This window comes from Telopea speciosissima, chromosome 6 (assembly GCF_018873765.1).
Source record: "Telopea speciosissima isolate NSW1024214 ecotype Mountain lineage chromosome 6, Tspe_v1, whole genome shotgun sequence".
Classification (NCBI taxonomy): domain Eukaryota; kingdom Viridiplantae; phylum Streptophyta; class Magnoliopsida; order Proteales; family Proteaceae; genus Telopea; species Telopea speciosissima.
Window position 1 is genome coordinate 1965023 of NC_057921.1, and position 72089 is coordinate 2037111.

The 72089-nt window shown below is 40.7% G+C and overlaps 1 protein-coding gene and 1 long non-coding RNA gene across 2 annotated transcripts in view; both read right to left on the reverse strand.

Annotated features, from left to right (window-relative positions):
- Positions 1-1377, reverse strand: part of LOC122664515 — a 1553-nt gene extending 176 nt beyond the window's left edge. Inside the window, exons 1-4 of the mRNA XM_043860361.1 lie at positions 1219-1377; positions 988-1132; positions 335-714; positions 1-202 (exon numbers count right to left, since the gene is read on the reverse strand). The exon at positions 1-202 is cut by the window's left edge and continues 176 nt beyond it. Of these exons, the coding sequence (XP_043716296.1) occupies positions 1-202; positions 335-714; positions 988-1132; positions 1219-1377 (886 nt within the window). The remainder of the gene's footprint in view (positions 203-334; positions 715-987; positions 1133-1218) is intronic.
- Positions 1378-36930: 35553 nt separating this feature from the next.
- On the reverse strand, positions 36931-57775 carry LOC122665152. The gene is made up of 3 exons (XR_006333444.1): positions 57765-57775; positions 54951-54956; positions 36931-37073 (listed from the first exon to the last, which is right to left on the reverse strand). It is a non-coding gene; the product is annotated as an uncharacterized LOC122665152 (long non-coding RNA).
- Positions 57776-72089: the final 14314 nt, after the last annotated feature.

Genomic DNA, 72089 nt, shown 5'->3' on the forward strand with positions numbered 1-72089 from the left:
CAGCAAGTTGGAGAATAACCTTTGTAGGCTTTAATTCTCCAAACCCAAAATGATCATTAACTGAGCTAGGAAAAATATTAACACTTGCCCCTAGATCAAAGAATGCACGTTCAATTCGGAGGTTTTCAATGGTGTAAGCTAAAAGGGGTGCTCCAGGATCTTTAACCTTAGGGGGGAGTGGATTAGATAGGACTGCACTAACCTGCTCAGTAAGATGGATAGTCTTAGGGATGTGGGTCTTCAGCTTACACTTTTGAGTGCATAAGTCCTTCAAGAACTTAGCATAAGCTGGAACTTACTTGATGGCAACTAGAAGGGGGAGGTTTATCTAGACTTGTTTGAATAATTCCATCATCTCTTCCATTCTTGCACTCTTCTTGCCAAATGCAGAAGAAGATGGAGATTCTAAACAAGAGGGAAAAGGGGCTCTAGGCATGTAAACATCAGGGTTGCTATCCTTCCCAAATTGATCAATCTCATGGTCCTTGGAAGCTTGAGAAGCTTCAAGACTGGGTTCTAGATTCACATCTTTCTTAGAATTCTTTGCAGGGGAACTCTGTTCAGCGGTTCCCAATACTCGGCCAGTCCTTAAAGTCATGACTGCCTTAGCTTGTTCATGGAAAACTTGATTATTAGGCTGACTGTTAGGATTTCCTACCACTTGACTTGGTAGTTGACCTTCTTCTCTCCTACTTATGGCATCAACTAACTGACCTAATTATGTTTCTAGCTTAGTGAGAGATTGAGTATGGGAGTGTAAAAGTTGAGTGTTCTAGTCTAACCCATTTAGAGCTTGCAACACTTTTTCCTTTAATGTGGAATTAAACTGAGGTTGAGGAATTGGTTGTTGTGGGTCTCTATAGCCATTCTGCTGATTGAAAAAATTCTGCCTATAGGGTACATTTGGGAAAACATTGGGTTGTTTCCATGCAAAGTTTGGGTGATTCCTCCAACTAGGGTTATAGGTATTAGAAAATGGATCCTTACCTGGTTTAGAGAAATTCTGGGCAGCTTGTGCTTGTTCTTGAACATATTCAGGGAATTGCACAGCTAAAGGACAATCACTCAAATAATGAGCAGGACTGGCACAAAGAGTACATGCTTCCTGACAAGTTTGAGTTGAGTGGACTGCCTAGAATTTTGCCTAATGGACAACAAACAGTCTAACTTTTCAAAAAGCATGTCCACTTTGGTGTTTAAGGCCACAGATTGACCTACCTTATAGAGGCCACCTCTCTTTTGGGGTCCAGTAGTGGTGGGTTCCGTTCTAGAAGCTGACACATGATGTAAAGAATTCTCACTAAGGGTCTCAAACAATTGCCATGCCTCATTCTCACTCTTATGCATGAAAGTACCTCCACAAGAAGCATCTACCATCTGCCTATGTCTATCACTCAATCCATCATAAAAACATTGAACTAATTGCCACTTAGGTACAACATGATGGGGACACTTTCAAATTAGGTCCTTAAGTCTTTCCCAGGTCTCATGAAATTACTCACCATCAATTTGCGGAATGCTAGTGATGGCACGCCGAATTTGATTGGTCCGACCTATGGGGAAATATTTTTTGAGTAACTCTTGTTGCATTTCTGCCCAAGTAGTAATAATACCCGCATCCAAAGAATTAAGCCATTGTTTGGCCTTATCCTTAAGGGAAAATGGAAACAAGGTCAATCTAAGTGCATCTTCAGAAAAATTCTGGATTTTAACAGTTGAGCATATCTCTAAAAATTCATCCAGATGCTTATACGGTTCCTCATTGTTAAGTCCATAAAAAGATGGGAGCATCTAAATAAAACTAGACTTAATCTCATATTAGGCTGCCTGAATAGCAAGAATCCTAATACATGAGGTTGACGTATCAGTCGATGGGGGTGAAATGCTCACTCAATGGGCATCGGTTAGGTTCGTTGTCTACCATTCTTTTATTTTTCTGAATTAGACACAAAGTTTTCTTAATTTTAAGGGTGTAAATCTGCCAATTCAAGTTGACAAGAACGACGACTATACATCAACCAAACTAAAAACTACAAAGAGAAAATAAACTAACGACAAGAAGACTCACAACTAAGATGCGTAAGAGGGCTGAATGGGAGTTCAACAAGTTGGGCTGAAGATGGCGCACTCTTCCTTGCTCTGCGAACTAGGCTGCCTGCAAAACAAAATAAAAGCAACTTAGGTTGAACTAAAATTAAACTAAAGAAGAAAATAAAAATAAAAATTCTGAATTTAAAACTAAAATAAAATAGCAAACCGTGCTTTGGTTCCCTGGCAATGGCACCAAAATTTGATCGTGTCTTTATGAGATCAAAACTAAACCTTAAATTACTGCTAGAACAGTGGTAAGAAGGGATTGAATCCACGGGGAACTGGAAGGCTAAGTTACTTAAGATGATGTAAAGAGATTTAAAAAACAATTACTTAGAATGCAATTAAAAATAAACTATGAATTAATGAACAAAAAAAATCGATGAAGAAGAAGAAAATGATGAGAGAAGATTGTCTTCAGGTTTCGAATCCACATTGATTCATTAGTTAATTTATGGCATACACTTACTGTTCATTATAGCTACAACCCTAATGACACCACCGAGTGATAAATCGTAATTCGACCTAGTTATAACCTATCTTGTAGATCACTATCGTCTTTCACTTTTGGCTTAGCACGCTTAGTTCAATTAGTTATAGATTATCATCGGTTTCAATTACAATCATAGGAATACCATTGCTTGAATAGAGAAGATGAATCATAGAAACAAATTCTCTAAACTAGATTTAGCAATAAAATCCATTCAATGAAATAAAATTATAAGTCTTAACATCAAGCAATCAAATGTATCATCCATAAATTAACTAAAAGAAGTCAATGTTTCATCTACAGCTAAAAACAGAAACGAATTTAGCTACTCATGGTGCTAATTGGCATGAAAACGCTTTGGAGACGATGATCCATGGCGTGCAACAATAACAAAAAGGTGATGTTGTGAATGAATGATGTGGCAAAGGTGCTGAAATGGTAAGCTCTCCTTGATGGTTCCCAAATCCAAAACAAAAAGGAGAGATGGGAGAGAGATCATGTGGAGGGAGTGGAATTGGGAAGAGTTGGGAGAGAGAATAGTAGGAGAGATAGGAGAGTGTTTTTAGGGAGAGGTTTTAGGAGATATAGGGATAACCGTGGGCAACACATGGCTCCTCCCCCTCTTGACTTCTCTTCTAAACCAAATTCCCTTCTTCAAATCCCCATTTTTCCCTTGCACATGATTTAGGCGATCCATCGGAGTACATTATGGCGCAGGTTTCTAGATTGAATCATCTCTGTCCATTTAGCAAAATGCCATTCAGGTACCTTGGCTGCCTGTGTAAAACAAGTAGGCTCCACAGTAGCAATATTAGTGGACAGTGCATGGGGAGGTTTGGACCGGTGGCAAAGTTGCATGGGATGAGTAGATGTGGGGATAGGTTGGAGTTGAGCTTGGGAAGGTTAGGGTGGAGCCTGGTAGAGATCACTTAGAGGCCAGGTGTGTAAGGGAGGGGAAGATTGGGTAAGAAGTTAGGGTCAGACGGTGTAGGGAGGACAGAGGAGAGGGGGAGGTAATTGGTGACGGTTATAGAGGGGTAGGGAGGGGGGTGCTAGGTGGTGATAATGACACTAGTGAGACTTGAGGGAAGTCTGGTAAGGGCATAGATGGAATGGAAGGGGGGTAAGGGGGAACCCGCAATGGGGAAGACACCCATGGAGACGAGGAAGGGGAAGGGGGAGGTGGTGGTCCCAAAACTGATTTGGAGAAAAGAAAATTCTCCTCATCAAAACGAAAAGGACGAGTGTAGACACTAAATTTTATTACCCCCCCGGCGATGATGACAATAGAACACGGACAAACATTGGTATCTCTCTCAAGAAGGACTCTTGTCCCTACATCTAAGCTAAATCACCCTAACATCCCTAAAATGACTTATAAGACCCAATTGTGGTAGAGTCCATATCACATGTGATAATAGTTTCTTGAAATAGGAGATTGAGTCATACATGGAATGTACAACCATAGGAGAGGGAGGTATCATCAATAATCAGCAAGGGCGGTTGATCATGCGGTTGCAATTGCTGTTAAAACCACTCGTGCATCCGCATGTGTAATACCCATGCCCAAAATATAAGGGTAATTTGGACTTTTCACTTTGTGTGCAGAATCTGTACCAATGGACCAATGAAGGGTGGAATTGTGGTTGTTAGCATGCACACTAGAGGTAAAACCTTGCTAGTATTTTATTAGTATTAGTGCAGGGTATGCTTATTTATTTATTTATTTATTCTTTGTGCATGGTTATATGTTGCTAGTATCCAAATATATTTATTTATAAGTTTATTAACATCTAAGACAGGTTAGCCTAGTGGTTAGGACCCCATACGGATTTAAACAAGTCTAAGGATCAATTCTTGAAGGAAGCAATCGAAAGGAATTTTATTTGTTTTGCTTTGGATAGCTTGGTAGACAAAATATTGACTTTTGAATTGGGGACTATAACCGATATTGAAAGGAGAAGAAAGATTCTCTTTGTCAAGTGTACTTGAGAAGTTGAGATAAATTAAGGGAAGGGAGAGAATGAAGAAACTTAAAGTTTAATGAATTAATAAACTGTAAAATAAATTAAGAGATTAAAACTTAAAATTTAATTAAAAGGGGGTTGAAACCTATTCTAACAAATAAATAAAAAGAAATAAAGAAGAAATAAAGAAGGATTGAAGAAGAACAAATAAAGAAGAAATGAAGAAGAAGAAATAAGGAGAAAAAGAGAGGAGAATAAGTTTTACGTAAGAGCAAGAGAGAAGGCTTCATTAGACTTATTCTTTTTTTTGAAGGTATACATTTTAATATTTTTATACTCTATTTCATGATCATTTGAATATAGGAGATTGATTCTTGAGGTTGTATTGTTACAGTGTACAGTTTTGGACAGATTCTGTCTGCTGTTAGAAAAAAAATTGTATTTCCTAATCAGTGAAGATTTTGGATCCCAATTTTGGTAGGATTATGGATAACATACAGATGGAATATTTTTTCAAATTTGAGGCCCATCCAATTTCGTTTGGTATCCCATATGAATGAGAACTTGGGATAATCTGCTGTCTTGACAGAATTTGAACCTGAACTTGGGAATAATGAAAGCCCAACTAATACTTAGAATTTAGGTTTGAAATTTGGTGTCGATCATTATTATTTAGTCTAGTTTAATACCAAAAAATTTCGGATTTAATCATGTTTGTGATATGAAATTTATATATCTTGTAAATATGTTGCGCAGATTCTGGCAGAATCTGTGCACTAAGATTGAAATAAATGATTTAAATATAAAATAAGAGAATTTGGAGATGATTTTTTGTGGAGATCTTGGTATTAGGGTAAATTGGTCTCCTGTAAATTTTGAGATTCTCTAGATATGTAAAAGTGGGAGAAATATTATAATTTGAGGGCTGCCCGTGTTTACAAGTTGGGTACAGCTTTGTAAGGGTACATAAACCTATTGATTTTGCTATTTATAATCTATGTAGGGGATATTGGATCGTTATTTTTGTGATTTGAAGTGCAGTAAGAATTGAGTTAAAACTTGCAAGGTGAGTGAGACCCCATAAAACATATGTATTTTTTTCATATACAAATCTCTTTTCTTTGATTTGTCGTTTTATGAAATTTCATGATTTGAAACAACATGACTATTTGTGCATAATTGTCTTGAAGTCTATTTTGAAGTATTATACATGTTTTGAAATATAATATGATTTTTATGGAAAGAATGCATGATTGTGAATTTATCAAAAGCATGATGAGACTGAGTCCCATCCCATTGATTATATTGTTGATATGTTGATTTTTAGTAGTGCCATTTTATGAACCTACTGAGGCTATTAATTGGAACTAGATTTATGAACTTTTGAACTCATGGCATGTTTTACTGGAATTTGTGATATTTTTAGATTTATATAACATAGGTTTTGAGATTCTATTACATTTTGGGATATGCATTTGTTTATCGATATTTATGTTCTGTTTCTCCTTAATCATTAAGCTTTCCCCAAGTTTACCCCTTTATTTAACCACACAGAGGATGAAAGTCAGGAGCCATGCTCATGTGATGAGTGCACTGGAGTTATTGGAGGAGATGATACTCAGATTGGGGATGATTAAAAAATTTATGGAATCATTTATCTTTTTTTTATTTGGAACGATTGTAATGATTGGGATTTGTATTTGACCCTGATTCATGATTTATTTTAATATTTGGATGGATGGATGTAATAGGGATTTATTCTTACTTTTAGTTGTGGTGCCACCAACACCTTAGTTTTAAATGTTCGAATTCATATTAATCGAATGCTGAATTTAACTCTTTAAGTCTTCCGTTGTGTTATATGATGGTATTATTGAGGATTTATTTGGAGATTATGACTACTGGTTCAATTTTGGTTCATCTATCTAAAACCATTTTGATCTTGTGGATTTGTGTGACGACCCTTACGCCTAGGCCGGTTTGGAGGCGTTACAGCGGTGGTATCAGAGAGGAGTTTTAGAGTAGAGAATGAACTATAACTGGTGGCATAGGATCTTTAACATAGAGATGTTACACCTAGGATTGAACCTCTATGAATAGGGTAGTTTGTCTTGGTTTCCTGTGTACTAGAAATTTTGGTGTGGGAGTGATATACTGCTTTGGACTAAAGTGTACCTCTTATTGTTAGGTACAATGCCTCCCCGCAGAGGTCGCTCAATTCCTCCACCACCACCTATTGTACCTGGGATTACGCCACAGGATTTTATGGGAGCCTTTACAAATTTTATGAATTTTGTGCAACAACAGGCTACAGTTGGGGGTAACCAACCACAACCAGGGCAACAAGCCATAAGGAGAGGATCAGCAGGGTGATGGAAAAGTTTAAGAAATTGGGACCACTTATCTTCAAGGGAGGGAGTACAGATCCCTTGTGGCCATCAGTTTGGGTTGACGAGATGGAGAAGATCTTCAGAGTCTTGGAGTGCACCGACCACCAGAAGGTCACTTGCGCCACATTCATGCTGCAGGAAGAAGCTAATATGTGGTGAAAGACTTCTAGGCAGATTCTGGAAGCTCAAGATTCAGTAATTACATGAGCGAGATTCTTAGAGGTCTTCTACGAGAACTTCTTCCCTGAAAGCCTCAGGGAGAGAAAGGAGGTGGAGTTTTTACATTTGACTCAAGGATCAGATTCAGTGATGGCCTACAAAAAGAAATTTGAAGAATTATCTTGGTTCGCACCTGAACACATTGATACCGATGCTAAGAAAGCTAAGAAATTTTTGAGAGGTTTGAATCCCCAATTGAAGGGATCAATCGTAGTATTGAAGCTGAGACCATATGCTGAGGTGTTAGAGAGAGCACTATTATTGGAGGATAGTCAGAAGGGTACTATACAGGACAACTCGAGTAAGGTACAAGGAAAGAGGCTTATTGACAGTCAGCACTCTAGGGATGATAGACCCCAGAGGCATCAGAGGACTCACTATGAGCAGACCACACAGACTCCTTGTAGTACCTATGGTAAGCATCACAGTGGGCAGTGTAGGCAGAATTCTGATAATTGCTATAGATGTGGAGGACGAGGTCACATGGTAAAGGATTGCCCTGCATCATTACCTCGTGAAGCACCACAGCTTGGACAACAAACAACATCACCGCAGAGGCAGCATCATATACAACCGTATGGGCAGCAACAGATACCACAGAGGTTACCATATCAGGGGCAACATCCACATCAGACACAACAGGGACAACAACAGCCCTCGAGGCATCAACAAAAGCAAAAACATCAGACTGCACAGATAGTTGAAACACAAAAGGCTCAGGCCAGAGTTTTTGCTTTGACGACAAAGGATGTTGAGGCTTCACCCACAGTGGTTACAGGTAAACCTATATCTAAGGATTTGATTTTACAGTATAACTGATGACTTCTTTGAGTGATTGATGAATTGCATCTAAAACTAGGAAATGAAAACTAAAACCTAGAACATCTTTCAGGTACACTGAACATTTCTACCATATCTGCCAATGTATTATTTGACTCGGGTTCGACACACTCCTTTTTATCTAAATCATTTTTTGAGAAGATTAGTGTTGATCCTAGACCATTGAAACCCTCTTTGTTGGTGACCCTACCATCTGGAGAGAATTTGGTTGCAGACACTGTGTTTGAGTCTTGTTTGGTTCAGATAGAGGGTAGAGAGATGCCAGCAAACTTAATTCTTCTAGACATGATAGATTTTGATATCATACTTGACATGGACTGGTTGTCTACTTACCACTCCAGTATACAATGTTATGAGAAGGAGATAGTTTTTCAACTCAAGAATGAGACTGAATTTAAGTTTAGTGGGTTAAGGACGGGTAAACCTGCATCGCCTCTGATATTAGCAGTGCGTGCAAGGAAGTTACTTGCTCAAGGTTGCCATGGATTATTGGATTCTCTAGTTGATTTAAAGAAAGAGGAGCAACAGTTGGAGGATATCCATTATCGTTAGGGACTTTTCAGATGTGTTCCCTAATGACCTTGTTGGGTTACCACCCGATAGGGAATTGGAGTTTACCATTGATCTAGTACCCGGTACGGCGCCGATCTCTAAAGTACCATACCGAATGACACCATTAGAACTGAAAGAGTTAAAAGACCAGCTGCAAGAATTATTAGAGAAAAGGTATATTAGACCTAGTGTGTCTCCTTTGGGAGCACCAATTTTATTTGTGAAGAAAAAGGATGGGACCTTGAGATTGTGCATTGACTATAGAGACTGAACAAGGTGACCATCAAGAACAGATACCCTTACCCCGAATCGAAGTTGCAGGGTGCAAGTGTCTTTTCCAAGATTGACTTGAGATCTAGGTACCATCAGTTGAAGATCAAGGGTGAAGACATACCAAAGACTGCATTCAGGACCCATTATGGCCACTATGAATTTGTGGTTATGCCATTTGGGTTGACTAATGCACCAACTGCATTTATGGACTTGATGAACTGGGTATTCCATGACTTCCTAGACAGATTGGTTATTGTGTTTATTGATGATATCTTGATATATTCCAAGAATAAGGAAGATCATGAGGAACATTTAAGGACTACACTGAAGAGACTCAGAGAAAAACAATTGTATGCCAAGCTAAGCAAGTGCGATTTTTGGCTCAACCAAGTTGCATTTCTGGGTCATGTTATATCAGTTAGTGGGATTTTAGTTGATCCTGCTAAAGTCAAGGCAGTTACAGATTGGGCCAGGCCAACCACAGTTACTGAGATCAGAAGCTTTTTAGGTTTGGCTGGTTATTATAGAAGGTTTATTGAAGGCTTCTCCATAATTGTTGTGCCTTTGACTAGACTTACTAGGAAGGGTGTGAAATTTGATTGGTCAGAAGAATGTGAGAAAAGTTTTCAAGAATTGAAGCACAGATTGGTGACAGCACCAGTGTTGACGATACTAGTAGCAATTGGAGGGATGGTTATTTATAGTGATGCTTCACACAGAGGTTTGGGCTGCGTACTTATGCAATATGGCAAGGTGGTAGCCTACGCTTCGAGGCAATTGAAAAATCATGAGAAGAACTATCCCACACATGATTTAGAACTGGCAGCGGTGGTGTTCGCGCTAAAAATTTGGCGGCACTACTTGTATGGTGAGAAGTGTGAGATTTACACAGATCATAAGAGTCTAAAGTACTTCTTTATCCAGAAAGAACTGAATATGAGACAGAGACGGTGGTCAGAGCTAATAAAAGACTATGATTGTGACATCCACTACCACCCAGGGAAGGCAAATGTGGTTGTAGATGCATTGAGCAGGAAGTCACAAGGATTTTCAGCAGCCATTTTGACTGAACAAATACAACTTCAGGAGGACATCATGAGCCTGGAGCTAGAACTTATTGTCAGTTGCCTCACATCATTATTTTCCAAATTGACTATCAAACCATCATTGATTGACCAAATTAAATCAGCTCAGACTATAGACCCTTACTTAATGAAGGCCAGAGGTGAAATTCAAGTAGGGAAACAAACACAGTTCTAGTTGACAGAGGAAGGGGTTGTGATGTATGGCACTCCAAATGACACTGAGCTGAGAGATTTAATTTTGAAGTAGGCTCATTATTCTCCTTACACCATTCATCCGGGCAGTACCAAGATGTATCGGGATCTAAAGGAACATTACTGGTAGAATAATATGAAGAGAGAAAATGCTCTGTATGTAGAAAAATGTTTGACTTGTCAACAAGTGAAAGCTGAGCATCAGAGACCATCAGGATTGTTGCATCCATTGAAAATTCCGCAATGGAAATGGGAGCATATAAGCATGGATTTTGTCACTGCACTACCAAAGACCCCTAAGGGACATGATTCAGTTTGGGTAGTGGTAGACCGTCTGACCAAGTTGGCACATTTCATTGCTTACTCTATGAAGCATTCTCTGGAGAAGTTGACGCAGTTGTATATTGATGTGGTAGTCAAACTTCATAGAGTGCCAGTTTTGATAGTGTCAGACAGAGACCCGAGGTTCACGTCCAGATTTTGGAAGAGCTTACATGAAGCCGTGGGGACAAGACTAAAGTTTAGTACAGCTTTTCCCCCACAGACCGATGGACAGTCCGAGAGAGTAATACAGATACTTGAAGACATGTTGAGAGCCCGTGCTCTAGACTTGAAAGGAAGTTGGGAGAAACACTTATCTCTTGTTGAATTTGCATATAACAATAGTTTTCAGGCGACCATTGGTATGGCCCCATATGAAGCATTATATGGCAAGAAGTGTCGATCTCCTCTTCATTGGAATGAGGTTGGTGAACGGAAAGTTATGGGACCACAATTGATACAAGAAGCTCAGGAGAAAATACGGCTCATACAGAAAAGAATCAAGGCAGCACAAGACAGACAGAAGAGCTATGCTGACACAAAAAGGAAGGAGTTGGAATTCAATGTGGGAGACAGTGTTTTCTTGAAGATTGCACCAATGAAGGGAGTAGTAAGATTTGGCAAGAAAGGGAAGCTTAGCCCCAGATTCATTGGTTCGTTCAAAATTTTGCAAAGGGTTGGACCAGTAGCTTACCGACTTGCACTACCCCCAACTTTAGCTGGTGTACATGATGTCTTTCACATCTCCTTACTCAGAAAATATGTTGCGGACCCATCGCACGTCCTGAGTTATGAACCGTTGCAGCTAAGAGAAGACCTATCCTATGAAGAAACCCCTATTCGTATTTTGGATCGTAAAGAACAAGTCCTACGGAATCGCACCATATCATACGTGTAAGTTCTTTGGAATAATCATGGCATTCACGAGGCTTCTTGAGAAACAGAAGAAGATATGCAGAGAAAGTATCTACAACTTTTTACCGATCCAGGTATGTAAATTTTGAGGATGAAATTTTTATAAGGGGGGAGGGATGTAATACCCATGCCCAAAATATAAGGGTAATTTGGACTTTTCACTTTGTGTGCAGAATCTGTACCAATGGACCAATGAAGGGTGGAATTGTGGTTGTTAGCATGCACACTAGAGGTAAAACCTTGCTAGTATTTTATTAGTATTAGTGCAGGGTATGCTTATTTATTTTTTCTTTGTGCATGGTTATATGTTGCTAGTATCCAAATATATTTATTTATAAGTTTATTAACATCTAAGAGAGGTTAGTCTAGTGGTTAGGACCCCATATGGATTTAAACAAGTCTAAGGATCAATTCTTGAGGGAAGCAATTGAAAGGAATTTTATTTTTTTTGCTTTGGATAGCTTGGTGGACACAATATTGACTTTTGACTTGGGGACTATAACCGATATTGAAAGGAGAAGAAAGATTCTCTTTGTCAAGTGTACTTGAGAAGTTGAGATAAATTAAGGGAAGGGAGAGAATGAAGAAACTTAAAGTTTAATGAATTAATAAACTGTAAAATAAATTAAGAGATTAAAACTTAAAATTTAATAAAAAGGGGGTTGAAACCTATTCTAACAAATAAAGAAAAAGAAGTAAAGAAGAAATAAAGAAGGATTGAAGAAGAACAAATAAAAAAGAACTGAAGAAGAAGAAATAAGGAGAAAAAGAGAGGAGAATAAGTTTTACGTAAGAGCAAGAGAGAAGGCTTCATTAGACTTATTATTTTTTTTGAAGTTATACATTTTAATATTTTTATACTCTATTTCATGATCATTTGAATATAGGAGATTGATTCTTGAGGTTGTATTGTTACAGTGTACAGTTTTGGACAGATTCTGTCTGCTGTTAGAAAAAAAATTGTATCTCCTAATTAGTGAAGATTTTGGATCCCAATTTTGGTGGGATTATGGATGACATACATATGGAATATTTTTTCAAATTTGAGGTCCATCCAATTTCGTTTGGTATCCCATATAAATGAGAACTTGGGACTAATCTGCTGTCTTGATAGAATTTGAACCTGAACTTGGGAATAATGAAAGCTCAACTAATACTTAGAATTTAGGTTTGAAATTTGGTGTCAATCATTATTATTTAGTCTAGTCTAATACCAAAAAAATTCGGATTTAATCATGTTTGTGATATGAAATTTATATATCTTGTAAATATGTTGCGTAGATTCTGGCAGAATCTGTGCACTATGATTGAAACAAATGATTTAAATATAAAATAAGAAAATTTGGAGATGATTTTTTGTGGAGATATTAGAATTAGGGTAAATTGGTCTCCTATAAATTTTGAGAGTCTCTAGATATGTACAAGTGGGGGAAATATTTTAATTTGAGGGCTGCCCGTGTTTACAAGTTGGGTACAGCTTTGTAAGGGTACATAAACCTATTGATTTTGCTATTTATAATCTATGTAGGGGATATTGGATCGTTATTTTTGTGATTTGAAGTGCAGTAAGAATTGAGTTAAAACTTGCAAGGTGAGTGACACCCCGCAGAACCTATGTATTTTTTTCATATACAAATCTCTTTTCTTTGATTTGTCGTTTTATAAAATTTCATGATTTAAAACAACATGACTATTTGTGCATAATTGTCTTGAAGTCTATTTTGAAGTATTATACATGTTTTGAAATATAATATGATTTTTATGGAAAGAATGCATGATTGTGAATTTATCAAAAGCATGATGAGACTTGTCATTTTATAAGATATGATTTGAATGTAATATTGTTGGACTGCAACCCTTCTAACAGGGGGTTATGTGTTGGGGTGGATTGTTGAGTACAGGAGTGAGGCAAGAGCGTGACGTTTAAGGACATGGTCCGGTTCTGTGAGCCAAGAGCTCGAAGCTCACAATTCCATTATGTTTAGGTATGTGGACCGAGGGGTGAGGCAAGAGCGTGACGTTTAAGGAATGTGGTTTCCCCTCCATAGGAGCCCGTTACCGGTTCTGTGAGCCAAGAGCCTGAGTCCCATCCCATTGATTATATTGGTGATATGTTGATTTTTAGTAGTGCCATTTTATGAACCTACTGAGGCTATTAATTGGAACTAGATTTATGAACTTTTGAACTCATGGCATGTTTTACTAGAATTTGTGATATTTTCAGATTTATATAACATATGTTTTGAGATTTTATTACATTTTGGGATATGCATTTGTTTATCGATATTTATGTTCTATTTCCCCTTACTCATTAAGCTTTCCCCAAGCTTACCCCTTTATTTAACCACACAGAGGACGAGAGTCAGGAGCCATGCTCATGTGATGAGTGCACTGGAGTTATTGGAGGAGATGATACTCAGATTGGGGATGATTAAAAAATTTATGGAATCATTTATCTTTTTTTTATTTGGAACGATTGTAATGATTTGGATTTGTATTTAACCCTGATACATGGTTTATTTTAATATTTGGATGGATGGATGTAATAGGGATTTATTCTTACTTTTAATTGTGGTGCCACCAACACCTTAGTTTTAAATATTCGAATTCATATTAATCGAATATTGAATTTAACTATTTAAGTCTTCCGCTGTGTTATATGATGGTATTATTGAGGATTTATTTGGAGATTATGACTACTGGTTCAATTTTGGTTCATCTATCTAAAACCATTTCGATCTTGTGGATTTGTGTGACAACCCTTACCCCTAGGCCGGTTTGGGGGCGTTACACCGCATGGGCTAGAATGCTCTAAATGAGGTGTAATTCAATGGGACCCACTTGCCTAGTAATTTGGGCAGTGAGTTGGTGTCTCTGAGCATTGTGAACCCCGTCCACAACTTTCCATACCATTTGGGGTCAAGTTGGTGGGCCCACATTGCCCATCTTGACTTTTAAATGATTTTAAACCCTTTATGGTCCAACAGGCCCTAGTCATGACTTAAGTTATAAATAGGATCCTTGGCCATTCATTGGCCCATTTAATTCTCCACCTACTAAAATTGTGGAAGGAAGAGGAGAAAGGGAAGGAGAGGAGAGGAAGGGATTGGTGGGAGCTTGGACCCACCTGGGAGGACCGAACCTTGTGAACTCCTCACACTTGGCTTAGCTACTAGGGCCTGTTTGGTTGGTCTATGGAAACCCCAACTTAATGTGAATTCACCTAGACAAATAACAAAGATAACACAAGAGATTTATAGTGGTTCGGCCAATACTTGCCTACGTCCACTCCTCTCACTTTAGAGAGAATTTTACCAAAACGAATCTTGAGTATGAGCAAGAGAACTGGTACAAATCTTAATTAATGAGCAAGAGAACTCAATCAATAACTAATCTTGATTAATGAGCAAGATGACTCAAATTACTCATGATTCCTAGCAAGATGACTCAACTACACATAAAATGAAAAGTGTACTAAGATTAGGATTACCTCAACCTTAGATGTGTAAAACTACCTTCTATCTTTGAAGCTTATAGCCAATTGAAGTAGAATAGCTTAAGTGTGTGAGCTTGTGATGATTTGATACTTATGATCAATGAATGGCTCACTTTGGTGATCTTGCAATGCATCTTGTATTGAAGGCTCTTAATTGTGATTAGCAATGGTGATTAGAGCCTTAAACAAGTGGGTATTTATAGGTTAGATAGCTCTAATTAAAATGAAAACTATCTTAAGATCGAATTAGTTAAGATAGTAATAATCTGGTATACCGTTTCCCAATCCGGTATGCCGGTTCACCAAATTTCCTTATATGAATAAAGAAGTAATGGTCAACTTATAACAGTCATATAATGAACCGGTATGCTGGATAGCCTTCCGATATACCGTTTCAGGGTAAAACAAGGCCAAAAGTGATCCGGTATGCTGGATCACCATCGATCCAGCGCATGCTGAAAAGCTATTGTGGCCTATTTCCTGAGACCAACACTGATCTGGTATGCTATTTGGGAATCCGGTATGCCGGATTAGCCAATTTCTGCTGAAATAAGCCAGTTCCTTCAAAGGGGCTATTTTGGGGAGTCTCAAATTTAATTGGTCACATGTTTAGGGGTTCATTTAACCTCCTAAGGTGATTTTATATGAATGTATGCATGTGTGTGTGCGTTACATTTATTGTGACTTAAATAATCGTAATGCAAACTAGTACAACATCTTCAATCTTCACACTTGATAGTTTTCAAGGTAGATTCTTTGACTTTCATGTCTTTGAAATCAACTTGAGCAATAGTCCAAATATGTACTCTTGTATGCTCTTGTATACGCTCTTGTATACGCTGTCTCTCACTTGGTGCTACGCTCTCATCTAAACAATTTAAACAAGTGTTAGTCCAAGAGTGGTTTTATTTGTTATCATCAAAACCTTTATGTCATCATGGTGGATGACTTGGAGTGTATGAGGTATTTTCCTCAACAATCTCCCCCTTTTTGATGATGACAAATAATCCAAGTGAATAAAATAATAGAACAATTAAAAATTGAAGCAATGTAATGCACATATCATTAAAGTCAATAAAATATATCATAGAATCAAATATGTAAATTACATACAAAAAGTTTCAAAACATAAACATTCATTCCAATTTAAAAAACCATTACATTTATTCCATGCCCATATACTTCTCCCCCTTTGTCATTGTCAAAAAGAGGGTAGAGACAATTCAAGGATTTGGGTCAAAAGGTGGACTATCTAGAATTGAGCTTGATTCAACAGGGAAAGGTGGTCTAAAAGGTGGTCGAAGTCCTTGAGGAGTAATTCCTTGAGGTGTAGCTCCCGGTGTATTAAAGGTTAGATGACCAAGATTGAACGAGAGTTGGTGAACTGCATTTAGAATTCTATCTTGGCAAAAGTTGAGGGAGTCAAAGCTGGTCTTCACTTCTTGAGAGAGGTCACATCTTCTTGAATTCTTTGTTAGTCGAATTCAAGTTCCATGATCCTATTGTTGGCTTCGTCCATGTACTCATCAATGCTAGAAACCCATTCTTGTAGAGATGCCGGTATCCCTTCTTGTGCTTGATGAGGAGGAGGAACATCATCATTCAAGTTCTCTTCAGCCTCCACAAAGACATCAAAAGGAAGGGGATAGCAATGGTGTGAAAACTATTGCGGGTGATGTGTTGGAAAGACAGAGTAGATGCCTCCTCACGTTCAAGGTCGTTATCAAAAGCCCAAAATAGGCAAGTGAGAAGCAGGCTATAGGGTAGATTAGTGTGCTTGTGGCAGTGAGCACACGATTCCATGTACCTCATAATGAAGTATGGAAGACAAGTGGGGGTATTGGTATAGGCACAATAGGTGACATAAGCTTGTGGTATGAGACACTTGCTTCTATCACCTCCTCTTGGGATAAAATTGTGTTAAATGATGTAAGAGATGACATGAGGAATGAGCCGAAGTCGTCCGGTGACAACGGTTGCTGCATTAGGATCGAATTGCTTGAGGATGGAGGAATAGACTTCTTCATGATTTATGAAATCTCCAAAGTTGGTGTTCTTCGGGATCCAAAAAATACATGGTCCATCACTTGAAATTTCAAGAATTCGGGCAAAATCTTTAATGGAAAGCTCTATGTGAGTGCTTTTCACATAAGAGTGAAGTTTCAAGCTTTCTTCTGCCCCACTAAAATAGAGATTAGCATAGAAGTATTTGACTAGATAAGGGTAGCAAGGGCCCGACATGTTGAGGAGAGGTTCCCAACCAATGTCCTTGAACCTTTCTTCAAGCCGAATGCTATTGAAAGAGAATACATCAACCTCATGTCTTTCTTCTATTTTTCGGGCAAGGTAGAGAGGCCAATTTTGACGGCATAAGGTTGTCTTAAGGAGCCTCCTTTTCCTCCGGTTCTTCCTCTTTTGGGTTGCCTTTCGATCATAGCCTCCTTGCCTCTTCTACTCATGGTGAGGGAGAAAGTTGAAAGAGAGAAAAGATAGAGAATAGAGAGAAATTGCTTAACAAAGTGTAATTAGAGTTTAGAACAAGAGTGGAGTGAATAGTGATTAGGAAAATGACAAAGAGAGGGGTTTCTATAGGCATAATCATGTGTTCAACAGCTATAAAACGGTCAAAAAAGATGAATCCGGTATACCATTTTAAGTCCAATGGTAAAAAATAACTATATTTGCTTAACCAGCATACCGTTTGGTAATCCGATATACCGTTTCAGCAGAAACAGTGAGAAAAATCAGTTAAACAGCATGAACAAGTTATGCAAAGGGGTCACAAATGCCTAAGTCTCTTCTAAGAGAGCAGAATCTTTCTTCACTTAAGGGTTTTGCGAAGATGTTTGCGAGTTGCTTCTTGGTCTCAATAAAGTCAAGTTGGATTTCACCTCGTTGAGCTATATCACGTAGGAAGTGATGACGGATATCAATGTGTTTAGCTCTTGAGTGTAAAATCGGATTCTTGCTTAAGTTTATTGCACTTGTGTTATCACATTGGATAGAGGAAATGCCAAACTTAACTCCATAGTCTTGGAGAGTTTGTCTCATCCATAGCACTTGTGCACAATACCGTCCAGCTGTAATATATTCGGCCTTGGCGGTAGATAAAACAACAGAATTTTGCTTCTTACTAAACCATGAAACCAAACATGATCCTAAGAAGTGACAAGATTCACTTGTACTCTTCCGATCAACATGACACCCGGCAAAGTCGGCGTCGGAGAAGCTAACAAGGTCAAAGTCATTGTCCATAGGGTACCAGAGGCCAATGCTTAGAGTTCCTTGCAAGTACTTAAAGATTCTCTTCACAGTACTCAAATGGGATTGTATAGGTTTGGCTTGAAACTTAGCACAAGCACAGACACTAAACATTATGTCTGGTCTACTAGCCGTTAGGTAAAGTAAACTACCTATCATGCCTTTATATTTGGTAGGGTCAACAGGGGTTCCATCTTCATCATTGGACAAAGTTATAGATGTTCTCATTGGCGTACTAGATGACTTTTGTCCATTGATGTCAAACTTTTTTAATAGTTCTTTAAAATACTTAGTTTGACTGATGAAAATCTCATTAGGGCTCTGTTTTATCTGAAGTCCTAGAAAGAAATTTAATTCTCCCATAAAACTCATTTCAAATTCACTACTCGTGGATTTACTAAAATCATGGCAAAGTGATTTATTAGTAGAACCAAAGATGATATCATCAACATAGATTTCAAGTATGATTAAATCATCATTCTTATGCTTTACAAAAAGAGTAGTATTGATCTTACCCATTGAAAATCCATTATCAACCATAAACTTACTTAACTTGTCGTACCAAGCTCTTGGGGCTTGTTTCAAGCCATATAGGGTCTTTAGCTTGTAGACATGGTCAGGATGTTTTGAGTCTTCAAATCCAGGGGGTTGGATGACATATACTTTTTCATTTATGAAGCCATTTAAGAATGCACTTTTCACGTCCATTTGATGTAACCTGAAATTCTTATGACAAGGAAAAGCAAGCAATATACTAATAGATTCAAGTCTAGCTATAAGACCATATGTTTCATCAAAGTCAATGCCTTCCTGTTGGTTATAGCCTTGGGCAACCAACCTAGCCTTGTTTCTAGTTATGTTCCCATCTTCATCAAGTTTATTTCTAAAAACCCATCTAGTTCCAATAATTTTGGTGTTCGATGGTTTTGGCCCTAAGTCCCAAACTTGATTTCTTTCAAATTAATTAAGCTCTTCTTGCATAGTAATTATCCAATTACTATCCAAAAGGGCTTCCTTTATGTTCTTGGGTTCAATGGTAGAGATGAAGGCTACATTAGAACAAACATTTTGAATCTTACTTCTTGTTTGTATGCCTTTCTCTAGGTTCCCAATGACAAGGTCAAGAGGGTGATCTTTAACAGTCTTTATCTCTTTTGGAAGTTGATGTACTTGATCATTAGGTTCTTCTAAAGTGACATTTTCAACTCTTTTCCTAATTTCAAGTACTTCATCTTCATTTTCTTCTTCTAAGTCTTTGTACTTATTCTTGGTCATAGATTCATCAAATTTTACGTTCATAGACTCTTCCACAACTAGAGTTCTTTTATTGAATACTCTATAAGCTCTACTATTTGTGGAGTAGCTTAGAAAGATACCATCATCAGTCTTTTCTTCAAACTTTCCTAAGTTGTCTTTTAGTATTAAGAATAAAACATGCACAATCAAAAACTTTAAAATAATCAACTTTAGGAACCTTATTATGAAAGAGTTCATAAGGGGTTTTCAAAAGTATAGGTCTTATAAAAACCCGGTTTAACATATAACATGCCGTGTAAACAGCTTTGGCCCAAATGGACTTTGGCAAAGAATACTCATTGAGCATTGTCCTTGCAGTTTCTTGGATAGTTCTATTTTTTCTTTCAACCACACCATTTGATTGTGGTGTTCTAGGAGCCAAAAAGTTATGGGTTATACCTTATTTTTTATAAAACTCTTCAAATTCGTCTATGTTATCAAATTCACCACCATGGTTACTTTTTATAAAAGTGATCAAATAACCCTTCTGATTTTGTATTCTCTTGCAAAAAGATACAAACTCCTCATATGCATCGTTTTTATGCTTGAGAAAGAGGGTCCAAGTGAAACGGGAGTAGTCATCTACAATAACAAATGTATACTTCTTACCTCCTAAGTTTGTGGTTTGTGTATAGGTCCAAACAAGTCAAGGTAAAGTAATTGTCAAGGTCTTGAAGTAGTAACAGAATTAATGGCTTTATGAGAAGCTTTATTAAGTTTACTTCTTTGACATGCTCTATAAGTATGTTGCTTATCAAAGTTCAACTTAGGAAGATTTCTCACCAAATTCTTAGAGGAAAGGAATCTTATTATTTTAGGATTAATATGTCATAATTTTCTATGCCATAAAGTAACATCATCAGATTTTGAAATAAGGCATGCATCATGAGAATTTACACTAAATATGCAAGTATAAACGTTATTCTTTCTACATCCTTCAAGAATCATATTATCATTAGAATCTTTAATTTTACATTTAGAGGCATTGGAATTAACAAAGTATCCATTATTGCATAATTGACTTACGCTAAGTAGATTATGCTTAGGCTAACATTGGAAATTACTGTACCTCCAAATTTTATGGATTCGTTTTCAATAATTCTTCCTTTGCTGTTGTCTCCAAAGGATACCCATCCTCCTTTTTGTTTCTTGAGCTTCGAAAACAGCTTTGGATTGGATGTCATGTGTTTTGAGTAGCTACTATTATTGTACCATTCCATGTTGCTCATATGCACCTCTAAAACAAAGACACTTAATAAAACTTTGGTCTCCATTGTATGTTGGGTCTGTCATTGTTGGTATCATACCTTTCTCTTGGTCTCCAAACCATTCGGTTACCATTTGCCTTTTGGTTGTCATACCATTTTGGGTATGATTGGGGGTTCCAGGGTCTTTGATTTTGGGGTACTCTAAGTGGACCTTGGTTTTTGGGTGGTCGTTGCACCTTAGGTGGAGTTCTAGTTAGTCTTTGCACCTTTGGATGACTCCTCCTATTTTGACCATTGTAAGGTCTTCTAGGATGGTGGAAAGATTGCTTCATGTGATAATATTCCCAGATAGTATGTCCCTTCTTGTTGCAATTATTGCATACAACAATTTGAGGGATATATGGAGTCTTTCCTTGGGATTGAGTTTGCTAAATTGAGGACTTTTCTTTTTAGAATAGTATTTCTCAATAGAGTGTCATTTCTTTCTACAGTAGTTACAAAACTTCTTTACTTTCTTATTTGTCATTTTACTTGTACTTGACCCTTTGGTTTGATTTGAACTTTTGTTCACATCATAGCCTACTCCTTCCTTGTAGAAGGGTGTTTTGGATGCATTTCCAAGTAAGATGTCAATAACCTTTTTACCATTGGTAAAAGATTTTAAAGCTTTACATAAATTCTCTTCTTCTTCTTCCGAGTTGTTAACTTAAGAAGTTAGAGTTGCATTTTGGTCTTTAAGGGTGTTTATATCTTTTAAGAGATTCTTCTTAATAGTAGCTAGCTCCATGCTACTTTGATAGAGGTCTTTAAAGGCTTCTTCTAATTTTAGAAAATTCTTATCCTTATGAGATGGAGAAGTGGGAGTTACCTCATTTTGAGTTTCTTCATCTTCGATGGCCATGAGTGCCAGATTGGTTTGTTCTTCTTCTTCTTGAGATGCTTCATCATCCTCTTCTTCATCACTTGAATCAAAGGAGTGTTCATCTTTGTAGGCTTTTTTGTATTTCTTTATTTTTGGACAGTCTCCCCTGTAGTGTCCAGGTTTCCTACACTCATAGCACACAATGTCTTTTGAAGAAAAGTCATTATTTTCTTTAAGAGCATTTTTATTTTTTTGGTCTCTTGAGAATCTCTTCTTGTTGAATGTGATTTTTTCTTTGTTTTTCAAGAATCTTGAGAATTTCTTGGATAGATAAGCGATCTCATCATCATATAGTTTTTTCATCATCACTGATTTCATATGATTTGAACGCTATGACCTTCTTCTTAGGTTCTTTTGGTTCATCTTCCTTGGTGTCTAGTTTGAGTTCCATCTCATGGGTTTGGAGTGATCCCAATAGCTCATCTAGGCTCAGTTTGTCGATGTCCTTGAATTCTTTGATTGCCGTAATTTTGGATCTCCATTCCTTTGAGAGAGATCTCAATATCTTTCGAATATTTTCACCATTGGAATAGATCTTCCCTAAACCTTTCAGCTTGTTTACAATGTTAGTAAAACGAGTAAACCTAGCATATATATATCTTCATTATTTTTCATCTTAAATAGTTTGTATTCATTTACAAGCATGTCAATCTTAGATTGTTTGACCTCCGAAGTACCTTCATAGGTTACAACGAGCTTGTCAAACATCTCCTTAGCGGAGTCACACATATATATATTCATTTTCTCCCAAAGGACATTGGATGTAACTTATTGCTACATAATTGAGTTGGACCTTTGCTTTTTCAGCTGGAGTCCACTCTTCTTTGGGATTGTTTATACTGTTTGGTCCATTTTCAATGACTTCCCATGCATCAATGTTATTGGCACAAACAAAGTTCTTGAAGCGATTCTTCCACTATGAAAATCCTTCACCTTCAAAGAGGGGGGTCAGGTAATGTTATATCCTTCAATCTTATGATTGATAGAGAATCCCATGGTCTTTAACTCTTAGTTAGATTGAAAACAATCAAGGTCTTGAGCTCCCACTCTGATACCAAATGTGAATTCACCTAGAGGGGACTGAATAGGTGAAAGTAGGGAATAAAAACTTATTGTGGAGATAAACAAGTTATCAATGAAATTAAACAAATAACAAAAATAACACAAGAAATTTATAGTGGTTCGACCAATACTTGTCTACGTCCACTCCTCTCACCTTAGAGAGAATTTCACTAAAATGAATTTTGAGTATGAGCAAGAGAACTTGTATAAATCTTGATTAATGAACAAAAGAACTCAATCAACAACTAATCTTGATTAATGAGAAAAATGACTCAAACTACTCTTGATTCCGAGCAAGAGGATTCAACTACACATAAAATGAAAAATGTACTAAAATTAGGATTACCTCAACCTTAGATGTGTAAAACTACCTTATACCTTTGAAGCTTGTAGCCAACTGAAGTAGAGTAGCTTAAGTGTGTGAGCTTATGATGATTTGATGCTTATGATCAATAAATGGCTCACTTTGGTGATGTTGCAATGTATCTTGTATTGAAGGCTCTTAATTGTGATTAGCAATGGTTATTAGAGCCTTAAACAAGTGAGTATTTATAGGCTAGATAGTTCTAATTAAAATGGAAACTATCTTAAGATCGGATTAATTAAGATAGTAATAATCCGGTATGCTGGTTCACCAAATTTTCTTATATGAATAAAGAAGTAGCAGTCAACTTATAACAATCATATAATGATCTGGTATGCTGGATAGCCATCTGGTATACCATTTCAGGGTAAAACAAGGCCAAAAGTGATCCAGTATGCTGGATCACCATCCAGCGCACGCTGAAAAGCTACTGTGGCCTATTTCCTGAGACCAACACTGATCCTGTATGCCATTTGGGAATCCGGTATGCCGAATTAGCCAATTTCTGCTGAAATAAGTCAGTTCCTTTAAGGGGCTATTTTTTGGGGTCTCAAATTTAATTGATCACATGTTTAGGGGTTCATTTAACCTCCTAAGGTCATTTTATATGATTGTATGCACGTGTGTGTGCGTTACATTTATTGTGACTTAAATAATCGAAATGCAAACTAGTACAACATCTTCAATCTTCACACTTGATAGTTTTCAAGGTAGATTCTTTCGTTTGACTTGGTCTTTGTCTTCAAGACTTGATTCTTTGACTTTCATGTCTTTGAAATCAACTTGAGCAATAGTCCAAATGTGTACTCTTGTATACTCTTGTATACGTTCTTATATACGCTCTCCCTCATTTGGTGCTACACTCTCATCTAAACAACTTAAACAAGTGTTAGTCCAAGAGAGGTTTTATTTGTTATCATCAAAACCTTTATGTCATCATGGTGGATGACTTGGAGTGTATGAGGTCTTTTTTTCCTCAACACTTAAAAGTGTATTATCCTCACATTATGACAATGTAAACCCCTCACCATGATCCCACAAGGTATGAGAGGGCATAAAAATGTTGAATAGCATCTAGGGTTACCATAGATTAGGTTTGGATTTAGGCCAAGTGGACCCCATAATACAAAGATGTTGTTTTAAGGCCTTTTGAGGATGTGAGATAGATGGGGCAGCTGATGGGGATCTGCTACCCCCTCTAGGTGGCTGATACAGTAGAATGGTTTTTTAATAAGCCTCATAGTCAACCAGTTAATCCATTTTAAGCCCCGTAAGGTCTTGGGCTTCAACCTAGGTTATCACCCTAAGACATATAGGAGCTACCTAGGTAGGTCTAGAACTTCCCTCAAATGGTTGGAGCATATGGTTTGGATCACTCACCAATGGTCTGTTGGATATGTGTCCATCAAACCCGATTTAATAATAAATTGTTTAATTCTGTTTACGCATGACATATATCTTTATTGGGCTTGTAAGTTGTTTCATGGGTTTTCACCCAAAATGGTTCTCGGTTAGGGACAGGACCGGACATCCCGTTCATATGGACTAAATGAGATGGTATTCTCATCGACTGTTTCAAGCTCACCCGGCTACGATGGAACTTAATTATCAAGGCTTTGACATTAAGTCATATTTTCCTGAACTACGTTTGACCTGATCCCTATTTGGGGTACATAGGCAACTTAATGAAGTAATAATCGAGTTCGGTCCACCCATATGTACAGTATTCCATTTGTTTACATCATGTCTATCACATTTCTGTTTACTCCTCTTTCATGTCTATCACATTTCCACTTTCTCCTCTTTCCTATCTTTGTCTCTGTCTTTGTCGGTCCTTGATGTGATCTGGTGATTTAAAAAAGAACAAAAGGAAGCCCATCTACGTATGTCAATAGCATGGTACTTACTCTTCTAACTGCTAGCATGGTCATTGGCATATGAGAAGAAGAATCAGCTTGCCACTGGAGCAACCTTTATATAAGATGAAGAAAGGAAAATGAGTTGGAAAATTTGTTGCCTTTGGGAAAATTTATCAAGACTGGGGCATTGAAGGGGCACATGGCTCAAAGGGGATTTGTTCCTGATCATTGCAAAGTCTCAGTTTGACAAACTAAGTAGTCTTACGAGAAGGAAGATATTGTCTTGGGGCAATTACCATGGCTGTCTTTTTCAGTATATCCATGAAAAAAAATGACCTATATACCCGTCTTGTTTATATCCATTCTTCAAATTCATTCGCCCATTTACCCATTTCGTTAAGTTTACCTAGCACTCATTTGATCTTGACCCATTGGCGTTATCTGTCGAGTCTACATGTGTAACAGGGAATGTGAATAATGTGCCTATGTGGAATTGTGCATTATAAAGTCAAAATATGAATAAACATGGGTTTTCAAAATAAAATGTTTTAAAAAATAAAATGTTTTTCAAAAATAACAAAAATGAGTCACAATCACCGAAATTGTTTAAATGACTCCTATTTCCTCTCTATAGTGAGACAATCAAAGTTTCTTTTTTAGTAATGTCATCACATATAATTGTGCACTAACCTTTTGAAGAGCAAGCATTGTGCAATGCAGACAAAGAAAATGGAGAATCTTTGGTAAGCATAATCATTTGTCTATTGTCACACCCCAAACCACCCCCTAGGAGGATTGGGTAGGTGACCCAAATTGCATAACGGCAATCCGCCAAATCCCACGGATCTAGAAGCTGTGCTTATGATCATGGAACCATAACCATCACTTTACCATAGGCAAGATCAGAATGCTGCAGATGCCCTACAATTTCAATAATAAAAGGAAGCATAGCAATACGGTAAATGATGATAATATATATATAAGAAAGTTTGTACATTCCCCACCAATCCACAAGCATAAGTACAAAGCTGATAAGAATAGAACTACATACATAAATATATACAGGGTGAGCATACGCAACCCCAAAAAGAAAAAGAAGTAAAATCTACTACAAAGCCACAGTTAGAACGGGGTTAAACTCCTGACAACTCTAAAAGGAGTCCCCAAATAAAAAAGCATCAGAGGCACTCCTTAACGGTCTTCATCAACGACCACCGAGAAAGTACGCAGGATCGATATGACCTCCGTCGGGGTCCACACCAACATCATTGTAACAACCAAGACTCTCCTCCTCGAGATGACCCTCCTTGCCACAGCGGCATCGATCTGCAAAATCATCTAAGAAAACATTGTATAACAGAGTGTGAGCCCCCATTGAGCTCGTGAGCAAATAACATCATCATGCATGCACATGCAATCACAATTCACAGTTCATATGATCCTACATGATATGCAAGTCCAGGTTATTTATTAGCCATCTAGCAATACAACTAAGTCAGGTTTGTGCTACTACGATCCCCAATACGTGTATCCTTGGTGCGGGCTTCTAACCCCTTCGCGCGATACACCCATTGAGTTGTCGGAGAGGACCAGTCAGCTCCCGCATCAATCACCAAGGTCAGCCCGACCAGCCCTCTGTGATTAACCCGTGGGACAATCCATTTCATTTCTTTCTTTTCTTTTCTGGCTTATAGCCTGGCATATAGCTCATATCACCATTCCGGTGTTCTTTTCATTTCATGCACCATTCCGGTGTTCTATTCATTCCGTTTTCTCTTTTCTCATTTTCTGATGGTCGCCCCCACATGCATCCAACACCTAAACCCCTGTTGGAAAGGGTGCGTAGCACGGGTGATGAAACTCTAACCCCTTGTCTATATGACATCGTATGAGTCAGGTGGTGTCAACCGTATCCCATACTACGGGCTACCACAGGCTACGGCATCTAGTCTAACATTCACAATCATCATACAAGAATTCACAGTGTTGATCAACAGACAGTCATTATGCAGTGATTTGAGTAACTTGAAATAGAAGTAAGTAACACAACATTTCTAATTTCAATTCATATTAGCCGGCATCATATCATTATTACACATACACGAATGATAATATTATTCACTCACCTGAGTTGAGTTCTAAGACCTCAGTTGCAAACTCAGTTTCGAAAGCAGTTTGGTGGTTGTCCTCGAGCGCGGGATCAAGTCCTAAATATAAATCAGATAATGTCTTATTAAGTTTTCAGTCTATCACTGGTAGTCCTAGGGTTAACCTAAACTTACTGGGTTGACCCAAAGTTCAGTTGGTTCTCACTTGGAATCACTGGGCCTTACACTGGGCCTTAGGTCATGTCCCGGTGCATTGGCCAGAGCCTATGGCACAGGGGTAAATTGGTCATTAACAGTGATTGTACCCAACCCTAAACCAGATCAGGTTTACAGTGCTGTCCACAGCTTTTCTATGTTGTAGGACCAAGCACAGCAGGGTTTCCTTCACCTGCGGGGCCCACTTGGGTTCCAAAGTACCTTCCCATCAAGGACAGATGTGGGGAAGGGCTTTTTGGTCATTTCCCAACCTCCCACAGTGTCATAGGGCCAATGGGTGAAGTTCCCAAAGCCAGATCACCATTTCAGCAAATTTCTATTCACTGGGCAATGGCTCTGCGCGTTGCCACATCGCCCAGTGCCCTCAAATTGACATTGGGCTGAGTTTCCAAGGCTGGGATTTTTAGGCTAGGCTCAATCCTGATCCTTTGCATGTTAGGGGGGTTAGGTAGCCCCTGGGATGGTCTACCTAATGGTCCAATTGGATCTTCCATCAGATCCACCATCGGGCTGCCAATGGCTGCCCAGACAACCCAGTGAATAGTGTCATAGGGTTTTCTTCAAGCTTGGATCTCAATCTCAGCCATATGCAGGGCTGGAAATGGTTGTAAAACAGTGGTTCAAGGCTGCAACCACCTAGGGTTTGGTCTCTGCAGCCTCGGCTTGCACTTAGGGTTCCAAATCATAGGGCAATAGGGCAAACTGGCAGTACAGCTGTGCACAACCAGGTTTCGGCCCAAGGAACAACACAACAACCTATTAAAATCACTCATAGATCACAGATCTTCCATGCACAAGGCTAGCATGGCAGATCTGGAGCTATTCTAGGCAAACCCTAGCTGTTCAGGGCTGCCCAGGGGGTAAAAACACATCAAACATGGGGAAGAGATGGGGATAGCAGGTTTATATAGGTGTAAATATACCTGAACAAGCTTGAGAGAGCTCGAACCAAGTTGGGTGCAGGGTTGCAGTAGCTACCCTTCCTTCTCCTTTTTCTCCTTTCTTCCCTCTCTTCTCTCCCATGGATTTCAGCACTGCCAAGGGCTCTAAAATGAGCCCAAGGCCACCTATTTACAGGCTCAGCCCTCACTAAGGCTTGTTTGCCTATGAAGGCCTCTTTTGAAAATCAGTTTTTAAATTGATTCAGATTGATTCTAGGCACACTGGTGGGGTCCATAGAGAACTAAGGGTATGAGGTGGTCCCTTAGGCTTCCCTCTATCAGTGGAGGGCGCCCATGTCCATATTGGGTGGTCCCCATAATTAAAATCCAATAAAATATTCAGAAACACCCACTGGGCGATGTCACTGGGCCTTGCTGCATCGCCCAGTGCCATCGCCTAGAGAATTCCAGCAAGCTAAAATTCAATGGGGCTTGCCCATGGGTTTGACCCTTGGTCAGGGCATTGTCCCCATAGGCCTTCTAAGGGTTTTTGCACATTTTTACAGAGGTAGGTCCCACCATTATAGGGAGGAGAGAAATTACCTGGGATCCAGACCATACATTAGGCTATGAGCTACACAGTTGCAGGGGCCTGCTATCCATCTTCTAATAGGCATAAAGGATGACATGCACAGGGTTTGCTCATTAATTTTGTACGATTGCCTGGTCAGGGGTTCCTGCCCTTTAATCAAAATCCAACTAGTCAGAAGCAGGGTTTGACATCTATGGTTGTGTAAGATTGTGTTTTCCTATTGCATTTCAATATGTTGTACAAGACTATTTTGTTCTGTACATTTCAAAAAAAAAAAAAATAAAAATCATTTGCATAAGACTATGTTTTCCTATTGCATTTAATGTGTTGTACAAGACTGTTTTCCTCTGTACATTTAAAAAAAAAAACCATTTGCATAGAACTATGTTTTCATATTGCATTTCATGTGTTGCATAGGACTGGGTTTCCCTGTGCATTTAAAAAAAATCATTTGCGTAGGACTATGTTTACCTATTGCATTTTATATGTTGCATAGGACTCTTTTCCCTTTGCATCTCAAAAAATTATTTGCATAGCATTGTTTTCCTTTTGCATGTCAGATTAGGTTTGCATAGGATTGTGTTTCCCTTTACAACAACAAAAAAAAATTGTTTCTATAGGATTATGTTTTCCTCTTGCATATCATGATATATTTTGCATCGGACTGTGTTCCCCTTTGCATCTCAAAAAAGAAAATCACTTGCATAGGATTGTATTTCCTTTGCCTTCTCATCAACTTTGCAATCATTTGCATAGGAATGTGTTTCCTAAGCCGTTGATCTCAATCACCATAGTACTCTTGTACTACCTGGCTTCCAATGGAAAATATTACGGATCACTTTTCCGATTTCGTTATGAATTTATGTACATAGGATTTTGTCTTCCTTTGTACTTTCCAATACTTTGATTATGACAACATTCGTATGCTGTCTAATCTCTATCACCGTAATACTCGTGTACCACGTGACTCCAATACACGTTGGATTGCTTTCCCATTTACATCATGGATTTTTGTGCATAGGATTGCATCTTCCTTTGTACTCCTCCAAAGCTTGAAAGGCCAGGTTAGCCACTGCCAGATCGGCCAAAACCATACAATTTGCTGGGATCGACCAAGGGTGTCTTCCCACATATCTTTTTCTGGGATCGACCAAGGGTGTCTTTCAAAATGTCTTTTTCTAGGATTGACCAAAGGTGTCTTCCCACATATCATTTCCTTAGACTGACAGAAGGGTGTTGCTCCAAAGTCATTTTCTTGGATCGGCCGAAGGGTGTCACCCCATAATACCAACGTCTTTGATAGGTCGAGTGGTGCCGAATCACCCTTACACTTGACTTTGATGGATTAATGCCTTATCGTCCCTACATTCCGGTTGAGTGGTACCATTTCACCCTCATACATTTGTGATTTGCTGAAGGGTGCCCAAATCACTATTGTTTCCATAATTACCCGAAGGGCATCATTCCTTCCCCCCTCAGATTTGTAACCAGGGTTCGATCGATGAGGGATATCAATGTTGTTTGACCATCATTACTAACTTTGATCCTCAATCATAAAAAAATCCATAGGTTGATAGTTTTGGGGCTGCTAATAGGGACTACTATTCTTAGAAACCCTTAGTATGATAGCTATGAGGCTGCCAATATTGACTGTTATAAAAAACCCATAGGTTGATAGCGATGAGGCTGCCAATAGGGACTGTTATGCTAAAAAACCCTTAGGTTGATATCCGTGAGGCTACAATAGGGATTGTTACTCAGAAACCCTTAGGTTGATAACTATGGGGCTGCCAATAGAGACTATTATTCTCGAAAACCCTTACATTGGTAGCTATGAGGCTGTTAATAGGGACTATTATTCTCAAAAACCCTTAGGTTGATAGCTATGAAACTGTTAATAGGGACTGTTGTCAAAAACCTGTAGGTTGATAGCCATGGGGCTGCCAATAGGGACTGTTACTCTAAAAACCTTTAGGTTGATAGCCATGAGGCTGTAAAAAGGGATTATTACTCCAAAAACCCTTAGGTTGATAGCCATGGAGCTGCCAATAGGGAGTGTCATCCAAACCTCACCATGAGTAAGTAACCATATGAATGCTCCTTGTGTTGGATCAGGTGGATATTAACAACATGCATATTTTCTATGGTTGTTGGTCCAGGATAATTTTGATCATAGGGTCATAATTACAAAGATGAGAGTATATGGATATTTCCTAAGGTGGGTGCATATCAATTTACAATATGAAGACATACATATTTCCTAAGGTGGGTGAATGATAATTTTGATCATAGGATCATAGGATCATAATTATAGAGATGAAGACGTGCATATTTCCTAAGGTGAATGCATGCTAATTTTAATCATGGGGTCATTATTGGAAACTTTGATTTCATACATATTTTCTAAGGAGAGAAAGTATGAAAATTTTTGGAGTAAGTAGGTTGGTCTGACTCACTTTTGTGAGTCCAGTCAGGTTTCTGGGCCCATTTAGGCTGATGTTGCTGCATTTAACTCCATGTCGACTCCAAATTGTGGCATTTTTTTTTTTTTATCGTTTTTTGAACATCTCTCAAATTGGCATGATTTAAAGTCATGATGCATGGTTTTGCACCTCTTAATATTTGCATTTGATCATTTTCCAAATTAGAGTGTCCATCGTTTCTTGGACTCATTTTGATCCTAATCACCCACCAGCATGGTTTTGCATTGGGTTTTGGTTATCTCAGTAGTTTTTAGGGTTACAGTGTCTGTTTTGACTTTCCCTGAATCTATTTTCGTTCTCTCAATAATTGTCGTAATTTTGCATCATTGTTGCACTTTTTCGATAAAATGTTTTGGAATGAACAATCGGCATGGCTTTAGCCTTATGAGAGGCTACTTGGGTGAACCATATGTATATTCAGCCTTATGGAAGGCAATCTGCATGCTGTGGTTTTGTCTCGACCATGGTTTGAATCGAACGATTTATACTGAATTTGGTTTTATCGTTTGTATTTTGCATTGCAACCCCATCACTTATGCGCTAAGTACCACTAGTACATGCTCTGGGTGACAAAATTATTTTCTCTTTCTGTCTTTGTCCTTCGGCTGGCGCATAGGCCTCAGCCAAAGAGGGGCATTCTGTAGAACCTGAATTTTGACACCCCCGACAATGTCGACATCTGGATGTCGATTGACGAAATTTCTTTTTTCTGGAAGGGCTAGACTCCTAACCAGACCCCACCATGACCCCGATAATGTTCGGACGAGTGTTTTTAAGTGTAAAATACTCAACACTTGCCATGGGTGTGAGAGCATTAATCACGGGCTATCGGTAGTTTTCCCGACTTTGAATTAGGGTTTATCTTTGTTCCAAAAATTAAAATATTTTTTGACCAAATCTTGGACTGAACCTTACACCATTGGATAGGGCTCGGAAAAACAATTTCGATGGTATATTATTTGTCAATTTCCAATACTTGGGTATGAACTTATTCCAAAAATGGGAAGATGTGCATTTCTGAACTGATCCGAGCCCACCAGGCCTTAAAGGCCGAGAGTCGTTTATAGGGTGGGTGAGTCATCAGATGACTCATCACCTCCTTAATTGATCCGTTGGAGGGAGCTCCTTCTTTTCTCTTCTTTTTTGTCTTTTTTTGTTTCTCTTTTCTGTTCTGTTTATTTTTTTTCTTATCCTCGTATCAAAATATCCTTTTCTTCTTTATTCTTCTTTTCTTCCTTTCCCTTATAACCGCCCTTCTTATCATTATGCATGAAAAAAATTATCTCCTTCTCTCATCTTCTTCCACCTCCTTTAAATTCCACTATAAATAGGGGGGGGGGTCTCTCCTCTCCCATCCGGAATTACTTTTGAGAATTCTACTTCTAAAAAAAGCTCTCTCCTTTGCATGCTTATACACCTTGGCTGAACCCTTGCTTGCTTGCATACCTTGGGCGAACCCTTGCTTGCTTGCATACCTTGGCTGAACCTCCTTAAGAGAGGTTCTTCTCCTTTTTAGCTTTGTTAATTAGCACTCCTAATTAGCTAAAGCTCTGTTCGAGTCCCACCGTCAAAAGTCCAGTTGATAGGTAGGAGTTCTGTCCGCATCTCATCGGCGAATCCTGTAGTAGTGCGGAAGCGCCGTTAAAAATGCAGGTATATTTTAATTCTGCATTTGGTTTAATGTAGATCATCAAAAAACATGCCTTAGTGTGAATTAATTTTGTTTAGGTTGTTTTGCATGGCATTTTCATTCTAAATATATTACATAAAATGATGATCCGACTAACGACTGTTTAGCTGTGCCTACTCTCAGTTGTTGATCTGATCGATAGAAATAGGGTTCTGCCTATCATCGGTCATTATTTGTTTTTTTTTTGGGATTTTAACCTTTCAGCCTTTACACCGTCACGTTTTACTTAAAAGAAAACCTGTCGATCCCCGCATCGTCACGATACCCATTTTCTTGAAAACACGTTCACCCCATTTTGTCAAGCTGGGAACGTAAATCTTTATTAATGGTTTTTAATCAAAGATTATGATTGAATATGGTTTTATTCAGATGAAAATACCAATTTTGCCCTCCAGGGGCATTTTATTAATTATTGCCATTTTAGGCTAGTTTGCCTTTTTGGTACTTGAAATATCTCACGTGCATGTTGATAATGTATTTAGTCATGTTTAAATCAATGGTGATATTCGAACATGACTTCATTTGCATTTCATGCATTCATGCCCATTAGGGGGTGTATATGTAGTTATTTCCATTTTATGCTGGATTGCATTTTTTATATTAGAAATGTCTCATATATGATATTTATGAGTTTAAATTGTGTTTTAAAATCATTGACTTTATCCAAACGTCGATTGGGAACTATGTTTGACCTGATCCCTTTCAAAGGGGTACGTAGGTAACTCGTTTAAATTGAGTGCAGTCTCTGATCTAATGATCTCTTATCTTATTTTCTCATATTATGCCAGATTGCATTTTTGACATTAGGAATGTCTTACATACATGGTTTAATATGCTCAATCATGTTTAAAATCAGTGGTGATGTTTAAATATGATTTTCTTCACATGAGATGTCGATTATGCCCACCAGGGGGTGTTTGTGTAATTTTTGTCATTTCATGATATTCTACATTTTAGGTATTTGGAATACCTTAAATTTATGATATTAATGTATTTAGTCATATTTCTATCACTGGTGATATTTAAATATGACTTTTTCATATATTTTTGTATTTATGTCTATTAGGGGGCATTTTGGTAATTTACCATCTTATGCTCGTTTGCATAATTTAGTTTCTTATGATGCATAGTATGTCAATCATAGGTTAACTTTGCATATTTTGAGAGAATCCAAGCATTTAACACAAAGGACCGGCTCCTCCAGGCGGAGTGGGGTGCGTAAAACCTTCCCATCTTCGTAACCTGACCTCTTACCCATTCTCTGGCAAGACCATATGGAATCAATTGTAGCCCTATGTTTTAACTGAGATTTGCGGTACACCTTCAGATTTCTAGGCCCATTACAACCTAAGTGGCGACTCCATTCTTTTATTATGCATATGCATTTTTCCTATCACTGGTTTAGGAAACCAACCTGACTCAATCGAATATTTGAGCCAAAAAATAAAGGGATACCAACTTCACCGGTAAGCCCATGCGAACCCCCGAAAGGCGTCCTGATTCCCCAAGCCCGGCAGCATTTGTACCTACAATGATATGGGACGTTGATGCACCCGGAATACACTTCGAGATGATAGGAACTGTATGTAGTATAACTACGGTTAGACATTGTTTCCCTTATGCTACGACCCTTACCAACAGGGGTTTAGGTGTTGGGTGATCATGGCTCCTTGTTGCCTATGGGGGAGAGAGGTCAGGTCAGGGATGACCACCATTCATCAGGGTCTGTCTCTGGATGGTTTTGGGGGTTTTGACCGGCTCGGGCCCCTGGTGACAATTGAGGTAATACTGTGACGATAACATAAGTGACCCACGGTGTTTACCCGAGTTGTCATAGTAGCATACACCTTTGACTTAGACTATGTGTTAGTTGAAAAATTAATTAATATATACATTCATTATGGACTATTTGTGACTTGTGTGTTTGCACATTCCCCATCCCCTCACTGGTTTAGTGGAGCTAACCCCTTGTGTACACATCTTTTTAGACTTTGATGCAAATGACGGTTATCTCACTGGCCTCGAGGTTCAGACCTCGAACTATGATGACATAGGCATCGTGGATCCAGAGACCGTGAGTAAGGAGCAAGGTGATGGATGTCATTACGACGATTGTGCCTACGGACCATAGTGACGCTTTGGACATCTTTATTTTGATTTACTTTTGGGTTTTGAGCCATGTATAAACATTTACTGTTACTAGTAAACTTACACGTGCATATGCACGTGTACCAATATGTTAGGGGAGATAGAGAGAGAGAAAGCTAAAGTGAAAATAATTAAAATTTCATGATTAAGGCACAAAAACAAAATAAAAATTAATGTATGATACTCTAGGATACTTTGATGCCATTCAGGTAAGGGTGTCAAATGAGACGGGTATGTACCGGTATCGGGACCAAAGGTGCCAGTCCCAGTACTGTCCCCATTTAGTTAACGGGACCAAAACTAGGTCCTGGTCCCAATTATCAACGGGATGGGACAGTACCGGTTCCTAAATGGTTCTAAGCCTGGTAGGAAAAGGGAGAAGAACTTTAATGTTTTCTAATGAGATGGTTTAATTAGTAGTGTTGTAGATCTTTTCACTATTATGAGATCTAAGGTGTTCCTTACTTTTGAAAGTAATATAGAATACAAAATCATGATGAATTGAATTTCATGGTTTTACTTCTTTAGATCACACATAAGCTTCTCAAAACGACGACTAAGAATTAATAAGGATGAAATAAACAAGTCCATATACAGTTTCAGTGCTATCACAAAACAAATTAATAGAAATAGAAACTGAAGGTCTATCAGCTGAAACCTCTATAAGAGAAAATGTCACTAATACATCAAACTCCAGCCATAAAACTTCAACGAAAGAACATGAAATATACTCTTTCAAAGGGTATTGATAGTTCTGGTCCCATCTAGTACCTAACCGGTATTTCAGTACTGGTCCCATTAGGAATCCCGTCCTAGAACCAATCCGTCCCATTTATTCTTTGGTACCAAAATCAGATCCTAGTACATCCCGTTTATTAATGGGACGGTCCGCTACCGGGTTTTAGCGGGATGGTTCCTGGTTTTGATCCCAAATTGACACCCTTACATTCGGGTCCTAGTTTCAGGGTGAAATCAAGATACATTGTCGGTGTTTGGGTATATACTAGAGAACAGACACCCATTTCTTCCCCTACAATAACTCTGACTTCAACTCCATCTTCTTCTGCTGTCTTAATGTCCTCCATTCACAACTCTTGATAGTTGGGTTCAATCCTGTGAGTTTGGGATTGAATTTTAGATCCAGGGACTATAAGAATAAGAAATGTGATGTTAATCAACATATATACATGTAAGTCTCTAGTTCTTATTGTGCCTTTGTGTCCAGCAAAATCTTGATGAGTGAAAGCTCCCTGAAATTCATGAATCACCAGTTCAGCTTCTCATAATTCTGAACATCCCCAAAAACTATTTCTGAAAAAGAAAATGAGAATTTATATAAACACTAACCTCCAACATGTATGTAACTGTCTCAAAACCTGAAAGGAGAGAACCTAAATTAGTTATAGAAAATAAAGAAGAGGCAAAAGAGTCTGAAAAGCAACCATTAAAAAACTAAAATTTAAATTTAAAGTACAAAAAAGTGCGTTTGGACCAATTGGTAAGACTCTCAGACTTCCATGAGGATGGTTTGGGAATCCAGTAGGAGCAGTAACTGCAAAAGCAAGCAAGACAAGAACTCAGTAAAAATTCTGTATTATAAAAGTAAGGGCCATAGAAAAGAGGAGAAAAATAAACTTACCAAAGAACTCATCCAACACGAGGAAAGGATCAAAAGACCATCTTCCACCTCTGATAATTTTAAAATAGAGAGAAGTTAAGAGTAAGATAAAAGAACGGGTACACTTTCTTTGTCTAGGAGCGCATCTGGGAGCAGGCTGGGCCTAGAAACATAGGGCGTGATAGGGGCTGGGTTTGGGTCATTGGGGCTGGGCCAGACACATTGCACGTGTAGCCATATGAAACGGTTAGATTACATACATGTGTGTATTAGGGTGTACTACATCGAAGGACTGTATAAAATGAGCATGAATTAAATAATTAAAGGATTATAACAAGGATTTGCATCTTCAAGTAACAACATATGCTAACAGTTAAGACACATAAATATTCTTGCATGCAAATTCAGTAGGATATCTAACAAGCTAAAGGATGGACTTACCTTCCTGCAATCTCTTGGTATGTACTGGTGATTATAAAGTCTACATGGTTCATGGCAAGTATATCAGCAGTAAATTGGCATGAGAAATGGTACCTGTGCTCGTATTTTTTCCAATATATGTCTGAATCTGGATATTTTGTTTTCCCCAGTGCATGTGCAATTGTGCAATGCACATAAACCAATCAAAAATTTTTAAAGTAAAATTTGGTTCTAAATAGATTAGCTAACAATGGTATGCATAAACATGCAATCAGATAATGATAAAGACATGTGTGACTCCAAGGTTACAAGCCAATAATGATGCAACGAGATTCCCATCACTATAATTGCCAATTATCGGATCTGGAATAGCCTGTAACTCAGCAGAAATTTCAATTGATGCATCCTAATCACAATATTCAACTGTTAGAGATAGTCCATAAACATGAAAGCAAGCACACAAGCACACACACCCACACACACACAGCACTTCCAAAAACAGATAATAGTTTTTTTCAATTTATTTTACTTCACTCGAATTGCAGATTAATAAAATGAGGGGAGAGGGTTCCCCATTATGCCAGCATGGGGAGGAATCTGCAATCACACCAATGGTTGTACTGAAAAAGGTATCATCCTCATGGGGTCCATATATTCAAAGCAGGACAGAGAAAATAATAAAAAAACTATGTGAGTTAAATTGCACTCTGTCATCAACTCATCGTGGGGAAGTTTTTCCCTAAAATGATAATTAACATACACTGAAGCTAGTACTAAGGATCTAAGAGAAACTACTTTTTTTGATAAGACTAAGAGAAACTACTTGGACACTTTTATATAATTCTATACAGAGTGCCTTAATGCCTAATTACTGCAGAAGTAAGCTTATCAATCTTTAGTCTAAACAGGATATCACCTCCTAACTTACTAATATCTTAAAATTGCAATGAAACAATGTTGCCAAGCTAATTTTGCTTATTCCTATAATCACATCACAGAGATCTCACCCAAATGTTAAAATTGATCCTAATGGGTGTGGTTACCATCATATTGATTGTAGGAAGAACCATAAGTTAGAGCTAAGAAGAGGGGGGCATCCAAAATAAATGACATAAATAAGTGTGTTATATCTAGTTGATTACTGTGTAAAGCAAACGTTTGAGCTGAGAGGCAGGGACATCCAAAAAAATGAGAGTGAGTGAAAAGTTGTAAAAAAGAAGAGGAAAAAGAAGAAGAAAGTGATAAGCATAGAAGAATGAAGCAAAACTGAGAAGCAAAAGCTTCTAAAATATGTAGGCACGGTGTGGGTATATGCCTGGGCGTAGTTCCTAACATTACTGTTGTTCCTAGTAATAGAGGGTCCTGCTACCAGGAACAATAGAAAACCCAGCCTCTGCGTTTGGAATCTTACTAATGCATTTTCCTTTGGACAACTGTCCAGACTTGTCTCCATCTTCTCTTCATATAAAAAATAACAATTAATTATAGAAATAAAATAGTCAAGCAATAGACATCCACATAGGGAGCAAGGGAGAACAATCAATCATAACCACTCTTAGCTACAAAGTGCTTAGAAGGTAAGCATCTGTGTCCCTCAATACCCAAATCTGCCAAGGACAATGTGTTTATTTAATATGTCAAATAGCAGAAGTGTTTTTTGACTATGCATTGGGAGTTGCAAACTGTTCATGCTTGATATGCAAAAGGTTAACCAATTGCTTTAGAAGTAAGTTCATGGTTATGTATTTTTCATAAATTGATCATCTTCGATATGATCCAAAGTTTCTTGAAGTTTCATCCTGTTTCACCAAGCCATAAATTGCAGTTCAGAAGCAAAAACTTGGATACAAAGAAACCCACATCCAATAAAAAGTGTTAGACTTCTGAAGAATTACTAAGTGGAGGGAAGGAACAGTTCAAGTTGCCATTGTTAAAAGATTATGCCTCCGCAAACCTTTCTACATACATCAAATCTCGATATCCATCATTTACGAAGAATCCCTTTCTCACTTCTAAATGGCACCCGCAAAATATATGTATTTTCTGTTCCACCAATTTTCTCAAGATGTTGGCTGTAACGAACCTAGATCTGGGAAGGAAAGAAATTAAGTTGCAGAAGAAGGGGAAGGGAAAAATACCACTTCGAGGGTGGTGACCTCCTAGAACAGAAATAAGAGAAGAGATTTTGATTAATTCTTGGATCCCTCTACATGACCTTCATTCCTCCATTTATAACAACCATTTATCCTCTAATTACCCAACTGCCCCTAGCAAACTAACCCGATACAAATTACCCATTTACCTCTAAATGATTAACCCAACACAGTAATCCATCTATCTATGACTATCTATGATCATAACATTGTCAACCCCTTCAGAGAACCTTGTCCTCAAGGTTCAGCTGCAGATAACTGGCGCACCGCAAGCATGCCTTCCTAACACCAAACAAACCATAAGCCAGAAGAGCCGCCCAAACAAAGCTGGATCGACACCGAAAAAAGTGTGCAATCGTCAACCAATCTATGAGCATACAGGAGTTCAGACCCAACTCAGCCCTCTGCCAGCAACTTAACTGATTCAAGGCTGGTTTAAAACCAGCAATAACAAACACGTGGCAAGGGTAATATGGCCACACGTTCCTTCTTCTTTCTTTTATTTCTATATTCCCTATTACTTTCCTCTCTCTTTCTTTTCTCTCTCTCTCCAAATAGCACCCATCACAAGAGAAGAACCAGATGGTCAGCACCCAATTTTGAAAGATAATAAAATTCCAACACACCTGGAACACAACTGTCGCTTGCGGAGAAGTGGATTAAGACCCTGAAATTATGGTGATCTTGATCGAGTTGCAAACACCGCTGGGGAAGAGAAATAAACTTGAGGATACCAATCGCCTGAATTTCACTAATGAATGCCACAAAAATCTCAGTTTGCTTAAGAATAAAAGCCAAACGAAGGAAGGAGGAAACGATAGGCCTCTGAATCTGAAGATTCCGGCAAGGGAGACAGCGATCTCAGGGAGCCTAGTAAACTCTGCTTGCAAGCCTTGGTTCCTCCGCGTTTTTCGTTTCCCCTTCTTCGGTCCCAACTCCCAAGTCTCCCAACTACTGTACAGCTGAGCCAATTGAAGGAATTCCAAGGTTTTGTTGCTCCAAGTTGCAGCGGTCTGGTTTCGCGGATCCAAGGTGCAGTGGACTTGTTGAGCTACAGACAAGACTCTCGCAGCAAAGGAACCGGTATTCCTGCTCCGGCAGAAGCTTGAATGAGGTGGTGGCTCCGGTGGCAGCCGAAGCTGCTGGTTCTTGAGGTCTCGGTCGCCAGGATCCCACGATCTACGCACAAGAGCAAGATCTCGCTGGCTTCCAAGATCTTGATCACCAAGGCTCCATGACTGAACCAGAAAGGGGGAAAAAACAGAGGTGATGGAACACCAACTCGTCCCTGTTGTTCCGCGATCGATCACCAGTGTGGTAGCTGCGCTCTGTCGTTGACAAACGCATGCCACCTTCACCGTCGCCCTGACTTCCATTTTTCCTCGATCGAACACCATACTGGCCCTAATCGGTGGATTGGGGTCTTGACCATCGGAATCCCCTGACCCCAAAATCAGAAAAGGGATCCAGATCTTTTCTCTCCCTTTCGTGCCATGATTTTGGTCGATAAGCACAAACGGGTATGAATACGTGCCTGGATCAAAGGGTCGCAGAGACTGCTCGATGCCGATGGAGGGTTGTGATGGAGCTCGGCATGACAGTAATGAACAACCTTCAGAGAGTTGCGACACAACGATCGGATGCTGGCCGATTGGTTCTTGCGTCGGTTGTTTCGAAGCCGGCTGAATCTGATCGACTCGACCAATAAGAGGGTGGACAGTATTCACGACGCCGGAAGCCGGATCCGATTCCACGAGCTCTGAAACCAGTGGGGTTTGGTTCAAGGCAGCAGGAACCAAAGCCGTGGAGTCGGCATGTGCATCATCGTGCTCCCTAGGAATCGACACACCTTCACCTTCCACTGTATCAAGATAGTAGATCCGCTCGAGCTCGGTGGCGATTGCAGTCTCAAGAAATATGAGGAACGGCGATGTCGGATCGTGTTGTTCCCAGTAAAGAAAAGAACGGACCAAATTGTTGTAATGAGAGAAGAGACCCATGGGGATTAAGGGAATGGAAGAGGAAGGGCAACGAAATGGTAATGGAATGGTAGGGGGAGGTTCAATGAAAGCGCCAATGTAACGAACCTAGATCTGGGAAGGAAAGAAATTAAGTTGCAAAAGGAGAAGGGGAAGGGAAAAATACCACTTCAAGGGTGGTGACCTCCTAGAACAGAAATAAGAGAAGAGATTTTGATTAATTCTTGGATCCCTCTACATGACCTTCATTCCTCCATTTATAACAACCATTTATCCTCTAATTACCCAACTGCCTCTAGCAAACTAACCCAATACAAATTACCCATTTACCTCTAAATGATTAACCCAACACAGTAATCCATCTATCTATGACTATCTATGATCATAACATTGGCTGCATGTTTTCCCTCTCCATTGTATTTGATAACTTCTAATACTATGAAAGGCAGGGAGATTTGGGGAAGAAATAGAAGTTATGAAACACAAGAGCATGGCATGGTGAGCAGATTGGTCAGGAGAAACAGAAAGATAAAGAGCGGAGCAATTCGACTGCAGACTTACTTGTCCCTTGTATTTGTGGGCTCGGAGAAAATCAACCAAAGGCTCCAAACAGTCTTTGACACGGAACATAATGGAAGAGAGGTGATAATTGAAAAATTGAACACCGTTGCCGATGTATGATGGCCTGCTTGGGTGAGGAAACGACGCGTTGAAGGGTTCAAAATCGAGTTCAAGCACGAAAGGATCATCGCGTCTGACTCTGAAACAAATTTTATACGTCAAGATTTCAGAGACAATGATATAGAAACCAAACTCATCCAGATGAAAAGGGGGAAAAAACTAATCACTGCAACTTAAAGGATTTACAAATTAAAAAAGGGAAATTTACGCATACCACCTCTGAGGTTTGACGAAAGGATATTTTCACCCCCCAGTTTTGAAAAATTCTGCATACCCCCCTGAGGTTTGCAAAAGGTAACAAATAGGTCCATTCCGTCAGTTCATGACTAACACTGTTAAAAAGTAGACTTGAACTGACGGAATTGCCCTTGCCATTGGGGTTTCAAAATGAACTGACCAAAATGCCCTTATGACTATGGGGTTTCTAAAATGACTAGAACGATGAGGGATTTTAGGGTTTGAAATTGGGGAAAATCCCAAATCCTGCAACTCGTCTTCTTCCTCCCAAATCCTGCAACTTGTTCCCTTTATCGAGCCACACCGGAAGAGAGAAGGGGAAGAAACGGTAAGGGCCACCATTGTTGGACGTTATTCTTCAAGCTGCAACTTCTCCAAGCTCTGTTCGAAGACCTCCAACTTCTCCAAACTCTGTTGGAGTGGACCTGCAACTTCTGAAACTGCATCTTCTCCAACTTCTCCAACTTCAGTTTGACCTGCAACTCAAAGCTCTGTAAGTATTGCTTTGAATTTCTTCATCCATTCTCTGGTCCATTGACATCTCGGCATATTAGCTTTTTTTTTTGTCCTACATATGCATACCTAAGAAATGTTAAGTGGTCAATACGTGGATCAAGTTAGGAATTTCTGAATCGAAAAATCGAAACTATATAACCTAAAACATACAGTAGTTCAGTTCAGACCTTAATTAGATAATAGATGGAGAAACCTTTAATGGAATCTTCATTTTGGAAATTTGGGCTGCTCTGTTTGATTATGTGAAGGATACATTGCATTCTTTGATTTCTGGATAATTTGCTATTTTCTTCTCCTGAATCCAAGCATATTGTTCATATATAATAGCAAACTATGCATTAGAAGAGGTAATCTGATGCTACTTTGTATGCTAAATATATGATGGCTGATCAAAGTGTGACAAAGGATACATTGTTTATATGCTTTTCATGCTGCACCAAGATAGCATAAAAATGCCTCTCCTGCTCTTTGTCGATTGGGTACTGTCCCTGCCTGGCCATTGGGTACTCAAGGGACTTTCTGGTTATATCCAACAGTCTATAAATTTCTCTACTTCACAATAAAATGAAGGGAAAAAACAAGAAAAATCTGAAATACAAATGACATGTTTGAGTCTATAGATGCATTGAAAAAAAAACTGATTGAGTTTTTCATCTCACCGAGCTTGAGATGATGATAAGATAGTTATAAAATACATACTATTGGTTTATGAGCACTTTTTATTTGGTTGAATTCGAGTGAGATGATGCTTCTATTACATCTCATTTTGTAAAAAATTCTGTTATTTTGTTTTGTAACTCTGTTAATCTTTATCACCATTTTGATGACTTCCACCAAACATTGAAACTGTTAGAGTTGTCAAGAGTCTATTGATTGGATGGGTCCTTGTTTGTTTTAGTGGCATTCAGAAAGCATTATCCCACCTATTTGGAGAAGCTAGATGCAACCTGTTCCCCATGCCCCTGCATAATCTTCAGATGTAGTTGTATTTCTTGGCATGTTTGATGATAATCCAAAATTTATATACTTGGCTGATGCAGTAATATGTTCTATTTATGTATTTTGTACAATGTTGTTGATTGCATGGCAGGATTTGAATAATGGAGAAAACTGTATGCAAGTTGATCTATCATTATGTGAAGTCTGAATCCAAAATTGTAGATGTGGACAGATTTGGGTACTTGGAAATGATTGGTGACATATATAACTTATTGTTGAGTTATATACCCAAGGGAAGGTCTGTGAGTTTTAGTGTGAAATACATAACACCTGATACGGGTGAAAATATAAACTTGGATAGAGATGCAGATGTGATGAAGATGTTTGATGTCTTGAAGGACCAACCTGAACTGAACATATATGTTTATGATGTGCAAGTGGGTGATCCAATGTTATGTACTTATGTGAATGGACACACACTTCAAGTGATTGGTGGTGATACTACCATTGATAGACCAGGAAGTGGAGAGCCACTACTTTCACCTACAAAGCTATTTGGTGGTGCTTTAACCAGACAAATTGAGATTGCTCCAACAAAAATTGAGACTTTTCCAAGAGAAATTGAATAAAGTAGTAGGAGATCAAAAGCAACTGTAAGGAGGGGTGGTGGTACTTTAGGTTTACCCAAGTTAATGAGTGGTGCCATTGGTAGTGTTTCCATTGGTACTACACGCCTTGGTACTACAGCCACTACAAGAAGGAATGTTGGTAATAGTAGTACCTCACAAATGAATCCTGTTGTGAGGAATGACAATAGTAACACTTGTGTTCTCGAGCCAAGAGATAGAAATACTACTGGTGTGACTGTTTACAACAAGAGTACTGCCAATGTGAGTGACTGTGGTATGACATTGCAAGAGGTTGGGATGTCTACTAGATATGTAAGTAGGGGTCATGGGTTTCTCAGGGCATCTACCACATGTGCTACCAGTATTGCATTTGAACCTGTTGCTTCACCTACCAAGCTGCCTGACAAGGAAGTGGAAGAAAATCAGATCATCAGTGATACATCTGATGATGAATGGGAAGCTGGAGAGTCAGATGAAATAAGTGAGAGTTAAAGCAGTAGTGAAGATGATGTTAGTGAAGAAGAGTTGGAGAAAGAGGATAACAGTAATGATGACATATCTGAATGTCAATCAGAAGAAGGGGATAATGTGGGTGATGGAGTAGGGGGTGGGGACCAAAATGTCACATTTAGAGTTGGTCAAGAATTCAAGAATGTGCATCATTTCAGGGAGGTCCTAGAGGATTATGAAGTTCAAGAGGGCTTCAAAGCTTTGAACAGAAGAGTACTTTCCTCTCTATGCAGAATAAGCTGGCTCTATGTGTGGACAACCAATCCATTCCCAGAATTATATCGAAGTCCTTCATATCCAAGATTATCAAACTAGCCCCCAGCCCATGGTCGCTTACTCGAACAAGACAAGATTTGAAGACTTGGTCAAGCTCGACCTTACTTCTCGTCGGTGTACAAACTATCAGCTTCTGCTCCATACTTGCTGGTCTAATAGGTAGTTTCTCAGCAAATGAAGGTTATATAAGGGAGTTCGATGCTCCCGAGTCAAACAACACGTAAGCAGGTAGGGAATACACAGAAATCATGCCTGACAAACACCGAATAGCCAAACATGATAAACCCAACATAAGGAGTTACATTCAAGCGGTTGAGTACAATACCTGTGATGACACCAGGGTCAGCCTGGGCTTCCTCATGAGTGACCGAATACACTCGCCCTTGAGTTTTGCTTGCTGGAGATGGAAGAAGTAAGCGAACAATGGCCTATGCTTGGGGTGCCTTAGAAGTCACCGTTGGCCACGAACCTGCCTGTCGTGGATGTAGGCAATCCTTAACCATATGACCGGACTGCTTGCAATTGTAACATATGAGGGTCTGGGTCCCATAATAAGGAGCCGATGCAACCTTGGGTCCTTGGGCTACATCAGGCTTACGGGACTGTATGGGAGTTGCAGTCGTGTAGGCCCCTCTCTTCTAGAACTTACTAGGTCCCCTAGAGTCATAGGATAACATTGGCCTCTTGCCAGCTTGTTTGGCCTTGTAGTTCTCTCTCTGCTGATCTTCAATCATCTTAGCAGCCTGAACCACTTCCGTATAGGTAGGGTACTTGTGCAGCACCACAGATGTACTCAAGTTGGCCCTCAACCCTCTTTCAAACCTTCTCACCTTAACCTCCTCAGCCTTCATGTCTTCCGGAGCAAAATAGAAATGCTCCTTAAAGGCCTGTTGATATTCAAGGACTGACTTGGATCCCTGGCTGAGGCTCATGAACTCAACTTCCTTCTTATCTCGAAAGTTCCTTGGAAAGTAATTCTCGAGAAAATCTTCTGTGAACTGAGCCCATGTTGCATTTTGGTACTTAGCCCAGAAGTGCTCCTTTGAGGATCGCCATCATACATCAGCATCGCCTCGGAGTTGGAAAGTGGCACATCGAATCTTGTCGGTGTCATTTGTCACACCCCAAACCACCCCCTGGGAGGATTAGGTAGGTGACCCAAATTGCATAACGGCAATCCGTCAAATCCCATGGATCTAGAAGCAATTAATACATTCACGGTCTCACATTTGTAACATTACCTCAAGTAAAATCAGAGTGCTACAGATAAACTACAATTATAATAATGAAAGAGAAAGCATAGCGATACAGGAAATGATGTGATATACATATATAAGATTGTTCCATTCCCCAGTATAACCCACAAACTGAAAAGTGAAGCTGACATATACATAAGTGCAAAGAAAATACATATATATAGAGGGCGAGATAACTCAACCCCAAAAAGAAAAGAAAAAGCTAAACCAGAAAACAGGAACGGGGATAAACTCCTATCAAAAACAAAAAGGAGTCCCTAAGACAAAAAACATCAAAAGCGGCCCTCACTGCTCTTCATCAATAACCACTGAGAACGCTCGCATTATCGGTACGACCTCCGTTGGGGTCCACAACAATATCATCATAATCACAAGGGCTCTCCTTCTCGTAATGAGCTGCCATGCCACAGCGGCATCCACCTACAGAATCATCTAATAAAAAACATATATAATAGAGTATGAGCCCCCACTGAGCCCGTGAGTAAAACAGATCATCTTGCATGCACATGCAACCACAATCCACATGATCCTACATGATATACAAGTCCAGATTAATTATTAGCCACCTAACAATATAGCTAAGGCAGGTTAGTGCTACTACAATCCCCAATACATGTATCCTTGGTGTGGGCTTGGTTACCCTTTCCCGCGATATACCCATTGAGTTGTCGGAGAGGACCAGTCGGCTCCAGCATCTCCCTACCCAGGTCAGCCCGACCAGCCCTCTAGATTAAACATGTGAGGTAACTGACTTAATATCAATTCACCTTATCGGTGCATAAACTTTGTTAATAATATAGCCATGATTCACCTATCGGTGCTTCCCAAGCATGTAGCTCGAGGCTTCCCGGCATATTTGCCCTGGGGCATCCCAGCTGTGCTGAGGCTTTCCAGCATAAATGCCCAAGGTTTTACGGTAGTCCTCATAGTCATCCAACACCTTAACCCCTGTTGGCAAGGGTGCGTAGCACGGGTGATGAATCTCTAGCCCCATGTTTATATGGCATCGTATGAGTTGGCGGTGTCAACCATATCCCATACTATGGGCTACCACCGGCCTCATTTCCAAGCCGACTACGACATCTAGTCTATCAATCACAAACAACATGATATATTCAAGAAGAATTGATCAACAGTCACACGATGTGTAATATTTGAGAAATTTGAATTTAATTAAGTAACAAGCAATACAATTGAAGAATTTAATTGTTGGCATAATAATACTGTTACACGTATATACAAGATAATATTTCACTCACCTTGGTCTGGTTCTATGAACTCAGTTGCAATTTTAGTTCCGGCTGCAGTCTGGCTGTAGGCCTCGAGCGCGTGATCAAACCCTAGATATAGATTAGAAATATCTTATTTAATATTCCAAACTATTTTTGGATAACCTAGGGTTGATCTAAGCTCACTGGGTTGACTCGGTTTACAGTTGGACATCACTTGGAATTCTCTGGGCCTTGCACTGGGCCTTAGGCCTATGTCCCTGTGCATCATACAGAGATTGTGGCCTAGGGGCAGAATGGTCATTCACTATTATTGTACATGATTCTAGGTTATTTTAGCTTCACAGTACAGTCCCCAACTTGGCAGTGCTGCAGGACCATCACAGACAGGGTTTCCAAGCCCTGTGGGGCCCACTTGGCTACCAAAGGTATTCATACATGTGGACAGATGTGGGGAGGGGTATTTTGGTCATTTACCACCTCCCTACACTGATTTATGGACCATGGGTGAAGATCCCCAAGTTAGATCAGCAATTCTGCAAATTTCCATTCACTGGGCGATGTCTCTGGGTGATGTCTGCATCGCCCAGTGCATCGCCCAGAGCCTGTATAGAACGTGAACAGGCTGAGATTCCTAGGTTTTTGGCCATGGGCAGTGGCCACATCATTCCCCCATGCATGCTAGGCCATCATGGACTCCCAGGGGTGTTCTTTACATTGGGTTCCATGGATTTTTACTTGGGCCCGCCACTTGGCTGCCAGGAGCTGCCCAGACAGCCCAGTAAATAGTAACCCTGCAGCGCTTCAGTTGCAAACCAAGGATTTGGCTGCATGATTCACATGTATATCAGTATTCTAGGGTTGTTACAACCCATGGCTAGGTTGCATGCAACCAGGGCACACAAATCTGAGCCCCAGACTGGCTGTTTTTGGTGAACAGGGCAGTGCAGTCTGGCATCAGCTGGGTTTCAGTCTCAGGTGAAGAACAACCATGAAAACATCATAAAAATGCCCAGATCCTTCATGCATCATGTTGGATCTGAGATGGTCCATGGCAGCCCCCAGCTGTTCTGGGCTGCCAATGGCCAGAAACCTATCTAAACAGTAGAGATCCATGGAGAAGGATGGTAAACAGTAAGGCAGCAAGTAGGGGCAGGGGTATTTTATACCTGAACTGGTCTGAGGGCTGCTCGAACTGGGCCTTAGAGGCAGGGCTGCTCCTCCTCCTTCTCCTTCCTTCTTCTTCCCTTCCTTTCTCTTCTTCTCCTTCTCTTTTCTCTCTTTTCTTTCTTCTCCTTCCCCCTACGGTTTCAACAGTAACCAAAGCTCTAAAATGAGCTAAGGTGTCAAACCCTGCACCTAACTGGTTGGATTTTTGATTGAAGGGCAGGAACCCCTGACCAGGAATTTAGGAACACTGTGGAGTATCACTCCAGTCAATGGGATCAATGAGAAGACTTTGAACAGGCTCCCCTATATACCTGTCAGAAGATGGACAGCAGACCCTTGCACTTGCACAGCTCATCGGATGATGTATGGCCTGGACCCCAGCTAATCTCTCTCCTCCCCATAACAGTGGGACCCACCTCTAAAAAAGTGTGTCAAAACTTTTAAAGGGCATGTGGGGACAATACCTTGACCCAGGGTCAAACCCCAGTGCAAACCCCACTGAGATTTAGCTTGCTGAAATCTCTGGGCGATGGCACTGGGCGATGCAGACAAGGCCCATAGACATCGCCTAGTGAGTGAAATAGCATATTTTATTGGATTTTAATTGTGGGGACCACCCAACATGAACATGAGTGCTCTCCATAGATAGAGGGGAGTCTGAGGGACCACCTCATACCCTTAGTTCACTGTGGACCCCACCAATATGCCCAAAATCACTCAGAATCAGTTTAAAAACCCATTTTCAAAATAGGCCTTCATAGCCAAACAAGCCTCAGTGAGGGCTGAGCCTATAAATAGGTGGCCTTGGGCTCATTTTAGAACCCTTGGCCACTATTCAATTCGTGGGAGAGAAGAGAAGAAAGAAAGGAGAGAAAGAAGAAGAAGGAAGAAGGAAGAAGGAGAAGAGGAGGAGGATTGCTGGCAGTCCTGCACCCAGGCCTAGAACCGAGCTCTCTTAGACCTACTCAGGTATAAAAATACCTGTATACACTTGCTGCTCCCTTCAAACCTTATGTTTTTTTTTTATGTTTTCTTGCTCTCTGGCAGCCTAGAGCAGCTGGGTACTGCCCAGGACTGCTCCAGATCTGCTATGCAAGCATAGAGCATGGAAGATCTATAATTTTTATTGGATTTTAGTAGGCTATTATGCTGTTCTTGAGGCCGAGACTTGGCTATGCAAGGCTGCACTGCCCAGATGCACTATTGCTTGGCTGTTTGGAACCCTTGATGCAAGCAATGGCTACATGGACCTAGCCCTAGGTAGTAGCAGCCCCAGAATTGTGTTGCATGTGTAAATCCAGCCTTGCATGTGGCTGAAATCGAATTCCAAGTTTGGAGAAAACCCTATGACACTATTCACTGGGTTGTTTGGGCAGCCTTTGGCAGCCAAATGGTGGCCTTGATGGAAGATCCATTTAGATCAAAAGGTAGGTCATCCCTAGGGCTACACAACACCCTAACATGCATGGGGTGATGTTGAGCACACTGCCTAAGAAGCCCCACCTTGGAATCTCAACCCATCCATCACCCAGTGAAGGTTTTTCTGCAGAAATACTGATCTGGCTTTGGGGACCTCAACCAATGGCCATGTGACACTGTGGGAGGATGGGAAGTGACCTAAAAGCCCTTCCCCACATCTGTCTTTAAGAGGAAATAACTGTGGAACCCAAGTTGGCACCGTAGGTGAAGGGAACCCTACTTGTGCTTGGTCCTACAACACAGACAAGCTGAGGACAGCATTGTGAACTTACTTTGACCCTGGGTCAGGTACAGTTATGAAGAATGACCATTTTACCCCTAGACCACTAACACTCGATGATGCACCGGGACACAGACCCAGGGCCCAGTGCAAGGCCCAGTAATCCAAGTGAGCACCAACTGAACAACCAGGTTAACCCAGTAAGCTTAGGTTAACCCTAGGAGTACCAAAGATAGACTAGAAACCTAACATGACAACTTCTAATTTATATCTAGGATTTGATCCCGTGCTCGAGGTCAACAACCAGACTACAGTTGGAACTGAGTTTGCAATCGAGTTTTTAGAACCAAACTCAGGTGAGTGAATAATATTATCATATGTGCATGTGTAATTATGATGCTATGCCGGCTATTAAGAATTGTAATTATAAATGCTGTGTTACTTACTTCTGTTTCAAATTGCTCAAATCCCTGCATAATGACTGTCTGTTGATTAACACTGTGAATTCTTATATGATGATTGTGAATGTTAGACTAGATGCCATAGTCGGCTTGGAAATGAGGCCTGTGGTAGCCTGTAGAATGGGATGTGGTTGACACCACCCGACTCATACGATGCCATATGGACATGGGGTTAGAGTTTCATCACCCGTGCTACGCACCCTTGCCAACAGGGGTTTAGGAGTTGGATGCCTGTGGGGGCGACCATATGCATATAAAAAAAAAAAAGAGAAAAAGAAATGAAAAGAACACCGGATTGGTGAATATGGGCTCCAAGCTAGAAAAAAAAAAAAAAAAGAGAAAAGAAATGGATTGTCCCATGGGTTAATCACAGAGGGCTGGTCGGGCTGACCTTGGTGAATGAATGCGGGAGCTGACTGGTCCTCTCCGACAACTCAATGGGTGTATCGTGGGAAGAGGTAACCAAGCCTGCACCAGGGATACATGTATTGGGGATTGTAGTAGCACAGACCTGACTTAGTTGTATTGCTAGGTGGCTAATAAATAATCCAGACTTGCATATCATGTAGGATCATGTGGATTGTGATTGCACGTGCGTGCATGATGATATTTTTGCTCACGAGCTCAGTGGGGCTCACACTCTATTATATATGTTTTTCATAGATGATTTTGCAAATCGATGCCGCTGTGGCATGGAGGCTCATTATGAGGAGACGAGCCCTAATTATTATGATGATCTTGGTATGGACCCTGACAAAGGTCGGGCCGATGATGCGTGCATTCTCGGTGGTCATTAATGAAGACCGTTGACAAGTGTTTTTGATGCTTTTTGTCTTGGGGACTCCTTTTTGATTTGCTAGGAGTTATCCCCGTACTGACCGTGGTTCTGTTGTAGTTTTCCTTCTTTTCTTTTTGGGGTTGAGTTAGCTCACCCTGTATATATTTATGTATGTAGTAGCTTTGGTTCTGTTCTTGTCAGCTTTATTTCTTAGTTTGTGGGTAGTTGGGAAATGTATCAAACTCATCTATGTATATATTATCATCATTTCCCGTATCACTATGCTTCCTTTTATTATTGTAATTGTAGTATATCTGCAGCACTCTGATCTTGCCCTTGGTCAAGTGGATGCATGTGGTTCTGTGAATGTAAGCACTGCTTCTAGATCCGTGGGATTTGGCAGATTGCCGTTATGCAATTCGGGTCACCTACCTAATCCTCCCAGGGGGTGGTTTCGGGTGTGACAGAGCTTAGTATTAGAGCGTGAGGCTCTTCTTACATTCATGGTATGCAGATTAGGGTTAATAAGCTACCATTATTAAAACAAGTAATAACTAAAAGTTGTAGGGGAGGTAAATGTAAATAAACAAAGTGCATAACTACCATTAAATAAAAGATGATTGTGGCTAGGCCACTACATGAGTTTTAATTGCACAAACTGCAATTCAATAATTACATAAGCTGAAAAAAAAAAAACACACTAAATTGGATACATTTCAAGGAAAGAAAGGTACATAAGCATAAGTAAAAAAAAAAAAAAAATAGTCATAACCACGTAGCATGAACTAATAGGAGTTGGCTAGAAGAACTACTCTATAGGGGGAAGGTCGCTCGAAGGAGGCTATGTCTGGCGAGAGTCAACCCTGTAGAACCTGTCCCAGAAGTCCATCCTAGTCGCCATATCTGAAAGCTGGGTACTGAGACTCTGAAAGTGCGTCATCATCTACGTCCGCTTGGATGGCCCTAGAATCTGAGAACTGGTGGCACCCGTCGCCTCATAAGTAGGTAAGTCAGTAAACTAAGTGCCAACACCTTCAAAGTTGCCCCGACCCACATCTTCTGCACTAACAAACTGCTCCTCTCCGTGCATGCCCCCAATGTCACCCTGCTCCTCTCTGTGTATCTCCTCATCATGTACATCATCACCCTGCTCCTCCGCATCCAATCCCTCATCTCCCTGCTACATCCCCAGCTGCTCCTCACCCTCTGGTGGATCCTCTCCAGGCACTTTCATCTTCAGTATTGAGGTCTTATCAATGGGCCTGGACCTGTCTTTCTCAGCATACTCACCCTCCAAAGGAACCCCAAAGGATCGGAAGACTAAAGTGAGGAACTTCTTATAAGGAAGGTTCCCATCAGTTGGGTTCCGAGCATGGTAAAGCATTACCTGAAGTAAAAGGTAAGGAAGGTTTATAACCAGACCTCCACTACCCGCACCTAGAAGGCATTATGTGATGTAGGCCCTCAACATAGATATACTACCCCTATTACCGCCCTTGGGGTAGATGTTGTAGGTCACACACCTACTAATGACACGAGCACTAGGCTTGTAAGAAGTCTCAGACCTAGGCGTGTCCTGGGATCCTGTCAATGCTTTGAAGACCCTCCTCCTAGTCTCCAAAGAAAACATCTCTGAAATGTCCATTCGTGGTTGGTAATAACACCTCTCTCTTGAGTTAGGTAAACTCAGAATCTCTGCTAATAGGGCAGTGGTCAGCCTAATATCCACTCCCTTCACCCGACTCTCCACTCTGAACTCCTATGCACTAGAAGGCACTAGGTTACAGTAAAAGTACCGGACCAAGTTGGGATAACAAGGCTTAGTGGGTGTCAACATGGAGGTCCAACCCAAGATGTTGAACCTAGTGTAGAGACTATACTGATGGAAGTCATCCACCTGAACAACTCGACCGTTCACAATTTTTAGCGACCTAAAATCGTTCCAATCCTTAGCATGCTCATACCTAGAGAAATGGAACCGGTCAAACTCGAGCTCCTCCGAAGAAGAAGAATCATCTCTAGTTTGTGGGTACTGTGGATGAATATGATGAAGAATGATCACTCTCCACTCGTAGCCTCTTTTGGGCTACCGATTTCCTAGCAGTGCGATGGCTAGTAGACATCTTCCTACAAAAGAGAAGAGAAAAAGACAGTTAGGGTATAAGATATTGGTGAAAACCCTAACCTAGGCAAGAAAGAATAAAAAGAAAACCGGAAAGGACAATGTAACCAAGAAATCTTACTTAGGCACGTGTGGGTTCGCAAATGACTCGAGAAAATGCAAGGATTTGGTGTGGGAATAGTCACACTACCTTCCAAGGAGTCTCTCCAAGTGATTAGAGAAGTTTAGAAGAGGTTATGGTCAAAATGGGCCCCTCTCGGATTAATAAACCTGCGCCTCGATTCTCTGGGCGATGGCACTGGGCGATGTGTCCAACGCCTAGAGACATCGCCCAGTGAATATAAATTGCTGATTTTTGGGTTTTAACTTATGGAAACTTGGGGAATACCTAAAATAACCTTAGGAAACATAAAGATACAGATTTTTATTAATATTTAAAAAAAAATATATATAAATTTTTATTTATTTTTTAATCTAAGAAATAGAATAAACCCAACTTTCTTAGGACTAGAGGGGTGAAATTTCTATATGTGGTTGAGTAAAACATATAAGAACTTGGACAAACTTATGTTGATATGTTTACAATGGATATTTAGTATATATAAATATATAAATATATTCGTATACATATCTATGGGATATGGTGTGTACTACCTAATTATTACATGCTTGAATATTGTGATGTACGAACTGACTGGAGTGTTGCCGTGCAAAACAGAACATAGATACATAGGTATGTTGTAATATGTATTTACCGCGTGCAAGAGCGTAGATCTAACCCTATCCAAAGACTAGGTCAGCCAAGAATAGGATCTCATAGTTTGTCTAGTCAATCGAAACACTTAGGCGCTAAGGTACCTCGAGCCAACCCAAGATTAGTGTATGGAATCTTAGTCATTTAAATTCCAATAGATATGCACTTAATTCTTTTAATTAAGTATGATTTGATGCTTAGAACCAATTTCTATGATAGGACCTAACACCTCAGCCAAGGCTGGAGACTCCAGCACTATGATCTATATTAGATAGTTACGGGAGAGACTGAGACGGATACGACTAGTACTACCCTGAGCTGAGAACAGGTTGGACTTATATTTAGCCATTGCAGCCATTAGTGGACCGAAAGAGCGAGACTATTTTATGACCTTAGCCGAAGAAGTAAGAGCTGACATAGAGTACTTGCTCATGATGGAGTTTGTGACCGGAAAGAAGCTAGAATTGCTTGCCTGTTACACCAGGTAATTAATTAAAAGTCTTTTTATTTAAAAATCTGAAGCCTCTCATATAATGCCATGCATAGCATATTGATACATAAAATGCTTAAGAAAGAGAAACGAAATACAAACCAAATAAAACATCTCACTATAAACCAAGACAACATATCTAATAACCCACCTTACTGGTGCGACTCATGAAACTCATTGGAACTGTGGATTAGGTTTGTACCTGCTCTAGCTAAGAAATAATTGTTGACCCTTATGGACGATACCAGAATATTAAACATGCTCCTCTTTTCAGAGAAGCCATAATGGTCAACACCAGGAGAAGTTCACTTGGTGGTCGTAAAGGAAAACAACCCCGAGCTGTGCCGGAAGTTGAACTGCCTAACGGAACTGAGGCTTAAAATTCTGAAGCATCGGCTGCTTCGTCAGAGGCACCGGCAGTTGCCCAAGCCACTGCTGCAGCACCTCAGCCAAATGTGGCAGCCGACGACGTAACTGCATTCATGACCACTATGATGCGGACTATGCAACAACAACAAGAGTTGCTTGGTCAGATGTCTACACAGTTTGCAACTATGATGCATGAACGTGCTGCGCCACCACCACCACCCAACCGGCCATACTATTTCCACCACCTGTGCCTCAACATTCAACGGAGAACTTTACTACCAAGGTTATGGAAAGATTCAAGAAGCTCCAACCGCTTGCATTTTCCAAAACAACTTCCGAGGTAATGCAACCAAAACGGTGGATCAGCGCCCTAGAGAAGGCATTTGAAGTACTTGAGTGCATGGACGCACAAAAGATTATATGTGCGGGTTATCAGTTGCAAAATGAAGCCGAAGCTTGGTGGAAAGCTACTAAGCCTAATTTGGAAGCTACTCATCCAAACCCCACGTGGGAGCAATTTAAAGAAGTTTTCTTCAAGAACTACTTCCCAGAGAGTTTCAGGGATAGAAAAGAAGCTGAATTTATCGCACTGGTGCAAGAAACTAAGCCAGTGTTGGATTACCAATAATGATTTAAAGACCTGTTCCATTTTGCTTCAGAGCACTTGAAAGAGGAAGTTAGTACAGCGAATAAATTCGAGAAGGGACTTAAAACTGAGATTGGGTCAGTACTGTCAATCATGGACATTCGGGATTATGCTCAAATGGTCGACAAGGCAAAGACAATGGAAGATAGGTTTAAGGAAAAAGAGAAAGCAAAGGCTGTGACATCACCTGGGTTGAATAAAAGGCCAAATAATTTTCAAACTTTTGGGTGGCCATGGGTCAGAACCCTTTCTGCCCCACATTTAACCGACCTGCTCAAACGACCACGAGTCAAGTGACAACAGCAGCTTCGCCAGCCCGACCAGCAACCAGTCAAGTGATCCAGGCCTCAACACCTGTTGCTCCACCCTTTAAGTGTTACTTGTACAACAAGGAAGGACACATGGCTAGAGATTGTAGATCGCGTAGGTACGGCAACAACTCGCCAAGTTAGCCTTAAGCTTGGTCCTTCCAGCCACGGGATAATCGAACGCAAGGAAAGGTGTATGCTTTGACAAATGAAGAAGCTGAGGCGAACCCCGACGTACTGACAGGTAAGTTTGCTGAACACTACTCAACTATAGGGAATAATTGGCTTACTTCATGTAACCTAAAATACCTATAAACCCTAGGTACCCTGAATGTCTCAATCATACCTGCGCGAGTATTATTTGACTCGGGCGCAACCCACTCTTTCGTCTCCTCAACCTTTGCGAGTAAGATGAAAGATCAACCAAGGGACATCGGGCATGAGCTAGTAGTCAGCACATCGACGAGCAGTGTTGTGAGTTTAAAAGAAGTATACAACCCCTGCCAGATCGATTTTTGTGGGAAGAATCTAACCGCACAATTAATAAAGTTGGATATTAAGGATTTTGACGTGATACTAGGCATGGGTTGGTTGTCAGCCTATGATGCAAATGTCTTGTGTGCAGAAAAGAAGATAATGTTTAAGTTAGAGGATGGGTCAATCTTAACTTATCAAAGTCAACCAAGGAAGAAATCCAGGAGAATACCTTATTAGCCCTCCAGGCGCGCAAGTTGCTTGACGATGGATGTCAAGGCTTTTTGGCCACGGTGTTAGACACAGAGGCAAGGATAAAACCTTTGGAAGAACTAGAAGTCATCAGAGAATTTCCTAATGTCTTTTTGGAAGATTTGACACAGTTATCGCCTGACCGCGATATAGAGTTCGCGATTGATCTAATTCCTGGTGCAGCACGGGTATCCAAGGCACCGTACAGAATGGCGCCAATCGAACTGAAGGAGTTACAGGTTCAACTTTAGGACCTGCTGAAGAAGGGATTTATATGACCCAGTGTATCACCCTGGGGAGCACCCATGCTGTTTGTTAAGAAAAAGATGGTAGTATGCGGCTGCGTATCGACTACTACGAGTTGAATAAACTGACTATCAAGAATCGATATCCGCTACCGCGTATCGATGACCTATTTGACCAGGTACAAGGAGCACGAGTTTTCTCCAAAATCAATCTTAGGTCAGGATACCATCAACTAAAGATCAAAAAGCAGTGACATTCATAAAATGGCATTCCGAACGCGATACGGACATTATGAATTCCTAGTTTTGTCGTTCGGATTAACCAATGCCCCGACAGCATTCATGGACATGATGAATAGAGTATTCCATGACGTGCTGGATAAGTTCATCATTGTGTTCATTGACAACATCCTGGTGCACTCTAAGAGTGAGGAAGAGCACACTCGACACCTTACTTTTGTGTTGCAGCGGTTGCGTGAACACCAGCTCTTCGCCAAATTCAGTAAATGTGAATTTTGGCTTCAACAGATTGGGTTCCTGGGATACATCGTCACCAAAGACGACATCAAAGTAGACCCGGGCAAGGTAAAAGCGGTTCTCAAGTGGGAGACTCCAAAGAGTGCCACTGAGACTCAAAGTTTCTTAGGGTTGGCCGGATACTACAGACGGTTTATTAAAAATTTCTCGCGAATTTTGGCACCCATGATAAAACTTACAAGGAAGGGAGTCAAATTTGAATGGAACGAGGCATGCGAGAAAAGTTTTTAGGAGTTGAAAAACCGATTGGTGTCAGCCTCGGTCCTGACCATTCCCGACGGTACTGGAGGAATGGTGGTATTTACTGACGCATCCAGGATGGGATTGGGTGGTGTCTTAATGCAGAAAGGAAAAGTTGTTGCCTACCCCTCCAGGCAATTGAAGAAACACGAGAAGAACTACCCCACTCATGACTTAGAATTGGCGGCGGTGGTCTTCACGTTAAAAATATGGCGACATTACTTATATGGTGAAAAAAGTGAAATCTTCAGCGATCACAAAAGCCTGAAGTACTTCTTCACCCAAAAGGAGCTTAATATGAGACAGAGACGATGGTTGGAATTGGTGAAAGACTATGATTGTGAGATTCAATACCACCCAGGTAAGGCCAAAGTTGTTGCGGATGCATTAAGCAGAAAATCTTAGACTGCATCCCTCGCTTCCTTAGTCGTAAGAGAACAGTTGGTAGAAGAAGCTCAGAAGTTTGATCTGGAACTCGTGATGGAAGGAACGGCTATGAAATTAGCAGCCAGGGATCTGTAGCCATCGATACGAGAGGAAATAATTGCAAAGCAACCATTAGACCCTGAACTGGCCAAGATTATTGGTGAAGTACAGCAAGGAACCCATAAGGACTCAGATTTTTCTTTGGCCCATGATGGTGTCCTGAAGTTTCGAGACAGATTGTGTGTGCATGATGATTATGATGTCCAAGACCGAATTCTTAGAGAGGCACACAATTCACCCTATACAATCCATCCCAGAAGTACAAAGATGTACAAGGATTTGAAGAAGTATTACTGGTGGTCGGGAATGAAAGCAACCATAGCAATATACGTGTCTAAGTGCCTCACCTGTTAACAGATAAAAGCAGAGAGACACTGACCGTATGGTTTATTGCAGTCACTTCCCATACCTGAATGGAAGTGGGAAAGGATAACTATGGACTTCGTGACAAACGTGCCCAACACCAGGAAGGGTATGAATGCAATTTGGGTGATCGTAGATGGATTAACGAAGGCGGCACACTTCATACCAATCAAGATAAGTTACCCAATGGAGAAGCTCGCCCAGATATACATTGAAAATATAGTCCGCCTACATAGCGTGCCCGTCAGTGTTGTGTCTGACCGAGATCCTCGATTTACCTCAAGGTTTTGGAGAAGTTTACAGAAGGCATTGGGATCTCAACTCAATCTTAGTACAGCTTTCCATCCGCAGATGGACAGACAATCAGAAAGAACTATTTAGACTCTAGAGGACATGCTCCGAGCCTATGTTTTGGAAATGAATGATAGTTGGGATGCTCACATACCTCTGGTGGAATTTGCATATAATAATAACTATCACTCCACCATTGGCATGGCACCATTCGAATCATTGTATGGATGAAAATGTCGAACCCCGCTATATTGGGATGAAGTTGGCGAACGAAAATATCTTGGACCTGAGATGATACAAGCGACCTGCGACAAGGTGGATATTATAAGAGAAAAGATCAAAGCAGCCCAGTCAAGACAGAAAAGTTATGCGGATAAAAGAAGGAAGGACATTGAGTTTGAAGTCGGAGAAAAAGTATTCCTTCGAGTATCTCCAACTAAAGGATTGCTACGATTCAATAAGAAGGGCAAGTTGAGCCCAAGATTCATCGGTCCTTACGAAATTCTTAATAAGGTGGGACCTGTAGCATATCGACTGGCGCTACCACCATCTTTGTTAGGCGTCCACGATGTTTTCCATGTGTCGATGCTGAGGAAATACATTAATAACCCGACACATGTGCTGCCAACTGAACCTGAACAGCTGGATGTGGATATGACCTACGATGAACAACCCACGAAGATATTGGACAGAAAGGAGCATAACCTCCATAACCGCACCGTCGCTTTTGTAAAGGTTCGATGGGGAAACAACCCGATAGAAGAAGCTTTATGGGAATGTGAAGAAGAAATGAAGGAGAAGTATCCTCAACTCTTTAGATTGTAAGGTAAGCAAATTTCGAGGATGAAATTTTTGTAAGGTGGGGAGAAATGTCAAACCCTGCACCTGACTGGTTGGATTTTTGATTGAAGGGCAGGAACCCCTGACCAGGCAACCAGGAACACTGTGGAATATCACTCCAGTCAATGGGATCAATGAGAAGACCTTGAACAGGTTCCCCTATATACCTGTCAAAAGATGGACAGCAGACCCTTGCACTTGCACAGCTCATCGCATGATGTATGGCCTGGACCCCAGGTAATCTCTCTCCTCCCCATAACAGTGGGACCCACCTTTGAAAAAGTGTGTAAAAACCTTTAAAGGGCATGTGGGGACAATACCCTAACCCAGGTTCAAATCCCAGTGCAAACCCCACTGAGATTTAGCTTGTTGAAATCTCTGGGCGATGCAGACAAGGCCCAGAGACATCGCCCAGTGAGTGAATCAGCATATTTTATTGGATTTTAATTGCGGGGATCACCCAAAATGAACATGGGCACCCTCCATAGATAGAGGGGAGTCTGAGGGACCACCTCATACTCTTAGTTCACTGTGGACCCCACTAGTGTGCCTAGAATTACTCAGAATCAGTTTAAAAACCCATTTTCAAAACCGGCCTTCACAACCAAATAAGCCTTAGTGAGGGCTGGGCCTATAAATAGGTGGCCTTGGGCTCATTTTAGAACCCTTGGCCACTGTTCAATTCGTGGGAGAGAAGAGAAGAAAGAAAGGAGAGAAAGAAGAAGAAGGAAGAAGGAAGAAGGAGAAGAGGAGGAGGACTGTTGGCAGCCCTGCACCCAGGCCTAGAATCGAGCTCTCTCAGACCTGCTTAGGTATAAAAATACTTGTATACACCTGCTGCTCCCTTCAAACCCTATGTTTTTTTTTATGTTTTCTTGCTCTCTGGTAGCCCAGAATAGCTGGGTACTACCCAGGACTGCTCCAGATCTGCCATGCAAGCATAGAGCATGGACGATCTGTAATTTTTATTGGATTTTAGTAGGCTGTTATGCTGTTCTTGAGGCCAAGACTTGGTTGGGCATTTTGCTTGGCTGTTTGGAACCCTGGATGCAAGCAATGGCTGCATGGACCTAGCCTTAGGTAGTAGCAGCCCCAGAACTGTGTTGCATGTGTAAATCCAGCCTTGCATGTGGCTGAAATTGAATTCCAAGTTTGGAGAAAACCCTGTGACAGTATTCACTGGGTTGTCTGGGCAGCCTCTGGTAGCCAAATGGTGGCCCTGATGGAAGATCCATTTAGACCAAAAGGTAGGTCATCCCTAGGGCTACACAGCACCCTAACATGCATGGGGTGATGTTGAGCACACTGCCTAAGAAGTCCCACCTTGGAATCTCAGCCCATTGTCGATTTGCAGACTCTGGGCGATGCACCCAATGCCCAGAGCCATCGCCCAGTGAAGGTTTTTCTGTAGAAATACTGATCAGGCTTTGGGGACCTCAACCAATGGCCATGTGACACTGTGGGAGGATGGGAAGTGACCTAAAAGCCCTTCCCCACATCTGTCTTTAAGAGGAAATGACTATGGAACCCAAGTGGGCCCTGCAGGTGAAGGGAACCCTACTTGTGCTTAGTCCTACAGCACAGACAAGCTGAGGACAGCATTGTGAACTTACTCTGACCCACAGACCCAAGGCCCAGTGCAAGGCCTAGTAATCCAAGTGAGGACCAACTGAACAACCGGGTCAACCCAGTAAGCTTAGGTTAACCCTAGGAGTACCAAAGATAGACTGGAAACCTAACATGACAACTTTTGATTTATATCTAGGATTTGATCCCGTGCTCGAGCTTAACAACCAGACTGCTATTGGAACTGAGTTAGCAATCGAGTTTTTAGAACCAAACTCAGGTGAGTGAATAATATTATCATATGTGCATGTGAAATTATGATGCTATGCCGCCTATTAAGAATTGTAATTATAAATGCTGTGTTACTTACTTCTGTTTCAAATTGCTCAAATCCCTGCATAATGACTGTCTGTTGATCAACACTGTGAATTCTTATATGATGATTGTGAATGTTAGACTAGCTGCCGTAATCGGCTTGGAAATGAGGCCTGTGGTAGCCTATAGAATGGGATGCGGTTGACACCACCCGACTCATACGATGCCATATAGACATGGGGTTAGAGTTTCATCACCCGTGCTACGCACCCTTGCCAACAGGGGTTTAGGTGTTGGATGCCTGTGGGGGGCGACCATATGCATACAAAAAAAAAAAAGAGAAAAAGAAATGAAAAGAACACCGGAATGGTGAATGAATGAAAAGAACATCGGAATGGTGAATATGGGCTACGAGCTAGAAAAGAAAAGAAAAGAGAAAAGAAATGGATTGTCCCACGGGTTAATCATAGAGAGCTGGTCGGGCTGACCTTGGTGAATGAATACGGGAGCTGACTGGTCCTCTTCGACAACTCAATGGGTGTATCACAGAAAAAGGTAACCAAGCCTGCACCAGGGATACATGTATTGGGGATTGTAGTAGCATAGACCTAACTTAGTTGTATTGCTAGGTGGCTAATAAATAATCCGGACTTGCCTATCATATGTAGGATCATGTGGATTCTGATTGCACGTGCATGCATGATGATATTTTTGCTCACGAGCTCAGTGGGGCTCACACTCTGTTATATTTGTTTTTCTTAGATGATTTTACAGGTCGATGTTGTTGTGGCATGGAGGCTCATTACGATGAGGCGAGCCCTAATTATTATGATAATCTTGGTATGGACCCCGACAGAGGTCGTGCCGATGATGCGTGCATTCCCGGTGGTCATTGAGGAAGACCATTGACGAGTGTTTTTTATGCTTTTTACCTTGGGGACTCCTTTTTTATTTGCTAGGAGTTATCCCCGTACTGACCGTGGTTCTGTTGTAGTTTTCCTTCTTTTCTTTTTGGGGGTTGAGTTAGCTCACCCTGTATATATTTATGTATGTAGTAGCTTTGGTTTTGTTCTTGTCAGCTTTGTTTCTTAGTTTGTGGGTAGTTGGGAAATGTATCAAACTCATCTATGTATATATTATCAGCATTTCCCGTATCACTATGCTTCCTTTTATTATTGTAATTGTAGTATATCTGCAGCACTCTGATCTTGCCCTTGGTCAAGTAGATGAATGTGGTTCCGTGAATGTAAGCACTGCTTCTAGATCTGTGGGATTTGGCGAATTGCCGTTATGCAATTTGGGTCACCTGCCTAATCCTCCCAGGGGGTGGTTTGGGGTGTGACATAAGGCACCCCTATTTATAGGCCAGCCTCTCACTGAGGCCTATTTGCTTGCCAAAGTCCTTTTTGAAAATGTGTTTTTAACCTGATTCTCTGCCATTCTGGGCACTCAGGTGGGGTCCACAGGGATCCAAGGGTATGAGGTGGTCCCTCAGACTCCCCTCAACCTATGGAGGGTGCCCATGTCCAATATGGGTAGTCCCCACACATCTGATCATTAAAATAATATATTTTTCCACTCTGGGCGATGTCACTGGGTGATGTCTACATCGCCCAGAGATTACGGCAAGGTTGTTTCTCTGTAGGCTTGCACAAGGGTTTGACCTAGGGTCAGGGCCTTGCACCCACATGTCACCCAAGGCCTTATACACCTATTTTCTGGGGTGGGACCCACATTTATGGAGAGGAGAGAGAATACTTGGAGTCCAGGCAGTACATTATGCTATGGGCTGTGCAACTGTAGGGGTCAGTAATCCATCTTCTGACAGGTATGTAGGAGGACATCCTCAGGGTTTCTTCATCAAATTCAGTCACTGGGGTGATACTCCACAGTGTGCTTGGATTCCATGTCAGGGGTTCCTATCCTTCATTTAAGATTCCAGTCAGTCAAGGGCAGGGTTTGACATTTCTCCCCATCTTACAAAAATTTCGTCATTGAAATTTGCTTACCTTGTAGCTCGAAGAGTCGGTGATACTTTTCTTTCATTTCTTCTTCACGTTCCCACAAAGCCTCTTCTATGGGATTGTTTCCCCATCGAACCTTTACATAGGCGACCGTGTGGTTACGGAGATTATGTTCTTTCCTATCTAAGATCTCTGTTGGCTGTTCTTCATAGGTCATATCCACGTCCAATTACTCAGGTTTAGTTGAGAGTACATGTGTCGGGTTGTGGATGTATTTTCTTAACATCAACACATAGAAAACATTGTGGATGCATTGCAAAGATGGTGGTAATGCCAGTAGGTATGCTATGGGTCCCACTTTGTTGAGAATTTCATAAGGACCAATGAATCTTGGGCTCATCTTGCCCTTCTTGTTGAAACGTAGCAATCCCTTTATTGGAGACACTCGGAGGAGTACTTTTTCTCTGACATTAAATTCAATGTCCTTCTTTCGATTATCGGCATAACTCTTCTGCCTTGATTGGTCCGCCTTGATTTTCTTCCTAATGATATCCACCTTGTCATAGGTGGTTGCTTGTATCATCTCTGGCCCGAGATACTTCCGTTCTCCAACCTCATCCCAATATAACAGGGTTCGGCACTTCCGACCATAGAGAGCTTCAAACGGTGCCATGCCGATTGTGGAGTGGTGACTATTGTTGTATGCAAATTCCACCAATAGTATATGGGTATACCAACTATCGTTCATTTCCAGGACACAGGCTCTGAGCATGTCTTCCAGAGTCTTGATAGTTCGTTCGGATTGTCCGTCCGTCTGCGGATGGAAAGCCATGCTAAGATTTAGTTGAGATCCCAATGCCTTTTGTAAACTTCTCCAAAACCTTGAGGTAAATCGAGGGTCTCTGTCAGACACAATACTGACAGGCACACCGTGTAAGCGGACTATATTTTCAATATATAACTGGGCAAGCTTCTCCATTGAGTAACTTATTTTGATTGGTATGAAATGGGCTGCCTTTGTCAGTCTGTCTACAATCACCCAAATCGCATTCATGCCCTTCCTGGTGTTGGGCAGATTTGTCACGAAGTCCATAGTAATTCTTTCCCACTTCCATTCAGGTATAGGGAGTGGTTGTAACAATCCATACGGTCGGTGCCTCTCTGCTTTAATTTGCTGGCAGGTGAGGCACTTAGACACGTATGTCGCTATGGTCTCCTTCATTCCAATCCACCAATAGTACTTCTTCAGATCCTTGTACATCTTCGTGCTTCTGGGGTGGATTGAATAGGGTGAGTTATGTGCCTCCTTAAGGATTCGATCTTGGATATCATAATCATCAGGCACACACAATCTGTCTCAAAACTTCAATGCCCCATCATGGGCCAATGAGAAATCTAGGACCTTATGGACTCCTTGTTGTACTTCCCAAATTATTTTGGCTAACTCGGGGTGCAATGGTTGCTTCGTAATTACTCCCTCTCGTATCGACGGCTACAAATCCATAGCTGCTAATTGTATAGCCGTCCCTTCTATCACGAGTTCTAGATCAAACTTTCGAGCTTCATCTATCAACTACTCGCTTACGACCAAGGAAGCGAGGGATGCAGTCTGAGATTTTCTGCTTAACTCATCCGCTACAAAGTTGGCTTTGCCAGGGTGGTACTGGATCTCATATTCATAATCCTTCACCAGTTCTAACCACCGCCTTTGTCTCATATATCAGCCCTTTCTGAGTAAAGAAATACTTCAGACTTTTGTGATCTTTGAAGATTTCACTCTTTTCACCGTATAGGTAATGTCGCCATATCTTTAATGCGAAGACTACCGCTATCAACTCCAAGTCATGAGTGGGGTAGTTCTTTTCGTGTTCTTTCAGTTGTCTTGAGGCATAGGCGACTACTTTACCTTTCTGCATCAAGACGCCACCCAATCTAGTTCTGGATGCATCAGTGTATACCACCATTCCTCCAGTTCCATCCAAAATGGTTAATACTGGAGCCGCCACCAACCGATTTCTTAACTCCTGAAAGCTTTTCTCGCATGCTTCATTCCATTCAAACTTGGTGCCCTTCTTCGTTAGCTATGTCATGGGTGCCAAAATGCATGAGAAATTTTTAATAAATCGGCGGTAATATCCAGCCAAGCCTAAGAAACTTCGGATCTCAATGGCACTCTTTGGAGTCTCCCGCTCAAGAACAGCTTTCACCTTGCCTGGGTCCACTTTAATGCCATCCTTGGTGACGATGTATCCCAGGAGTCCAATTTGGTGAAGCCAAAATTCACATTTGCTGAACTTGGCGTAGAGCTGGTGCTCCCGCAATCACTACAACATGAAAGTAAGGTGCCAAGCATGCTCTTCTTCACTCTTGGAGTATTCCAGAATGTCGTCAATAAATACAATGATGAACTTGTCCAACACGTCATGGAATACTCTATTCATCATGTCCTTGAATGCTACCAGGGTGTTAGTTAACCCGAACGATAATACCAAAAATTTATAATGTCCGTATCGAGTTCTAAATGCTGTTTTGTGAATATCGTCGCTCTTGATCTTCAACTGATGGTATCCGGACGTAAGATCAATCTTGGAGAAAACACTTGCTCCTTTTAGTTGGTCAAATAGGTTGTCAATGCACGGCAACAGGTATCAATTCTTGACGGTCAACTTATTTAGCTCACGGTAATCAATACACAGCCGCATGCTACCATCCTTCTTCTTTATGAACAGGATGGGTGCTCCCAAGGGAGATACGCTGGGTCGTATAAAACCTTTCTTCAGCAAGTCTTGCAATTGAACTTGCAACTCCTTCAATTCAATAGGTGCCATTCGATATGGTGCCTTGGATCCGATGCTGCACCAGGAATTAAGTCAATCAAGAACTCTGTCTCACGATCAGGAGGTAGCTGGGTCAGATCTTCTGGAAAAACATCAGGAAATTCTGTGACGACGTCAAGTTCCTCCAAGGGTTTTACCTTTGCCTCTTTGTCTATCACAGTGGCCAAAAAGCCTTGGCATCCTTCATCTAGCAACTTTCGTGCCTGGAGGGCGGATAAGGCTATCCTTCTGGGTTTCCTTTTTGGTTCACTTTGGTAGGTAAAAACTGACCCATCTTCCAACTTGAATACTATCTTCTTTTTTGCACACATGACATTTGCCCCATAGGCGGATAGCCAATTCATGCCTAATATCACGTCAAAGTCCTTCATATCGAACTTTATTAGCCGTATGGCCAAACTCTTCCCACAAATCTCTATTAGATAGGGGTCATAGACCTCCTTTAAACTCACAACACTACTCGTCGGTGTGCTGACTACTAAATCGTGCCCAATGTCTCTTGGTTGATCTTCCATCCTACTCTCAAAGGTGGTAGCAACAAAAGAGTGGGATGCACCCGAGTCAAATAGCACTCGTGCAGGTATGGTTGAGATACTCAGGGTACCTAGGGTTCGTATATAGTTTAGGTTACATCGGGGTTCGTCTCAGCTTAGTAGTGTTCATCGGACTTACCTATCATTACATCGGGGTTCGTCTCAGCTTCCTCATTTGTCATTGCGAACACCTTTCCTCGAGTCCGATTATCCCGTGATTGAAAAGGTCTAGCGTAGGGCTGGTTCAGTGAGTTATTGTTGTACCCACGTAGTTTGCATTCTTTAGCCATGTGCCCTTCCTTGTTGCACACGTAGCACTTATAGGGTGGAACAGCTGATGTTGAGGTTTGGCTCACTTGACTTGTGGCTGGTCGGGCTGGCGAAGCTGTCGTTCTTGCTTGACTCGTAGCTGGTTGAGTAGGTCGATTAAAAGTGGGGCAAAAAGGGTTCTAACCCACGTTCGGCCTATGGTACGGAGTCGTATTGGGGTTTGAACTGGCTCCTCTAAAAACCTTGTTCGGCCAACCAAAGGTCTGGAAATTATTTGGCCTTTTGCCCAGCTCGAGCAATGTCACAGCTTTCTCTTTCTCTTTCTCTTTAAATCTGTCTTCCATGGTCTTCGCCTTATCGACCATCTGAGCATAGTCCCGAATGTCCATAATTGACAGAACTAATCCGATCTCAGGTTTGAGTCCCTTCTCAAACTTCTTCGCCTTGCTAACTTCCCCTCTCAGATGCTCCGGAGCAAAATGGAATAGATCTTCAAACCGTCGTTGGTAATCCAACACTGACTTGGTCCCTTATACCAATGCGGAGAATTCAGCTTCTTTCCTATCCCTAAAGCTCTCCGGGAATTAGTTCTTGAAGAAGACCTCTTTAAATTGCTCCCACATGGGATTCAGATGAGTGGCTTCCAGATTTGGCTTAGTAGCCTTCCACCAAGCTTCAGCCTCATTCTGTAGCTGATAACCCGCACATATCAGCTTTTGCGCATCCGTGCACTCGAGCACATCAAATGCCTTCTCTAAGGCGCTAATCCACCGTTTCGGCTGCATTGCCTCGGAATTCAATTTGGAAAAATGCGGGTGGTTGGAGTTTCTTGAATCTCTCCATCACCTTGGCGGTAGAGTTTTTTGCTAAGTGTTGAGGCATAAGTGGTGGGAAAAGTATGGGCCGATTGGGTGGTGGAGGTGGTGCTACACGCTCATGCATCATGGTCGCAAATTACGTAGACATTTGACCCAGCAATTCTTGTTGTTGCGGCATGGTCCGCATCATAGTGGTTATGAACGCAGTTACCTCACCGGCTGCTATACTCTGCTGAGGTGCTGCAGCAGTGGCTTGAGTAGCCGCTGGTGTCCCCTACAAAGTAGCCGATGCTTCCGAATTTTGGGCCTCAGTTCCATTTGGCAGTTCAACCTATAGTATAACGCGAGGGCATTTTCCTTTACGACCACCTTGAGAACATCTTGTGTTGACCATGGTTGCTTTTCTGAAAAGAGCAACACGTTCAATAATCCAACACTCCTTATCAAGGTCAACAAAATTACTCCTAGTCAATACATGCACATACCTAGTCCATGGTTCCAGTGAATTTATGTAGTCATACCAGCAAGGTGTGTTATTAGATATGTTTTCTTTTGTTTGTTATAAAGTGTTTCTTTTATTTGTGTTCTGTTCTTAAATATTTTATGCGATGGTAAGCTATGCATGACACTATATGATAGATTTTAAAAGTTTTTAACTAAAGTTCTTTTAAATATGTACCTAAGTCTAACAGGCAAGTCTCTGTAACTGCTAACTGGTGATAATGTTCTACATGTAAAGGTAGGCTATGTCACCTCTCACCTCGTCTGCTAGGTATAGGTAGGTAGCTCGATCCACAGGTTCACTAATGTCCGCAAGAGCCAAGTAAACTACTAATTGGTTCTCGGCACGGTCTCGTATCTCACGTATCTTGATTAGTCTTCTCCTCAATTGCCTAATATATTGCATGTTGTTGGGGTCTTTCGGCTGGAATGAGGTAGCAAAGTCCTGTCATGAAGAGGTTCTAAGCATCAAGTCACTATAAATACTTAATTAAAAGAATTAAGTACATGGCTGTAGGAACTTATGAACAAGAGAAAACAAATAGGTTGGCTCGAGGCATCTTAGCATCTAGGGGTTCAACTTGACTGTACAACCTATTGGATCCTATTCTTGGCTAACCTAGGGTAAGATCTACGCTCCCTAATCCTCATAGATACGTATTACAACATACTTCCATAGCTATGTTCAAGTTTGCATAGCATCACACCACTCGGTTCATACACGCATAATACTAGGCACATATTATTACTTATTTATGTACACATCACCTACATCTAGACATAGGCATATTTATTTATCATTATTTATTCACATACAAAAGAAAAAAAAAAATCCTAAATTCCCTATGTGTCTTATTTTACTTCCACAACCCACAAGCATTAGCTTAACTTTCCCTAAATATATTTTTAGCTAATATTTTAAATTTAAATTTTAAATATTTTTTTTATATAATTATTTCATTTTGCCCTTTATATACATATTTTATAAAAGCTCATGTTTTTGTGTTTATTGAAGCATTTTTAGGCAAAAACCAAGATTTCATAAGCTGTTATGCAAAAACAGCAAAAATTCATTCTCTGGGAGATGTCTCTAGGCATTAGATGCATCGTCCAGTGCTATCGCCCAGAGAGTCGGGGCCCAGGTATAACAGTTCGAGACCTCTTATTTTCACCTCATTTCTCCTCTAGAGCTTCCCAAACACCTAGGGCAAAGCTCCAAAGTCTTGTGTGACCATTTCCACACCTTATCTTTGCATTTCCTCGGGTTCCCCGCGATCCTACACACTCTTAGGTAAGATTCTTTAACTTTTTCCTAACTTTAGGTCATTTTCCATATCACTTTTGCTTTGGTTAGGGTTTTTACTAACTCTTCTTACCCTAACTACTTTTATTCCTTCCTTTTTGCAGCTAAATGTCTACTAGCCATAGAACAGCGAGGAAATCCATGGCTTGCTAGAGGCTATGGTCCGAGAGCTAGCATTCCTCTTCTTCCTCTGTGCCACCTACCTCTCCAAGGGAGGATTCATCATCAGAGGAGCTGGATTTTGATCGGTTCCTATTTTCTAGGTATGAACATTCTAGAGATTGGGACAAATTTAGGTCCCTGAAGATTGTGAATGGGAGGGTAGTACATGTGGATGACTTTCACCAGTACAACTTGTTTACCAGGTTCAACATCTTAGATTGGGCCTCTATGTTGACACCCACAGAGCCATGTTATCCCAACTTGGTTCATTACTTTTACTGCAACCTAGTGCCATCTGGGGCACGGGAATTTGGATTAGAGAGCAGAGTTAAGAGGGTGGATATTAGACTAACCACTGCCACCTTAGCAGGGATCCTAGGGCTGCCAGACACTGGTGAGAGATGCTATTATAAGCCCAGGATTGATATTTTGGACATGTTCTCTTTGGAGACCAGGAGGAGGGTCTTCAAAGCATTGACCGGTTTAGAGAGTACTCCCAGGTCTGAGGCTTTCTATAAGCCCAGTGCTTGTATCATCAGTAGATGTGTTTCATTCAACATCTACCCGAAGGGCGGGAATAGAGGCAGTATCTCCATGATGAGGGCCTACATTACTTATTGCCTACTGGGAGCGGGCAAGGGGGGTCCAGTTATCAACCTCTCGTATTTACTACTTCAGGCTATGCTGTATCACACCGAAAACCCTTCAGATGGGAACCTTCCATATGGGAAGTTCCTTACTTTGGTATTTAGACACTTTGAGGTTCCTTTGGGCAGCGAGTATATGGAGAGGGACAGGTCTAGGCCCATTAACAAGACCTCGATCCTGAAGATGAAGGTGCCAAGGGAGCCAGGGAGTGAACCTAAGGAGGGTGATCAGATGGAGATGTAGGGCGAGGAGTAGGGAGAGATGCAGGGTGATGAGCAGAGAGAGATGTAGGGTGATGAGGGAGACATGCAGGGCGAGGAGCAGGGAGACTTTGAGGGTGTTGGTGCATAGTTTACAGATTTGCCCCCATATGAGGCGACCGGTGCCACCAGCTCGTAGATGCTAGAGTCATTTGAGTGGTCACAGATGATATCTCAGTTCCAGGGCCTCAGCACCTAGCTCACCGAGTTATCTACGAGGATGGATCGGGGCTTCTCGTCCCTTGAGAGAAGAGTGGGATCTGTGGAGCGACGCCTGGACTTTTGGGATACATTCTATCGCGTTGACTCACGCCAGTCTCAGCCTCCACCGAGTGATTTACCACCGACAGAGTAGTACTCCAGCTAGCTTCTATTTATCCAGATCTGACATAATGTAGATGTGACTTTTGTCTTACCTTTTTTTTTTATTTTTTTTATTTTTTTTTTATAGTTTATGTATTTTCTTTTGTTGTGGTGTATATATTTTGTCAGTCTTATGTAAATTTGAAGGTAGTACCTTCAGTCAAACTTCTTGTAGTGGCTCGGCCACCGTTATCTTCATATTAATGTAATTATGCATCTTTGTCCTTTAATTACATCTACCTCCCCTGTAGCTTTTACCTTATTACATGTTTTAATGTTGGTAGCTTATTATTCCTATCCTACATCCTGTGAATGTAAGAAGAGCCTCACGCTCTGATACCAAGATTTGTCACACCCCAAACCACCCCCTGGGAGGATTAGGTAGGTGACCCGAATTGCATGACGGCAATCCACCAAATCCCACGGATTTAGAAGCAGTTAATACATTCACAGTCTCACATTCGTAACATTACCTCAAGTAAAATCAGAGTGCTGCAGATAAACTACAATTATAATAATGAAAGAGAAAGCGTAGTGATACGGGAAATAATGTGATATACATATATAAGATTGTTCCATTCCCCAATACAACCCACAAACTGAAAAGTGAAAAGAAAATACATAGATACAAATACATGTATATACAGGGTGAGATAACTC